Source organism: Cryptomeria japonica, chromosome 2, assembly GCF_030272615.1.
Source record: "Cryptomeria japonica chromosome 2, Sugi_1.0, whole genome shotgun sequence".
Taxonomy (NCBI): domain Eukaryota; kingdom Viridiplantae; phylum Streptophyta; class Pinopsida; order Cupressales; family Cupressaceae; genus Cryptomeria; species Cryptomeria japonica.
Window position 1 is genome coordinate 60,633,503 of NC_081406.1, and position 72,089 is coordinate 60,705,591.

The window sequence follows — 72,089 nt, forward strand, 5'->3', positions numbered from 1 at the left end:
CATATCCATGCATTCCTTCTTATGTACATAGAGTGAATCCAATCTTGGACTCACCAAACCTCTCAGACTTTTGGCTCTCCAAATTATTTTATTTCTTTCCTTCTTAAGAGCAGAAATTTGATTGTCCAAAATTAAAATTTGACCATTAATTGATGTAGTCAATGAAATTAATCCATCAAAGGAGTTAACAATACTAGCAATTTTCTCATGTATCTCTTTTATCTTTTTATCTACATTTTCTATAAGTATTTCAGTATTGCAACATACCCTATATATATTTGTACATTGTTTCAAAGAATTTTCTATTAGAATCAACTTCTCCTCAATCTTTCTTTTCTCTGTCTCAATTACCTAATCAAAAGCAACTCTCTTAGCCTGAGTAAACCTTTCTAATGCTTGCCAGTGTTATATTTGTTGTAAGGATTGAAAGTCTTTTGATATGTGCTCAATGATTACCTTAAGCTTGCTGGAAGGGCTTGCTTCATTTTCAATCTTACACTCTGGGACCAATCTGTGTAGAATAGTGATTGATTGATCTATAATCCCCTTGTCGGTAGTTCCCTCCATTAGTTTATGAGAAACCATCATCATTAGTTCAGTGGGACTCATCTCTATGATTATTTTATTTTCTACTCCAACCCTATTCTTCCTCACACTTAGTCTCTTCTTCTTCTTCTTCTTCTTGATGAGCACTTGACTGATTTCTCCTTACATTAAGCAACACTTCGTCATCCAATGACACACTTCAATGATTTTGGCTTGCATATTTATAACTTGGTTTTCCTGCCAAAAGCCAATTCAAATTTCAGGTAGTTAGGGTTTTCTCATCAACCTTGAGACAAACCAAATCCAAACAGATCGCATTTGATCTAATCATCTGGATTGATGAACTATAAATCATCAATTGATCCCGCCATTGTCATGCCTTTTTTATCACGCCTTTTATTTCTGGTAATATGCTTTTGACCTATCGACAGATTTCTTGGTCGATCACCAAGATTGATTTTGTGGTTTCATTCACCTGCCTTGATCTCCTCAATTAGTTTGAGCTAGATCTCTGTTGTCCTCCTGACCTCGAGCCGCAAACCCCTGTAGTGCATCCCATGAATCTCGTAGTTGACATAAACGTCGACCTGTAACCAGCTACCTCACCGCCTGACATTTTATCGACTCAACACACCAACCTGTGCATGCATGCCATGTCGTCTCCACATGGAAACTGTGTCGACATCCACCTTTTTGTCAGTATGGATTGGATCACCAACCAACTCCATTATCGTGTTCATCTACTGACTTGCTAACCCTGCTAGTTTAACCCTTAACTTGTTTGTCATCAACCTTGTACCTCTCTTCTTTTCCAGAGGAACACTCAACCGGTCAGCACTCTTGCTAACCTACCTTACACACATCTTCATCATATGGGGTTCTTCTGCATTTGCACCTTGTCCACATTACCAGTGGACATACATACTAGTAAACACTCTTAATGACACCATGTCATCAACTTTCAACTGACTCCATCTTCAATCCGGCCATTTTTCTCTATTTGCAGTTGCTCAGCCTTGCCTTCTTCTTCATTAGCCCAAAACATATCTCAACTAGTTTGTCAAAGTGACAAACTCATCACTCTTTATCTGTATCGACAACTCAACATCCATTCTCTATCGGTCCAGTGCATATCCCTAATTTCATGCACTTGAGGCATTCCTTTGATTCACTAGTAGATCCAGTGTGAGCCTTCAAACATCTGCCTTTACCTCTTCTATCTCATCTCATAGAACTATGATGCACAACTTGCATAATTAGAGAGAATATCCATTTACCAATGGTAGTGAATCCTTGTCATCTGCATCCTGCAATGCACTCATGTGGCTTCCCTATTTGTGCAACATATCTTCAAATAAGCACATGTGATCTGGTGTGGGCACATTCACTATTAGCCATCTCTTCACATGGTGACTGCATCTTTATCTGGTGGGAGTCCTATTGTTCTGCATCCACACAACATACTAGTGATTTGTTCATCCTTCTCCTCGGGTGTTGATTTGATTTAGGTAACATTTTGTCTCTTCATCACAAATAATATCCAAGCATCCTTCTCATTGTCAGGACATCACTTACCACTTGACGTACTCTCCTTACGGGTAACTTGTGCATTTCATCCACACAAGTCAAACACTCACTTGTGTACCAGTGACTCAAGTGATCATTCCTTTGAATGACATTCCATTCCTTACCTTATCGATGTTCTGCAAAATATGGTGATATCAAAGATATCACATCCTGTACTCATCCATGACAGTGTTGCACATACATCTCTTATACTGGTAGTCATCTTATACTGGCTGACATCAATGCCAACACAATGCCAACAATATGAAGTGTGTTGTTTCTAAGTGGCACCGAAAGCAATTATAATATTGTAGTTTATGTTCTTCCTTCTACAATGAGCCCTCTAGCAGTGAGACACCTTTTGTAAAAATCACCTTAACCGGTGTCACCTTAATCGGTGTTGTTGGTAAGAGACACTGTTTCAGTGAAGATTGATGCTTAGGAGTTGTCATTAATGGCAATGCAGTTTTGAAATCATATCCAGTGTACATAGATTTGATTTACCAAAAGTCATATTGTTCATAAGGCATAAGTCTAGAAGGTGGAATATAGTAAGTAATAGAGCATGTGTACAATGTGCATATCTTGATTTTGGCTGTGTAATTTTGGTTGTAGTGATACAAGCACACAATTTGAGGTTCGAGGCAGATTCTATAATCCTGATATATGGTGTTGATTCATGAGTGAGATTAAAGGTCTGGTATTCGATAATTTAGGAAGAGCAGAGCTATTTTGTTGTAACGTGTGATGTAGAATCTTTGGGTTGATTTCGGTGATTGGTTTTGTGTTTGAGGTAATTGGGCCGGTTTGTGTGAAGCTTTTTATCATTTTGTTTGGGTCTGCATATGGATTTGTAGATAGATTGAGTCGACTCAATGGTTACACATTTCATGTTGCGTGCTATATTATTTTTGGAAGACGACATGAGAATTGATCTATTTTGTTGATGCGGATATATAAGATCGATTTGGTTGAGCATTTTGGGTGTGTAGAATTATGTATAAGAAAATTTGCAAAGGTTGGTGAATTTGATTGAAGATTTTGGTGCTCCGGTATATGACAAAGTAGGAAAACAGAATAGAGAGACAAAATAGTTACAGAAGTCAAATTGAGCCAAATCGGAACTAATATTTAGCATATGCAGATGTTATTCTTTAGTTCATTCATTATTGTAATAATTTCTAATTACTTGTGAGGCAATGAGCCTTCCTTCAGGTTGTAGCCCTATTTTGTATTTGAGCAGTGAGCTTTAGGCAATGTGCCTAAATGCAAGTGCATTCCCTTTATGTAATATTTGTTAGGATTCCCAAAGATACTAAGAGGGGGGGGGGGGTGGTGGGCTCAATCAGTATCTGACTGGTATAATAATTTTCTTAACTTATAACATGAAAAGTATATCAAAACTATGTACCGGTAAACCCAAAATAATGCAGTAAATAAGAATAGCAACCACAACATAAGAGACACACCATAACACAATATTTTAAAGAGGAAACCCAATGTGGGAAAAACCTCGATGGGATTTGTGTCCCACAATATTCACTTACTGGCCAATAAGAGAATATTACTGTAGACACCCAAAATTGTCCAGTCTAATTAAATAAATATTTTATTTATTTAATTATCTAAGTTTAATTCTTCTATTAATTAAATAAATCTTTATTTATTTAATTAATTCATTTATCCTCTTCTAGCCTTATTTCTCATTTAAATAAATACATTTATTTATTTAAATTATGCTTTTCCTAAATTAAATAAATATCTTATTTATTTAATTGATCCCACTTCTTCTATTAATTAAATAGATCTTTATTTATTTAATTAATTCATTAACCTTTTCTACCCATGACACATGTCATTCATCTCTTAATTCATACACTACCTACCCCTTTCATTATTTTATTATTTCTTTTACCTACCCTCTAATCATAGCTGACCTCCTTTTACACCTCTCAATCTTATCCCTCCATTTCATATAGTGTCTTCTATATAAGGAGATGCTTCCTTCATTATCAAACCCCCCATTGACTACTTGACTACACTACGCTTTTGAATATAGGCGATCCTACTTGCAACCACTTTCCGTTCTTTGTTGAGCTCTTGTGCACATAAAATCTGAGAGCAAATATATCAAGCAAGATCAATGGAGATAGGAAGAATAGAGATCCAAACCCTATTGGACATGTGATGGTATAATCTTTGTGATTTCATTTGATTTGCATTGTCTTAGGTCATCTTCATATGTTATGCTGGATCTTTGTTGTTGTTAGACTAGGGTTTTGTGGTTGAATTCATTTAGTCTTTCAACATTGTTGTTATCCATTTTCACCATATACATTTTGGCACGCCCTGTGGGACTCTTGTCCCTTTTGCATTTAACATTTTTGTTGCAGATTTTGTGTTTGAAGTTGCAGATCTGACATTTTCGACAACATTTTGGTATTTTTGCGTCTGCGTACTTTCGGATTGTGTTTTTTATTTTCTGTCACGTCTGTGACATCTGGAATCGCGTCTGCATCTTCGACATTATTTCACTTTTTTTTGCAGATTGTAGGATCACGTCTATGTTCCTGAATCGCGTCTGTGAACCTCTGAATCGCATCTATGTTTCCGACAGTATTTTCATTTTTCAGATTGCAAGTTTTCATTATAAGCGCGTCTGTGGGCAATTTAATCATGTCTGTGCGATCTAATCACGTCTGTGATCATTTTAATCGCGTCTGTGCTCTGCAGGATTTTCTGTTTTGCATTTTTTTGCAGAAACACGTATGTTAGGTGTTAAAACGCGTTTGTGTAGGGCAGAATCGTGTCTATGTAAGGTAAAATCGCATCTATGTTTTCAAAATAAAATAAAATAAATAAATAAATAAAAATTTAGGTTTTCATTTTTCAACATTTGGTCTTGCATTTAATGTTTGAAATCTGGTTTATTTTGAGCTAACATCTTCAGATCTAGCTAACGAAATTGGTGCAGCTTGTCTTGAAAGCAAAATCATTTTGTTGAAGACCCCTATTTTCACAAAGTCTTTTGGGTTTAAAATTTACCTAGCTTGTGTACTTGCAGGAAGGGGTGATTATTTCAAACAATCCAAACTACTAACAAATTTTTGTCACAGGACCTTGGCAAGGGTTTTTGATCTTTATTGTGTGCCTTATTTTCATAGACTAGCAAACACTTCAATTGGTGCACTAAAATTGAATCATTGTCTTTTGTGTCTTAAGCAATAGGCTCTTTTTGTTTAATCTTTAGAGGGCCTGTCTTCCCGTGTGGTCACTATGACTACTAGTGAGAAGAGAACGACCCAAGTGGTAGCAAAAGAAAAGCCATCTTCTTCCAAACCATTATAAATAACTATATTCATGGTGAAAACTATGAATAACATGTGCTGATTATTTCATATTGACACTATGTCTCCCCATAAACCCGTTTGATCAAAATTATTTGATCAGTTGTAGGGCATAACCCCTACCGGCTGGGAACCTTCTGTATTTACAAAGCTAAAAGTGCCACATGTATGGCCACACGAGCGGATGCCCTTACTAGCACCTTTTTGTTTTAGAAGCCCAAATCCTTATAGTTGTTGGGGCAGGAGGTCGGACCTCTGGTAGCGGCCCACACACATATGGTTCTTAGTGGAGATACAAAGTTCGCCATGGGGAGTTTTCATGGGGACTGATGCTTGGCTGACCCAAGAAGTGAGTGCCGAGGGTGGAGCTAGTGAGGTCGAGCATCTAAGTATCCACTTTAAATAGCGTAGCCTCGAGGGTAAAACCCCATGTGGGATCAACAACTATTGTCTTGGCCAGCCATAAGAATTCTGCTTGACTTATTTTAAATATTCAAACATTCAAGACCAAACAACAAAACATTGTGTCTTTTGTGTCTTCAAGTGTATTCAAAACATTTTTACATCAAACAACACACTTTTCTTGGAGTCATTTTGAGTCTAAACACTTGCAAACATTGAGTCCTCATCAACATTGTGTCCTCTTGTCACGAAAAATAGTCAAACATTCAGATTTGGTCACAACCAACAACTTCATAAATTGGAAAAAGTTTACAGTCCAGCAAATAAGAGCAATCAGTTTCAGAATTCTTGAGTTTCCTAGGTTCTTTCTCCAGGTTTTCATCTAGCATTCAACTTGTCTTTGGGTCTCACAAAGTCCATCATTGCTTTACATCTTGCATTAAATTTACATTTGTCTAAACTTGAGTCAAAAGGTCACTTGCTTGTCCTCGTCATACTTTGTCAACACACTACATACAACAACATTTTGCTAAGTGGTCCCTCATCAAGGTCTATCACCTTTGGGTCTCATTTGGTCTTACTTAGAGTCAAGGTCAACTTACCTCATCAAGAGAAACTATCCTCTCTTTGGAAGTCACACCTACTCTACTACATACATACTTGGTCTTACACTTTGGACATTGCAAGTACACCTTAGATTCATTTACATTCCATCCAACTCTTGGTCTTCCATACTTTTTCCATTTTCATCTAGTCTCACACATCTCAGTCAATACCTAGTTCATGGTTGAAACCCATCTTCAAAAATCTAGGAGAGAAACTAAAGAGGCTCAAGAGCTCGCAAACATGAGTTCTTATGAGTATGACAATGATATCTTTTTCAATTCTGATCATACTACATTACCTGACATGGATGCCTATAGAAACATTCCAAATGTTGAAAACATTGACACTACAAACAACAATGATACACACAATGACAATACAGACAACATTTCAATACATTCATTAGAAGTGGAAGACACCATTATGAATCCCCATTTCAATCAATTGGTTGAGGAAATAATGAGGAGGGATAGACAATATTTCTTACAAATGATGGTACAAAGTGGAGCCAAGATCCCTCATGATTTTGACATGTCTCAAATAATGGAAAATCAACCTCTGCAACAACCTCACTCCAACATGGATCAAAGGAGGCCTAACAATGGAGGCAATAGAGGACCACATCTTGTACCTGGATCACCATCATCTTTGTTTCAAAAACTAGAGGTCCCACATACACATGGTCAAGCATATGATACTCACCTTCGCAGACCATTATGGAAGTCTTATGCAGAAAAATATGCTCAATCACATACCAATGCTAAGGATCAACCACCAAAGCAATTGGATATTCAAAGGCATGCTCAAAATTTGGACACAAGGAAATCTCGTGTAAAATTTGGGGGCAAAACACTAGAACAAACTCATGCCATGCCTGTAGAGTATGGTATACATGGACAAAGTAGATATTCCATTCCTCACCATGACTCTATACCAAGTGGTCCATATACGCAGCATCATTATAGACCTCCTCCATATGAACATGCGTATGATCAATATCATCCATATATGCAACATTCTCCTCCTCCAATTGGTGCCTCAAGCATTGGGTATGGTCCAAGAAGTCGATCTCCACCTAAGAACAATTTGGAACAACAAATCAGGGACTTAAAAAAGAAAATGGAGGACATAAATACACTGAAGCCAACATACAAAAGGAGAGACATATGTCCTTATCCATTTGACAAGAGCATTCCAATGCCTCCTTTTCCTACACACTTTGTGATGCCTAAATTTGATAAGTATAGAGGAAAAGGGGATCCTAAGGCACACATAAAATAGTTTTTCACAGCTTGCATTGAGATAGCAGCAGAAGAGACATATTTGATGAGATTGTTCCCACAGAGCCTAGGTGATCAAGCTATGGAATAGTTCTCCCAACTTCCACCTGGAATTAAGTCATGGGGTGACTTAGCAAAGGCATTTATTCAACATTTCTCCTACAATATAGAGACAGACATATCAGTCACTACTTTGTGCAACACCAAGCAAAAAGAGGGAGAGTCTTTTGCAACATTTTTACAAAGATGGAGGAATCTAGCCAGCAGATGCTCTTGTGAAATTCCACAAAAACAAATGGTAGAAATGTTCACCCAAAATGTTAACAAAGAGATTGGTTATGACTTAAGGAAAGCTTGTTTGTCCACCTTCAAGGACATCATTGAAAAAGGCTTAGCAATAGAGAAGGTCCTAATTGAACAAGGAGACATTAAGATATTTAAGGAAAACAAAGATGACTTTAAAGGAAAAGACAAGCCAAGATTTTGGAATAAAAATAAGAACACAATCAATGATGGTGTTGTTGATGCCAATAAAGTGCGACCCAAATTCATTTTTTCTGGATCAAATCAGGTGAATACTCAAACAACTTCTAAATCATGAAGGAAGTACACTCCATTGGGAGAACCACTTGAGTCAATTTTCAAAAAGCTAGTGGCAAACAAGGTAATCACTATTCCAGATTTTCCTCTATATGAACCAAAGGTTAAACCAAATTGGTGGAATGATGATGAATATTTTGAGTTTCATAAGAGCAAAGGGCATAAAATAGGAATTTGTCATCGACTGAAGAACATCATACAAGATCTCATTGAGAGAGGTGACATTGAGATCGAGGGACACTCATCCAATCAAGAACATGAGATGTTTAAGGAACCATTCCCAAAACATGACAAAGGAAAAGCAAAAGCCATAGATGACCAAACCAACTATACAAGAGCATCCTATAACTATGATTCAACTATCAATCACATTTCAATGGATAATTATGTCTCTACTATTATCATCATAGACAAAACCCTTGAGAATTCTACCCAGAGACCCAAGATCATTCTGAAAGGAATTGGATCTTCTTCCGAACCTACCTTTGAATGTCATGTTACAGCCCATCGAGGTAAATTCACTTTGCAAGGTGCTCCAACCAAAAACACCGCTTCACCATCAGCCAAGCCTGAGTATGACCTTGTAAAACAGTTAGGGAAGACACCCATGCTTATCTCCATCCTTGAGCTCTTATGCATATCTCCTGCACATAAAGCTATTCTTGACAAAATTTTGAGAGGCACTTATGTCCCCACTGATCTGAACTTGGACCAGTTTCAAGCCATGGTGGGATACCTTTCCATTCCACACTCCCTTACATTCACAGAAGATGACGATGCCTCCATAAGTCAGCCACATAATGCACCTTTACACATTGAAGCCTTCATACACAAACATCGAATAAAACAAGTCCTAATAGATGGAGGAGAAGGTCTAAACATTTGTACATTGAGCACTATTAAACAATTGGGATATTCACACAAAGTTGTGAATGCTGCAAACAAAATTACCATCAAGGCATATGATGATGAAGAGCGTTCATCCAAGGGAACAGTCACCTTACCTCTCAGAGTTGGGCCAATTACAAAGGATGTGGTTTGTCAGGTCCTTGACCTTGATCTCACATACAACATACTCTTGGGATGCCCATGGATTTATGAAATGCGTGCAGTCCCATCTACATATCATCAATGTATCAAGTTTCCACACAATGGAGTTGAAGTAACTATCAAAGATGACCCAAATCCATTCATATATTGCAACAATCTGCGACCTAGATCAGAAATAACAATTCCAATTAATAGAGAAGCAACTCCATTCTTGAAATATGTGGATCCAGAATCCTTGAAACCTTAAGCATCAAAACAAATAGAGCTCAATGAAAAGTTCAAGTTTAAAGACCTGGGATGTGGTGAGTATATCTTTCATGTTGATCAACTCCCACTATCTCCTAAGGTATTCAGTCAACATGGACAATCTATAAACAATTTGCAAGGAATTGGGTGTGAACCACCTAATATTGTGGCTACTGAAGTCCAAATGCACATCTCCTCTAGTGGTGCAAGCAACTCTTGATATCAATAGTCCTAAGAGTGGTTCCAACAAAGAATCTATTGAGCATATCGCTAGCCCTCTTGAGAGCTCACATAGCCTTACCATATCATCCACTCATTCCATTTCCACTCCACTTCCAGACTTGGATCAACAAGAATTACAAAAGCCCTTACTCATTGGGGATCAAAAATCAAACTTTGAAAGGAAAAATCTAAAAGTCAAAAATAAAGAAAAGTCCTTTAGTCCAAATCAAAATCAAAAGCTATTGGACTCTAAAAAAAAAAAGGTCAAGGATAAAAATCCTATGAAGCAAAAAGAGCAAGAGTTGATCTCCCCTAATATCAAAATAACTGGGGGCAAAAGTTCTAAAATTTCAAGTCAAAAAGCATACTTGTTGATCCTAAGTCTCCATCATGCTATCCTACTTTCACTTCTTTTCATAGTCATAAGTCATCATCACTCATCCACTTGTTCCGCACATCCTTCCCCTTCTGGTGATACATCAGGAACCTTTAATGGAGCTTCCTCGAAGGACTTTGTTATCAGGGATGCCAAAACTTCTTTAGGTGACACGCATACGGGCATGTGTAGTCCACACACTAGTAACTCTATCTCAGTTCCTTAACCAAGGAAGACAGTCACTTGAGATACACATCATTCAGTCAAGGAGCAATGCAATTACAATCACAAGGTAAAGCCTCACACATTTGAGGTAGGTGACTTGGTTCTCAGAGAAAATCCTAAAAATCAGCAAGACAAAGAGAAGAAGGGCAAGTTCGAACCAAACTGGCTTGGTCCTTATATCATCACAGCAGCATATGGATCTAGTGCATATCAGCTCTCAACTATAGAGGGTGAACCTTTGGAGGATCCTATCAACAACATGCACCTTCGCAGGTTTTACATATAGCTCTTCAGAGTATCCTAATTCAAAAATACAAAAAAAAAAAAAAAAAAAATTCAAAAATACAAAAAAAAATTATAAAACAAAAACAATCATTACTTGGTGAAAACCTGGCAAATAGGCACCTTGTGACACAAAAAAAAACATTGAAAAATCGAAAAAAGTAAAGAGAAATAATTTCGTCCAACGGTGAAAACCACTTCGGTGGCACCCTGGGCAAGTACCATGGTGAAAACTGGGTCACCAGCGCCATGCGTAGAGACATTGCTCCTCCCTCCTTCAGGATTCACTTTCATCCTTTCACTTTGCACACACTCACAACCTATCCATTCATAAAAAACTTACCCATTCCCATCATGGCTTGTTATTGATCTACCCAAGATTGGTTCACCATTCATAATAAACCTCCCTTTCCATCCATAATAAATCAGATCCTATCTGTGGCTAAGGAAAATCCTACGTCTAGTAATGGGTGTGGAACTAAGAACATCACATGTTTCAAGGAGTGCAGTTTCTTACAACTTTCTTCATTCTATCCATGCACAATCCGCAATAAAGCAGCATTTGCATCGCTAGATCCGCAATAAAGTTACGTCTTCTTTGCAATAAAGTATCAGTTTCATGGATTTAGCCAGTTTCAGATGAGACATGGCAGCAACAATGGGCTTCAACAAAATCAAATCTTTCAACAGACTCAGACAACATATGGTTCCATGCTATCTATCCTTTTTGTGAAAGTAAACATTGTGACCACAATCAAATAAGACTTATACAAGTGACAAGAGACACTAAACTTGAGGACTACAGTGGATGTTGGTGTCAAGTCTTGGTTTTCTTTTGATTTTATCTTTTGGTGACATGTCTTTTAGCTTTTTAGGATGTCTCTGACTAGAGATTCTATCTCTAGGATGTCTTTGACTAGAAAGGCGAGGATGGGGTATCGTCACCTATTTTTATTTACTATCTATGGATTGTCTTTTAGTAATGCTATGACTTGTCCAAGGATATGAGGACACTGTGAGTCTAGTGTGAATTGGGGCATTCCTTGTTTGTGACTATCTTATCTCCATGCAAATAGGTACAATGACTTTCTGGGTCGAACATATGCCTCGATTGTCATAACCTACTTGCCATAATAAAGCTCAATGATGATAACGCATAAGAAGCTCTTTCACTTTCATATCTTCTATCTTTCATCCCCCTTTCTTGATTGACTTCCATCGTCCTTCTTGAGTCCACGTAGCCTGCTATCACATGACAGAGTATAATGACACACCAAAAACATTTGCATTTCATGTAGTTGCACCTGCATTACCACATATAAGCATTTCATACATACATATAGATATCACAAATGCATCACATCCTGCACACAACACCTGTTAGCACAATTTACATTTGCATTATCATATTCATTTGCATTGCATACATTCACATTTGCATCATGCATACACATATAAAACATAAAAGAACAAAAAAAAATATTGGATTGCATCATATACATATTTGCATCCATATCATAAGCATCACATAGAAACATACATCACATAGGTACGCATGCATACAGCTGCCGCAAAGATGAATCATCTCATATATATAATCATAAGTGTCATGATACAATGATGTCAAAATACATATGGCTACATAGCCAATCCTCGTCTCGCCCTATCCGGATAGAGAACCCACTGATCACTCCTGCCAGTACTGCTGGTAGCGCCAATCCAGTCTATGTCATGGTGTCCCATGCCACGTGTCCTGCCCTCATCTCCAGTCTCGGATCCTAGAACACTCATCTAAGGGCATCCCTGTCTCTGTCTCGATCATACGGAATCAGCTCCCCATCGATTAGTATCCGCAGAATCCTGTATACATCCTCCAGGGTGACTGTCATCTCCCCCATCAGCAAATGAAAAGTGCAAGTCTCAAAGTGCCACCTCTCCGCCAGTGCAGTCAGCAATCCCATGTTCACCCGAAACTCAAGCACATACATAAGATGTCTCAGACCCATAGCCTCAATAGCAGCTCTGTCCTCGAATGTCAACTCAGGTCGCAACCTCTAAGTCGATGGGAATCTCTCCTGTGACTCCAGCATAGGCAAATACTCCTGCAGTCAAGCAAATCAATCACGTCAGTCATAGTGACATTCACTGTTCATCACAAAATGCTACTTTTTTATCTAAGTGCATATGGTACTCTATCCTAGTGACACTCACTGTTCATCACAAAGTGTTGCTCCTATCCTAGTGGTACTCCCTGTTCATCACAAAGTACTACGTGTTTGGCACTCCCTGTTCATCACAAAGTGCTGCTCACATTTGCACTCATTGTTCATCACAAAGTGTTTCTCATATGTTAATACTCCCTATTCATCACAAAGTACTATATCTTGGTACTCACTGTTCATCACAAAGTGCCTTGATCTATCCTATCCTAGGGCCTCTGCTTGAGTGAATCCTCTTGAGAAGTTTCTTGATTGGCAATGTATGTTCTATCACAGAATTGTCAATTCTAGCCCTATTTGTTATCCTAGTCTTCCCTAGAGGACCTTCTTGAGTGTATCCTCTCAGCAACTTATCCAATTGACAGCATATGTTCATCACAAAACTGTCGATTTGACCTAGAAGACACAAATTCACATTTTTGGACACAAACGTGCTTTCCTGACATAAACACACATTTATTACATTACCTAGCATGCATTAATGACAACAATAAATGCATCAAAGTACAAGGAGGTTTTGTGGTACTTACTGGCTCTCCTGCCTCTCTGGCCTCTAGAATCGACGAACGCGGTTGAATCTGTGAACCAAAGCCATCGCTGCTGACTGCTGCTGCTCTTTTCTGTCTCTGCACTCTAATCTCTTGGAGGTGTAGATGATAATGATGTATTTCCCTCGTGGTCTATCTTATAGACTGCCCTAGCCCTCATTTACCGAGTCATTCTTCATTATCCCATAACTCTGTCACTTTATCTGGTCAGTCCATTCTATCCCGTGTTTCTTATCGAGAGATTGTCTACGATCTTTTCAGACATTTTTTCATCCAATCTCTCGAGGGGGCATATCATTCCCATCTTGGGGCAACTCTGTATTAGTTCATCCTATCTTCTTTGAAACAACGCGACAAGCCGCATTGTATCAAAGAGGGGCAAAATGTAGACACCCAAAATTGTCTAGTCTAATTAAATAAATATTTTATTTATTTAATTATCTTGGCTTAATTCTTCTATTAATTAAATAAATCTTTATTTATTTAATTAATTCATTTATCCTCTTCTAGCCTTATTTCTCATTTAAATAAATACATTTATTTATTTAAATTATCCTTTTCCTAAATTAAATAAATATCTTATTTATTTAATTGATCCCACTTCTTCTATTAATTAAATAAATCTTTATTTATTTAATTAATTCATTAACCTTTTCTACCCATGACACATGTCATTCATCTCTTAATTCATACACTACCTACCCCTTTCATTATTTTATTATTTCTTTTACCTACCCTCTAATCATAGCCGACCTCCTTTTACACCTCTCAATCTTATCCCTCCATTTCATATAGTGTCTTCTATATAAGGAGATGCTTCCTTCATTATCAAACCCCCCATTGACTACTTGACTACACTACACTTTTGAACATAGGCAATCCTACTTGCAACCACATTCTGTTCTTTGTTGAGCTCTTGTGCACATAAAATCTGAGAGCAAATATATCAAGCAAGATCAATGGAGATAGGAAGAATGGAGATCCAAACCCTATTGGACATGTGATGGTATAATCTTTGTGATTTCATTTGATTTGCATTGTCTTAGGTAATCTTCATATGTTATGGTGGATCTTTGTTGTTGTTAGACTAGGGTTTTGTGGTTGAATTCATTTAGTCTTTCAACATTGTTGTTATCCATTTTCACCATAAACAATTACTGCTTACAATAGGGGCCTGCACATGTAGGAAGGCCAAGTGCCTAGAGCTCACTGCTCAATTACAAAGAAGTCACACTGACTTACAAAATGGATTATACTAATCCAATGTCTTGTACTGCTTCAAATCAGCATCTACTATGCTAGGTTCAGTACCAATTTAAGCTCTTCTACATACATAAACCTTTATCCAATATCTGCCTTACAATTTGCATATTAGGTCTGCATTAATCCTTCCATCTCTTTATTCATATATCACCTAAATGATCTACAATGATTTCATACATAGATGAGTCATATTACAATCCACCAAGTCAGCTTACAAAAGATTTTACAATTAATTACAAAATATATTTATACAAAATTCTTGTTGGCCAGGGTGTTGGTAATCTTTCTTTTGGTGCCGGTGATCTGTATGCCGGTCTAGTGTCTATTGGTGCCGATGCCTACCGGTATCACATGATTGTAAGGTTGCCATCAATGACAATACCTTCAATCACCTACAATTTCTCATTGGAGTGTACATTTGCCAACAATCTCCCCCTTTGGCATTCATGATGAATACTAAGAGGGGGGGGTGAATTAGTATGCCAAAAATCAATGCACTAAAACCCTTAAATAGTCTGAAGATAAACTGGTAAAGCAGTTTAACAGATAGACCGGTTAACACACATGCAAACCAAAATGAAAATATGGCATTTACCCACAAAAGCAATACAATCATAACACAAGATATTTGACGTGGAAACCCAACTGGGAAAAACCACAGTGAGATGGAACTCACAAGTCACTATCTGCAGAATAGAAACCAGACCGGTTAAGGTCTTACAATCTTCTTCACTAGAATAGATCCTGTTAGGAATCTCAATCTTTGTTAGGAGATAAGTCCGATTAAAGACTACCTTGCTAGAGGATTTTAGATTCACAGAGGTGAACCACCTTGTTAGAGGATTTTACTAAAGGCTTTTGGGCCTACCCGGTTAAGGGCTAGAGACTTGTCAAAGATGTGAGGAATCAACAAGTGTTTGATCTATCTAATAGTGTAAACTGCTTGGTTAGATCCAGTATAGCTCACTACTAATGCATCCCAGCATTACTTCAGTCTTCTCTATCTCTCACTCAGTTACAACTGGATCTTCTCATATAAGATCGCTCTAACAACTCATCAACCACCTTAAACCCTAGTCACAACATAAACCCTTTTTTCAACAATAACCTAAAACCCTAGACATGATGTCCTTTTAAAGGAATCTGATTTCATGTTGGTCCAATAGGATTACATTACAATTTCCTAGGTTCAATGAATCTAGACAAACTCAGTAACACGACACAAGAAGCACCGTCAGTGTGTCGGCACCGTCAAACAATTGGTGGATTGATAACTCATCACAAAATGCTGGTTGGTAACTTATCACAGAGTATTACCGGTTCATACAAAATACTGGTTGCCGGTTTGACAAATGAAGACTGGTAAGAATGTGTTATGTCGCTTTGCTCCCTCGTACCACTTGAAATCTACGAGCTGCTTAAGATCAACATGCTACTTCAGACTGAGAAACACATTCTATAAAATCACCAATATTCTAAAGACTAGAATACAACATACCGGTTGAACTCTAGCTCATACATATAAAGTGGATCTCAATGCAAGTGTGTGTCCATCAATGACAATCACAACATAAACATCAAAAATTCCAACAATCTCCCCCTTTGGCATTGATGGCAACACTTAGGAAAATAAAATTTTGACATCTAATTGTTTTACAACAACAACATGCCATTAACAAAATTGCTCACCCTAAGCATATACACTATCCCTTAATCAATACAATGTATAGCAATTTTGCATACAGAGCATAAACATTGAGACATCAGAGCATAAAGCATATATCAAAATTTTAAAGCCAGATACTTCTCCCTATTCTTCTCCAAAATAGATAGAGTACTTCTCCCCCTTTGCCAACAATGACAAAGTACCGCTGAACAACCCTGTTTCCATTTGATATTAAAATAATAAGAGTTTATGACAACAAGGAATAATACTTGTCAAAAACCAATTTATAGTCCTGGAAAAATTGTTTCATGGATAGAGACCAGGACTCAAGTAGGGAGGTGGCCATTTCTTTCTCTGTTTGCATCTGGGATACCTGTTCTTCCATGGCATCAACTGTGCTCATCTCCTGCGTAACTGTCAAGGCATCTAGGTTCAGATAACACTTCTGAAGAATTTGCAGACGTGGAAGTAAAACCAGTTGAAGCTCTTGTAAATCCCTAGACCGTGTACTGATCTCTTACTCCATTTTGGCTAACTGGATCTAAAACCAGTGGATGGTTTTCCCATAAGTTGAAAAGGAATCATAAGGTGGCTTAAATGTGCTTAAGTAAGACTGTAAGTCCGTTTGAAGCTTTTGCTTATGGGCTAGCACATCATCATAGAATAGATGGGGTTAACAGATTTTGCTTAGTAGCAGATTTCCCTCATCCAAAGTGTCCCTTATATCCTTTTGGTCTTTCAGTAGTTCAGATTGGAGTTCACTCAACTTCTTCATGAGAGCAATGTTAAGAGCCTTTTGATGCTCTTTCTTGACATTTGCCTTAGCTGCTTCTTCTAGGCTCTACACCTGATCATCCACTACAATACATAGTAGCTTAAGCTATGCTAGTGATGATTCAGTGTTGGGAAGATTGGTACCCGGGGTCAAACCAGTAAGGGTGTCTACAACTGCTTGAATTATGTCTTGCTCCTTTTTCCTTTGGATGATTTCAAGGCACTCTTGAGCAACCTTGATGCTCTGCATAAGCTCCGACTCACTTGCAGACTAGATATCGATAGGATTGGAGATATCAGCCAGTTTGGCTTGACTCCTGGTTGCCTTCGGAGTCTCCATCTATGTGCTCTTCATCGCTTCCGCTGCCTTGTCTGCTTTGCTTTTCTCCGCTGCCTTGTCTTCTTCTTCCTTCTTCTTTTTCTCTGCTTCCTTCTTCTTTTCTTGTTCCTTGTCTTCTGCTTCTTTCTTTTTCTTCTCAGCTTCCTTCCTCTTCTCCTCTTCTTCCTCTTCCTTCTTCTTCTTTTCTTCTTCCTTCTGTTTTTCCTTTTCTTTATCTTCCTCTTCCTTCTTCTTTTCTTCTTCCTTCTTCTTCTTTTCTTCCTTATCCTCTTTTCTCTTCTCTTCCTCTTTCCTCTTCTCTTCCTCTTCATCCCTCTTCTTCTTCTCTGCCTGTTCCTCAGCCACTTCTTGTGTGTCCTTGGCTTGCTCACTTCCCTGTTCGGCTTGTTGCCCCTATTTTGTTCCCTCAGAAGGTATGTCCTGAGTGACATCTTCTATGTCCAGGGTATCAACATCAATAGTGTCGATTGGTTCTTCAACCGGGTTTCCTTCTTCATCAAAAACTTCATCCGGTTTGGATATAACTGGTTCTTCTTCTGCTTGCCGGTTGGCCAGTTGTGCTTTGTGAGCTTGGATAACATGATTCATATGCTGATGAGTGTCTTTTTCAACATCATCAACTCTTCCCTCTAATAGCCAGAGTCTTCTTCTCCTTGTGAAGAAGAGTCCTTTATTTTGGTCCAAAATAACAAATAATTCTGAGTTTGAGAGGTCTGGAAAGTACTGTGCAAAGACTTTCTCCCTAATCTCCTATTCTTTTTCTATGGCAATGCGCCATTTATTATCTAATGCCTTATATAATGAATCTGGTGTCTGAGATTTAATCTCTGATGGCGACCGGTCATTCTTACACAAATAAATATTAATTTCATATAGTACTTCATCTTTCTCCTCATCACTAAAATCATCATAGTAATCTACTAAATCATGGAGTAATTTTCTCCTAATATTCTTTACAGTTCCTTGATAATGTGTCAAAGGTTTATATGAGGAGATATCAATATTTACCGGTGTAGACGCTGCTAGTTCATTCTTCTTCATCTTCTTTGTCCGTTTGGCCTTCTTTGGCATTTCATCAGACTTAGTCTCCTTAGAGTCTGGTTCATTTGGCTTAGTGTTCCTTTTTCTTTCAAAGACTTTTGCCAGTGCCACTACCTGTTTCTTCTTTGCAGGTGACCACTTGGTCACTCTTGGAGTTGCAGTAGTAGCCGGTGCCGATGCTGCAGGCACTGCCTTTGCTTTCTTTGCTACCGGTTCTTTTCCTTTCTTAATAGAGGGTTCCTTGGCTGGTGCAATCCTCTCCAGATAGGTTCCGGTCCTCTTAGCCTTAGGATCAAGAGGCGAGGCAATAAGGGTTGAGGCATACCCTTCCAGCATATCATACATTACCTCATAGCCCATTGGCTCCACTTCTTCCATTCTAGGCTCAACAACCTCCATTAAGCATTTGTCCACCTAGATGGTGAAATAGATGTCATCTTCATATTTCTTAACAATATCACCTGAGATCCTCACCCTTTGACTAATCTTCCTTCTGAACTCATCAAAATACTTGTTCAGTACATTAGGGTAACTAGTTCTGATAGCTTGAATGCTTTTCTTGATCTGTTTGGTTACCGGTTGGTCAGGGGACCACTGGACATCTCCTACTCTAGGAAAGTAGCCTTGGAAATAGAAGAAAAACCCAACTAATAGTTGTCCAAACTTGAATCTCAGTGCATTATCTTGTTTAATCAACTTCAGATTAGACAGGAGTTACCTCTGCATACCGGTGCATAGGTCAAATGATGCATGCTCTTTAATCATCCAATAAGCGGCATTTACCACTGTAGCAGATACAAAATTAATCCTATTATTTGAGAATGTTCTATAGCCTATCATCATGCAGGCATACTTCACTAGATCATCCTTGATAGGATTAACTGTCATACCTCGTGAGTCACTTTTTGAACTAGTGAGCTTGGCCATTTCCATTTTGCTTACCGTTCTTAGGGCTGGCACTTCCCCTATGTTGCAGAAACCGGTGACTGCATGAATTGCCTACGGCGTGATATCATGCATCCTCTCTAGGTACATCTTGTCACCATGGACTCTACTCAAAATGATCCTAATATGATCCTCTGTAAAGTCTTCCAGAAAGTATACTGCATTATGGAGTTTCTTCTTCTCTAGTATACTAAATTTTGGTTTGATTTTCTTGTCCTTGCCGCAAAATAAACCTAACTGGTTGTGACTAGCTAAAGACCCTAGGTCTTCAATTTTGCAATCAATAGAGTCAGAGATTCCCTCTTCTACTATTACTCTAGCCGGAACTTGTGATAGGGCATTATACTTGGACTTCCTTTGAATGAAACTTTCCAACTCAATGGATGTGCTAGAACTGGTATGAGATGCAAAAGCCATTGTAGAGTATTTTAAGAACATGAAAAATACCTTTAAAATGCAAATTTAGGGCTTCCTGATTCTCCTTCACTCCACACTCCATCGATTGTTGAATTATCGCTTTGTGTTCACCTGACCATTTGCAAATTAAATTTGAATCTCCTTCACGATTTGTCAATCTCTTGAAATCTTAGCTCAAATCACCTTTTCTTCACTCTCCACTTTGAAAATTTTTTCTTTGCTCGAAAATAGATAGTGAGAAATGATTTGAAATATGCTTTTATACATGTCTTTCACCTACTCCCATTAATGCTCCTCTATTAGGGTGTAAATCCTAATTGGCCTTTTTACCATTTCTGGTCTTTTGCCAAGCGATAGGTATCATATACCGGTTAAGGTCTTTTACTGGTGTAAACCGGGGGTTCAAAAAAATTTCGCTGTTTTCTCCCCCTAAGCCTTTTTGGAGCTTAGTTTGTCGGTTCCGATATTTCCATACTAGGTGTAGAAACCAATTTCTCTTCCAACATTGTTGATTTCTTCCTCCAGGTTTTGTTCATGTCCACTTGAACTATTTCAACATCAACTTCTCCTTCCTGAGTGACCGGTATATCATCATATATATTCTTTCTGCTTCTGCAAAATCTTGCAATGTGACCCGGTTTGTTGCAGTGATAGCAAACCAATCCAGGTGCTCTCCAAGGTCCATTGTTCATGTTTCCATAATTCCTTCTGCATGTAGTAGAAGTATGACCATGTCCATGACAAATCCAACAGTTTTCTCTCCATCCGGTTGCCGATTGATAACCATTGTTACCTGACTGATAATTGTAAGCATTAAACTGGTTAGGGTTCTGGTTCACAAAAGATTCCGGACCAGCTCCTTGGGTCCTCTAAGGATATCTTCCGATGTTGTTCATGATAGACCTGCAATCAGATGCTCTTTGCCCAAACTTGTTGCATGCATAACAATGACCGTTGAACTTATTGGATCTAGGTACATTGTTAATAAAGTAAGGAAAATTATTGTAGGCTTTGCTCCTACATACATTTACAGTGTGTCCTTCTTTAAGATAGTTAAAGCAAACATGTTTGAATTTTTGCTTACCTTTTCCTTTGAATGCCGGTTGCTTCTTTGATGCTTCAACATTTGTTCCTAAGGATTCTCCTTTCTCATGTCCAGAGAAACCAAGTCCATTGGTATTCTTTACCAGTCTAGATGACTCAAGCTTTTTCTCTAGCTTGACAGTACTTTTGCTGAACTTAGCAAGTATTTCCTTTGACTCAGAGAGTTCTTTGGAAATAGCAGCATTTGTCTCCATTAGGCTTGCATTTTCAGAGATGGCTATGTTCAGTTCTCCTTGCATGTCTTCCTTTTCCATCCTGCTTGCATGGAGTTGAGCATTTAGGGCACTAATCTCTTGTTTTAACTTGGAGATCTCATGATCTCTGTCCTTTACCAGATCTTCAGCTTTCCTCCATTTCTCAAGCTCTTGACTAAACCAGATAGTCAGTCCTTCCAACTCCTTTATCAGATTAGAGTTTGAATCATTCAACTTATTTACTTCTGCAATCATGGCTTCCATATTTGCTTCATCTTTAGAACTATTTTCAGATAACTCCATCAGCTTCTCTACATGTTCTCTCCTTTTTGCTTGAGATGCCTTGTATTTGACCATAAGATCATCATAGGCTTGCTTAGACTGAGTGAGCTGTTGAGTAAGTTCCCTCAAGGTGTATTCCCCCATATCTCTTTCCAAGTGGTTAAACCTATAGAAAGGTAGGTTCTGATACCAATTGATGAATACTAAGAGGGGGGGATGAATTAGTATGCCAAAAATCAATGCACTAAAACCCTTAAACAATCTGAAGATAAACCGGTAAAGCAGTTTAATAGATAGACTAGTTAACACACATGCAAACCAAAATGAAAATAAGGCATTCACCCACAAAAGCAATACAACCATAACACAAGATGTTTGATGTGGAAACCCAACTGGGAAAAACCACGGTGAGATGGAACTCACAAGTCACTATCTGCAGAATAGAAACCAGACCGGTTAAGGTCTTACAATGTTCTTCACCAGAACAAATCCTGTTAGGAATTTCAATCTCTATTAGAAGATAAGTCCGATTAAAGACTACCTTTCTAGAGGATTTTAGATTCACAGAGGTGAACCACCTTGTTAGAGGATTTTACAAAAGGCTTTTGGGCCTACCCGGTTAAGGGCTACAGACTTGTCAAAGATGTGAGTAATCAACAAGTGTTTGATCCAGTATAGCTCACTTCTAATGCATCCCAACATTACTTCAGTCTTCTCTATCTCTCACTTAGTTATAACTTGATCTTCTCAGATAAGATCACTCTAACAAATCATCAACCACCTTAAACCCTAGTCACAACATAAACCATTTTTTCAGCAACAACCTAAAACCCTAGACATGATGTCCTTTTAAAGGAATCTAATTTCATGTCGGTCCAATAGGATTACATTACAATTTCCTAGGTTCAATGAATCTAGACATACTCAGTACCACGACACAAGAAGCACCATCAGTGTGTTGGCACCATCAAACAATCGGTGGATTGATAACTCATTACAAAATGTCGGTTGGTAACTCATCACAGAGTATTACCGGTTCATACAAAATACCAGTTGCCGGTTTGACAAATGAAGACTGGTAAGAATGTGTTATGACGCTTTGCTCCCTCACATGGCTTGAAATCTATGAGCCGCTTAGGATCGACATGCTGCTTTAGACCGCGAAACACATTCTACAAAATCACCAATAGTCTAAAGACTAGAATACAACATACCGGTTGGAACAGATACCGGTTGAGCTCTAGCTCATACATATAAAGTGGATCTCAAAGAAAGTGTGTGTCCATCAATGACAATCACAACATAAACTTAAAAAATGCCAACAATTCATGGCAACACTCATGAGAAAAATAAAAAAGTGTCCAAAAAATGATGTCCAAAAAGAATTTCTTACCAAAATTATGTTGTCAAAAATCCATGCTCCCCCTGAGCTGATGATGTCCTGTTTTGATCATTTTTCTCATCTCACTACTCCCCCTTTGACATCAATGAAAAAGGTTGTCATTTGTAATGGATTGTGTTTCCTACCTAGATCCTTGTATCCTATGGGTTACAATTTGAAAGAGTTCTACTAATACCAAATTTAGACTCTTAGTGAGCTTTTCACTGTCTTTCGGTGCAACCTCTGTCCTTTGAATAGTACCAGTGAGGTGATGCATTTGTTCCTTCGGTATCTTTAGTCCTTGAACAAGTGCCTCAGAGATCTCTTTACTCAAAGAGATGAGGTACTCCAATTTGGGGTTGAGTTTGCATTTTAGGTCTTTTGCCTTCCCTTTTATTTTTCCTTTCTCGTTTTCAAATTTCTCAAGTTTTTCTTCAAGATTGTGTATCTTTAGCTCTTTAACTGATAATGGTTCAGATGAACCGATGACATTATCAGCTATATTTTCAATCTCCTTTTGTACCTCCTTTTGTACCTTACTTATTTCCTTGTCTATATCTATTGTCAGAACATTTGTCTTGTATGTATCTCTATAGAGTTCCTTAAACTCCATTATTGTTTTGTTTAGTGCCGGTAAAAGGGTGCCAATGTGTGCCATGCACTTCTTTATTGTTTCATCAAAGAATTTCTCTTTCTCTTTATTCATTTTCTCCTTAACTGTGTCCTCATTTATTTGATCAATTGTCAAAATATTGTTGGTGATATATTTAGACAATGTGTCTAGTTGACCTAAAGAATCTTTATTATCCACAATGTACTTGGGTGCTATCAATTTAAGAATGGGGATTGTATCATTAATAGCCTTATAGGATTGTGCTTTACACTCTATGATTTTATTTATTGAGTCCAATAAGATGATGTAGAGGATGGAGGATTTAGTTGCAAACTTGTAACTTAAGTGGAATATTGACCCAAACCCCAACACTCCTATGGTGTTTCAAATGCTCAAAGTGCCTCAATAGGCTCAAAAATTGTCTTCACCTTAATCAGGTGTTTCCTCCACCTCCACATACATCAAATAACTTCAACTAACATGTCTCTAAGGTTTTCAAACCCTCAACTCATCAACTGATACAAAAACCCAAATCTAGCCCTTCACTAGGCCTAGTCTCCTAGTAGCCTGCTGGACTGTTTTTGGCTCTTTTCACACACATTTCCCAAAACATGGACCAATGTTATGACTGATTTAGATACCTAATATAAACCTCTATCAACACCCAAAATATTTCCTATGGTTGTTTAGGAACAAAGCCTTCAAAAAACTGCTGTCCCAAGTCACCATGAGGGCTAATTAGGTCACTTTTGTGAAGGAAGTACCCTCCAAACTCACTTTCAAGCTTAACCCTTCTGTACAGTCTCTTTTTATGGTCTCAATCCAAGGATTTTCTAGGTTTTAAGTTTTATTTGCACTCCTAGATACCCAAACTCCAAAAACCTCACTAAATCAACCTTACAACTAGGGCTTTCTAGAAATCTCACTTCCAATCACTTCCAAGGCTAAATAAAAGTTCAAACACCTTCACAATGGTGTGTCTAGACACTTCAATACATAAAATACCTCCCTTGTTCAAGTAGATTCTCTGCTGCTACACCCTAGCCTTCATTTTCACTCATTTTCAGTCCCTTTCTTGTATTTTCAGTCACTTTCCATGGTGTACAGCTGCACTCTTCATTCCTTCCTATCAATCAAAGGTTAGGAAACTATTATAAATGTTATTAGGCATCTCCCCTATGATAATCAGACCTTTACATTCATAGGATGGATCCATACATGCTTGGAAACTCACAAAATTAGTGAGAAATCACTGGTTTTCCTGGGACAGTCAGCAATAAAACAAAAATGATATCTTTTCAGAACTTCAAAATGTTTAAAAAATAAAATTAACAGTCCAAAGAGTCCTTGAAACATGATAATAACAGTCCCCTAACTTAGCAATGCAAAGAAAGCATGAAAACACCAAATTTTTGACAGCAAACAAAGAGTTTTTTATTGATTTTCTGGAATAGTCCGTACAAGTCCGTACCAACATCATCCAACCACACAAAAATGACATTAAAGACTTTATAATTCCCTCCCCAACCAACTCCAATTGATCCCCAACTAATTAGAATGATTAAAGTGCTTAAACAAGGCTTAATCAACTTTCCCTCCAAAACTGGAACTAGGCGTTGAAAATCCAATGTTTGAATTTAAACTTCTTTTTTAATGCTTCAATCAACTAAAACCTATCAAATCAATGGGTTTTAATCATGATATGATCATTTAAAGCATATCAGACCCTTATTCAACCTATCTAGACTCCTAGGCATCATTAACCCAATTACATTCCATTTTGGTCTTTAGGCCTTTATCAGGACCTTTAGGACTTTTACACATTACATATGATTTATTGCTTTCAAAAGCCATTATTGGCTCTAAAACTCTCCAATCAACTTGATTTTCTTCATAAAACCTTCCTGGTATCTTCATTGTCTTCATGGTTTTGTAGGTTGGCCTGGGTGCTCCTGCACCATACTCCCCACCCATTAAAATACTCTTGTCCCAAGAGTGATGCTGCTGCTTTCAAACATCAGATTGTTGTTGGCTCCTTACAAATCTTGATTGAGGGATGAAATAATCCCCAAAAGTCACCTTGTTTCTACTTCTAAAACCTGTGGTCACATCACACATTAGATTAGAAACAAAACATGTATTTGGCTGCTCTTATTTAGGACATTGCTGCTCATAACCAGTCTGTCTATCTGCTCTTCTCTGATCCACTTGTTGTACCTTCAACTTCTCTTTCACACTCACATATCCCTGCTCAACAATAGGACATTTGACTGAACCAACTTGCACAAAAGATAAATCCCATAAATCAACATGAAGAGGACTATTCTTCCTCATAGTCTGCTGCAAATTAACATCTTCCTTCCAGCCAGTATCTTCTTGTTTTTCAACCTACCTTATCATTGGTAAATGCTTCCCAAAACATATTATAGGATGCTCTTTCAAGACCCCCAAAGGTAAAGGATTCAACTTATATTTCTGACCATCTTTATGAACTATATATGTGTTATCAAATCCATCATGTATTGTTCTTCTACTATGTTGCCAAGGTCTTCCTAATATTAAATGTGCACAAGTCATAGGAACCACATCACATAATACCTTATCTTGATATTGACCAATAGAAAAATTCACATAAGCCTTCAAACTAACCTCTACATGCTGTTTTTGGGTAACCCAAGTGGCCTTGTAGGGATTAGGATGGTCAAATGGTACAATTCCTAACTTGGTTATCATAACAAGAGACACAAGATTACTATGTGATCCTGAATCAATGATTACCTTACATATCTTTCCTTTGCATAAACAAGTAGTTCTGAATATTGTTACCTTTGGTTCTTGCTGAAGTTTCTCACCTTGCCTTACCATCAAGAAGTCACCTTCAAGGATAGGGTCTGCTCTCTTTGATTCTTCTTTCTTCTCATCTTCTTGTACCATATTCACTCTTCTATCTCTACCTTGTTCAAATTCAATCCACTTAGAACATCTGAATGATTGGTGCCCAATCTCATTGCAATGAAAACACTTACCTGTAAAGATTCCACTTCCTCTTCCAAATCTGCCACCTCTATGGTTGTATCCTCCTCATGGTTCTGAAAAACTTTCTTTACCTTTCTCATTGCTGCCTTGCCCTTGATCTCTATTACCTCTTCCTCTATTAGAAATGCCTCCCCTTCCACCATTACTTGATCTTTCTTGTTTTCTTTTCACCTTCTCTTCTACTCTAATTGCTAACTGATAACATTCACCTATTGTTTTCGGTATTTGTAGACCAATCTCATCTTGCAACTTAAATCTTAAGCCATTTATATACCTGGCTACTTTCTCACTTCTTCCTCATATCCTCCTCTAATACTAAGCTTGTGAAATTGCTCAGTGTAAGCCATTACATCCATCTCTTTTTGTTTCAGATTCTGTCTCATCCTCTTCACATGAATGGTATAATCAGATGGTAGGAACTATTATTTCATCAAACTTTTCATTCTTGACCATGTAGACACTTTTTTTAATACTCTTGCCATCCTATCATTCTAAAAACTAGTCCACCATGTCAATGTTGTACCTCTCAACTTAGTCTTTGCAAATTTCACTTTCTTCTCCTCTTCTATTTCTCCAAACTCAAAATAGTTATCTAAGGCATCAAGCCATCCTAGCACCTCTTCACTATCCATCTTCCCCTGATAGATAGGCAAATCAATATGACTCTTACCTCCACTACCTTGTACTACCTTCAACAATCTTACCAATCTCCTTTCTTCAGGGTCTTCTACACCATATGTTGGTTGCTCATGCATTTCATGTATTCCTTCTTCATCATTGCCTTCTAGGTTGTCTTGCTCTTCTCTTCTCCTATTCCTCTCAAGGTTGTCTATCCTTGATTACATAGCTTCTCTCTCCCTTCTCCATTGTCTTTCTTCTCTTTCCTTAGCCTACTCTCTTGCTGCATCTTGTTCCCTTCTTTCCCTTCTTTCCCTTTCTAGGATTTCCTTCAATTCTTCTAGTTCTCTTGCCAACTGATTCTTAGGTGCTATAAATAACTTTAACAAACCTGCACCAAATCTTTTACTGATGCTTTGATACCACTTGATGCAGAGGATGGAGGATTTAGTTGCAAACTTGTAACTTAAGTGGAATATGGACCCAAACCCCAACACTCCTATGGTGTTTCAAATGCTCAAAGTGCCTCAATAGGCTCAAAACTTTTCTTCACCTTAATCAGGTGTTTCCTCCACCTCCACATACATCAAATAACTTCAACTATCATGTCTCTAAGGTTTTCAAACCCTCAACTCATCAACTGATACAAAAACCCAAATCTAGCCCTTCACTAGGCCTAGTCTCCTAGTAGCCTGCTGGACTATTTTTGGCTCTTTTCACACACATTTCCCAAAACATGGACCAATGTTAGGACTTATTTAGATACCCAATATCAACCTCTATCAACACCCAAAATATTGCCTATGGTTGTTTTAGAACAAAGCCTTCAAAAAACTGTTGTCCCTAGTCACCATGAGGGCTAATTAGGTCACTTTTGTGAAGGAAGTACCCTCCAAACTCACTTTCAGGCTTAACCCTTCTTTATAGTCTCTTTTTATGGTCTCAATCCAAGTATTTTCTAGGTTTTAAGTTTTATTTGCACTCCTAGATACCCAAACTCCAAAAACCTCACTAAATCAACCTTACAACTAGGGCTTTCTAGAAATCTCACTTCCAATCACTTCCAAGGCTCAATCAAAGTTCAAACACCTTCACAATGGTGTTTCTAGACACTTAAATGCATAAAATACCCCCCTTGTTCAAGTAGATTCTCTGCTGCTACACCCTAGCCTTCATTTTCACTCATTTTTAGTCCCTTTCTTGTATTTTCAGTCACTTTCCATGGTGTACACCTGCACTCTTCATTCCTTCCTATCAATAAAAGGTTAGGAAACTATTATAAATTTTATTAGGCATCCACCCTATGAGAATCATACCTTTACATTCATAAGATGAATCCATACATGCTTGGAAACTCACAAAATTAGTGAGAAATCATTGGTTTTCCTGGGACAGTCAGCAATAAAACAAAAATGATATCTTTTCAGAACTTCAAAATGTTTAAAAAATGAAATGAACAGTCAAAAGAGTCCTTGAAACATGATAATAATAGTCCCCTAACTTAGCAATGCAAAGAAAGAATGAAAACACCAAATTTTTGACAGCAAACAAAGAGTTTTTTATTGATTTTCTAGAACAGTCCATACAAGTCCATACCAGCATCATCCAACCACACAAAAATGACATTAAATACTTTATAAGTCCTTCCCCAACCAACTCCAACTGATCCCCAACTAATTAGAATGATTAAAGTGCTTAAACAAGGCTTAATCAACTTTCCCTCCAAAACTGGAACAAGGCATTGAAAATCCAATTTTTGAATTTAAACTTCATTTTTAATGCTTCAATCAACTAAAACCTATCAAATCAATGGGTTTTAATCATGATATGATCATTTAAATCATATTAGACCCTTATTCAACCTATCTAGACTCCTAGGCATCATTAACCCAATTACATTGCATTTTGGTCTTTAGGCCTTTATCAGGACCTTTAGGACTTTTACACATTACATATGATTTCTTGCTTTCAAAAGCCATTATTGGCTCTAAAACTCTCCAATAAACTTGATTTTCTTCATAAAACCTTCCTGGTATCTTCATTGTCTTCATGGTTTTATAGGTTGGTCTGGGTGCTCCTGCACCATAAGACCTCTATTACATTTGTAGGCTGAAATTCTGCTATAGAAGTACCAGATGTCTGTCCAACTATTTTTATAATTTCTAGGCTGTCGATTGTAGTAATAACCTTGCTTTCCTCTTTCTCAGGAGGATCTGTTTGGGTATGCATTTCTATTAGCAAAGGTTTTGGTTTTTCAGTTTTTGTCGATGGCATTGTCTCAGTTTGAACTTGTACATCAACCTATTTCTGTTCTAGTGCCTCTGATGGTTTCTCTAAGCTTTCAACTACCAGTTTCTCAGATGTAGTCTCTAAATGTACTTCTGATTTTTGTATATTTGCCTCTACACTATTCAGTCCTTGTTTCTCTGATTGTTTCTCAGTAGAGTCCTTTGTGAGTTTCTTTGTCTCTGTGCTAACATTAATTTCCACATCTGCAGTCAGTGGATCAGTAGCCACATCTTTCTTATTATCCTCAGTGGTTTCTTTATCTACCAAAATATTCACCTCTTGTGTATCAATATTCATGGTATACAAAACTTCAGACTTAAGATTTGTATCCTCTAGAGGAGTCTCCATGCTCTCTGTAGTGGGTTGAGTGTCAACTAATTGTACCAGTGGAGTATTAGAAGGAGGTGGGGGTAAGTTGTCAGTTATCTTAAGGTTTGTAGGTCCACCTTCCTTGACTTTCCCCTTATCCCTATCTTTTTTATATACTCTGATAGTCTTGGGTCTTTTAAGTTCTTCCTGTTCCTCTTTTTCAACAAAGAATATGTCCCATTGATCCATAGTCTCTTCTGAAATTTCATTCATTCTCCCTGCCATCAGTGCTACATGTCAGTGACCGGTTGAGAATACAGTCCAGTTGGCCTCACTGATTAATTGATCAATCTCTTTGTTAGGATTCCCAAAGATACTGAGAGGGGGGGGGGGTCAATCAGTATCTAACCGGTTTGATAATTTTCTTAACTTAAAACATGTATAACATATCAGTACTATATACCGGTAAACAAAAAGTAATGCAATAAACAAAGATAACATCAACCACATGAAAATCACACCATAACACAATATTTTAATGAGGAAACCCAATGTGGGAAGAACCTCAGTGGGATTTGTGACCCACAATATTCACTTACTGGCCAATAAGAGAATATTACTGCTACAATAGGGGCCTGCACATGCAGGAAGGCCAAGTGCCTAGAGCTCACTGCTCAATTACAAAATGGGAAGTCTCACTGACTTACAAAATGGATTATGCAAATCCAATGTCTTGTACTGCTTAAAAATAGGATCTACTATGCCAGATCCAATACCGGTTTTAGCTCTGCTTCATACATAAACCCTTAACCTATAATTCGCATAATAGGTCTGCCTTATTTCGCCTATCTACTTCCTTACAAAATGTTCTATAATGATCTCATACATATATGAGTCATTTTACAACTTGCCAAGTTGGCTTATAATGATTTTACAATTAATTACAAAATATGTTATAAATAAAATTCCTATCGGCCTGGGTGTCAGTATACTTCCTTTCACTGCCGGTGTTCTATGTGCCGGTGTAGAGTCTGTCATTGCTGGTGCGGGTAAATTGTCTTGCCGGTGTCATAGGATTGCAAGGTTGCCATCAATGACAAAACCTTCAATCACCTACAATATCTCATTGGAGTGTGCATTTGCCAACAATCTCCCCCTTTGACATTGATGGCAACACTCATGAGAAAAATCCAAAAATTGTCATCCAAAAAGAATCTGCCAGAATTGTCTTACCAAAAATTGTGTACCAAAAATATATGTGCTCCCCCTGAGCTGATGATCCATTTGCTGATTATTTTTCTCATTTCCACTACTCCCCCTTTGGCATCAGTGACAAAGGTTGTCAAAGTGTCAATTGAGTGTGGTTTCCAGCTTCATCCTTGTAACAAGTTGGTTACAATCTGAAAAAGGTCTACCAATACCAGATTCAAGCTTTGAGTGAACTGTTCACTATCCTTTAAAGCGGCCTCTATCCTCTAAATTATATAGGTGAGGTGTTGCATTTTTTGTTCTGGTGTTTTCTGTCCTTGAATTAAAGCCTCAGATATCTCTTTTCTTAAGGAGGCGAGGTAGTCCAATTTTGGACTAAGTCTCCATTTTAGATCTTTTGCCTTTCCTTTTATTCTTTCCTTTTCTATTTCCAACTTCAGAAGTTTCTCCTCAAAACCTGTTATTTTCTGCTCAAAAAATGATAATGGTTCAGATGAATTAATGAAATTTTCAACTAGTTTATTTATGTCTTCCTGTACCTTGCTGATCTTCTTGTCTATATCTACTATCAAGAAGTTTGTTTTGCATGTATCTCTGTACAAAGTTTTAAATTTTTTTAGTGTATTACATAGTACCGGTAAAGGAGTGTCAAATTGTCTAATGCACTTCTTTATTTCCTCTTCAAAGAATTTGCATTTTTTCTTCTCTAGTCTCTCTCGGAATGCTTCCTTATTTATTTGTTCAACTGTCACAATGTTGTCAGTAATATACTTAGACAACGTGTCAAGTTGATTCAAAGAATCTTTATTATCCATATTATATTTAGGTACTATCATTTTCAAAATTGGAATTGTGTCATCAATTGCTTTGTATGCTTGTGAACTACACTCTGTTATCTTTTTGATAGAATCCAAAAGAACTTTTGTCACATTTGTTGGTCGGATTTCTCCAATGGAAGAACCAACAATCTGTATTCCACCGGTGGGAGCAATTTCTTTGCTTGTGGTGACCTATGGTAGGTCAATTTGTGTTTGCATTTCTTTAAGCAAAGGTTTGGATTGCTCAGCTGTTGCCGGTGGTACTATCTCTACATGAACCTATTGCTGTGAGGGAGCCTATTGCTCTGCCTATTTCTTAGTGTTGTCACATGTCAGTTTACCTTCTGTTCTATCTGTTTTCGATGGCTCATTTGCCACACCTATTTTCCCTATTGAATCCTTATCTACCACAATATTGACTTTTTGAGTGTCAACATTCATTGTATATAACACCTCAGAATCAGAATTTGTGTCCTCATGTGGTATGTCCATACTCTCACTAGCCGGTTGATTGTCAGTGGTAACTACCGATGGAGTATCTAGAGGCGGTGGGGATAAGTTGTTAGTTATTTTTATGCTAGGTGGTCCACCAACCTTACCTTTTCCCTTATCCTTTTGATATACCTTGATGGGTTTGGGGCTTCGATACTCTTCCTACTTTTCCTTCTCTACAAGGAATATGTCCCATGCATTAGTTGTTTCTTCTATTACCTCATTTACTCTCCTTTCCATTAGTGCTACATGCTGGTGAGCAGTTGAAAATACTGACCGGTTAGCTTCTGAGATCAATTTATCTATCTCATCAGGTGAGTTGCCAGAATGTACAACAAGTAATTTTTCATTTTTTATTTTCTTATCAATTTCAATAATACCTACTCTCCTAGCTTCAAGTCTGTTGTAGATATCTATCAGTATTTCATCAACAACTTGCATCAAAAATTTCTTTAAAATATCTAAGTGCAATATTACATTGTTCTCTACTTTATCTTTGCCATCATCTAATAGTGTGTTATACATTTTGCTGATATTTTTCAATTTATCAATAGGAGCTATGGACTTCTTCTTAGGAGTCACCTTTTTCTTCTTCGGAGTTAATTTCTTTGTTGGGGGCCTTACTGCCTGTTGTTTCTATCTTGTTCTTCTAGGAGAAGGTGAAGATACCGGTGAAGATTTTCTTTTTCTCACAACTCTTTTGAATGTAGTTGGTATGCCACTTTCTGAAGAAGTTCCAACCGGTGAAAGGTGAATTTCCGGTTGAAGTGCTTCTAACTCATCTTTAGTAATACCGGTTTGTTTAAGTACATCTTCCTTAATAGCTTTTGCTTGCCTGGATCCTTTTTCTAACTGTTGCTTCAACCTTTTTCTTTGATTGAATTTGTTGTTCAATAATCTCAGCACTGCCAAATACCTCTTCTTTTGGTTCCTTAGGTGCTTCTAGGAGGGCTTTCGCATATGTTTCTATTATGTGGTCATCAGTTTCATACCCCATTTCAGTAACCCAGATGGTTCTTGGGATAACTACCTCCATCCAAATTTCATTCTTCTTTATAAGAAAATAGATTTCATCCTTATACTTGTTCACAATTGCTTGTGACAATTTGACTTTGGTCTTCATCCGGGCCTTTAGTGCCTGAAAATACTCATTGATGTTCTTTTCTCTGTTCTCTCCCATGTTGTTTAGTAAATATGGCAACTGTTTGCCTACCAGTATATCAAAACCAAGATTTTTGTTACCGATACCAGGTACTTGTTTGGTTATGTGTAGCATTAGAGAGACAAGTAGGTTTCCAAATCTGAATTTCCCCTTTTTGTCTTTCTTTATCTTTCCCAAATTGTGAATTAGTTCATCTTTAAGCCATTCGCATACATCTATTTTTGCATTATCATTAACCATGTCATAGGCACTCTTTATGCATAGGCTAGAGACTAAGTTTAACCTATTTTCATGTGTGGTTTTGTAGCCTAAGATCATACTGATGAATCTGACATTGATATCCATTACATCATTTACCCTTAAGGATCTCTTATCTGATGTTGCATCAATTAGGTTAATCACTAGGTTATTTGAGACCTTCTTTGTTTTATCAGGTTTGTTACCGGTGGAAGGTAACCTTCTCACAACCTTTACTGCTTCTTTTGTGATTTTGTGAACTGAGTCCAACCAAAAGAATGCACCATGTACCATGCTTAGTACTATCCTTATAACATCCTTGGGGAAATCCAGGATACTGAGAATTTTAGTGAATCCTAGGGTTTCAACTATCTTTTGTTCAGGTTTGATATTTCTGGATTCATCACAAATTATAGATTTATACATATTCTTAATTTCCTCATCACCTAATTCCTCTATATGACAATGTATATACATTCTAGGGTCTTCAGCAAAAACTACTCCCTTAGGAATTTGGGAAAATGCACCAATATTATCATCTTTCTTGGCAATTTTAGGAACTAATTGGAATATTGGTCTAGGGCATTTAATAACTTCAACAATAGTAGGGTTTGCAATGAATTCAGGAACATATGAAGAAGCCATGGTTATAAATACCTTTATCTTCCTTAAGGAATGTTTGCTTGATGAATTGCTTCACTTCTTTGCTTGGAATGCCTTCGCTCGGGAATTTTTGCACTCTCGAAGATTTGAATGCTCGGTGAAATGAAAATGGAGCCAAAACACTTGTTTTATAATGTTAATTTTGCCAACCACCACATTTAATGCTTGTCGGTTAAGTAATGACTTAACTTATCTGCCGGTATAGAAGTAATTTCAACTTCTCACCATCAATTGAGGAAACAATAGCATGTTTCACATTTAGTTGCTAAACCCTCAAAGGAACTTTCTTCAATTAGATGAGAGTCTCCTACCGGTGGAGTGTTACTATCAATATTTAGATCTGACTTTCTAATCCATTGTTTTGAGAATTCTTGCTTTACCTCTTCAACCTTTTCTTTACCTTTCAAGCTAGCACCATTATTACTTGTCGGTGATGCCTTACTTCTGCAGAATTTTGCAATATGTCCAATCTTATTGCAAGCAGAACAGGTCACATTGTTTTTCTAAATAGCTTTCCCATATCCTACGCCAATTTGTGTTCTACACTGATTAGATAAGTTTCCAAATCTTCCACAAACATAACTGTAGCTAGGAAATCAGAAATCATCAAAGAAAATCAATATTAGTCATAGCTCAATCACAAAAGCTCAAATGCAATGATCAATCCTAATTACATCCAATAGATATATGAAAACAAGATATTCAAGATTGAAAACTTAAGCAAACCAAATGCAGACTTGAATGTCTCCTTCATGTGGCTCCATTGTCCTTCTTTCTTCTTCAAATAGCTTTGTTTGTGGATCTCACCTACAAGTGCATACACATGAGATGAAAGCAAGTAGACAAGATAGTAGCGCAAGAATACTCGAAGCGTGATTGATTCGACAAAGTGATTCGACAAAGTGATTCAAAAAAGTGATTAGTTGGGATTGAAGAAAATCATCCAATTTATAGACAAATTGGAGAAAAGATCAAATTAGCATGAAGAGATTCAAATGGAAATTGCAAATCAAGAATGTCAATTATGACAAATTATGACAAATTTGCACTTTCTATGCAAAATTGATTGATTGATAATTCATGACAAGATTATGACAAATTTCTATGTCAAAATTGATTGATTGTCAATTATGACAAATTATGACAAATTGAAATGTCATTCCCATGAAATTAGGATAAAAATAGGAGGAAATTGAATTAGAAATTAGGAAAATTAGAAAATTGGAAAATAGGAATTAGGAAATTAGAAAATGAGGAAATTAGGAATCAGGAAATTAGAAAATGAGGAAAAATTAGGAAATTAGGAATTAGGAGAAATTAGGTAAATCAATTAATAATTTTTCATTTATTAATTAATTCACAAAAAGAGGAATAATTAGTTAGCCAATTAAATTAAACATTTAATTGTGACACGAAGACCTAGGATATTTAACCTAGAGGGAGAAATGACAAACAGGGTTAAATGAATAAAATCATGAAACCCTAAAAGATGAATTAGAAATGCAAGGATGCCAATTAGGTCTTGACAAAGGATAATTGATATCAATTCGATTTGATCATGATTCTGACTTGATAAAAGACCAATGCTGATAAATGATGTGATTGATAAATGCACCAATTGACGAGGGACAATGACTAATTGATCCAAATTGAGAAAGAGAACGATCGATAACAAATTGATCGCAAAATGACAAAATTGACAAGAAGACAAGGATCAATGACAAAATAGATCACAAGATGACAAGTTTGATGACAAATTGATCAAAAGACAAGAATCGATGACAAATCGATCACATGATGACAAGATTGATAAGAGGACAAAACCCTAATTAGGATTGATGATGTCCAAAATGATGACAAATGAATACGTAGATAGATGCGACAGGATAAGATTGACCAAAATCACGACTGAAGATTGTTATCAACAAGACCAAATTTGAAAGCGAGACAACTGAAGAATGCAGAAGGAATCGATGCTCGCAAATGATAAAGACCAAGTGCGTGACATAGGAGAAATGTTAATGCGACGCAAAAACCCTAAAATAAGGCAATGCGCAAATGTTAAAGTACGATTCCACAAGCGTTGACCATTTTTAAGTGTCTACATTTTGCCCCTCTTTGAGACAATGCGATTTTAAGCGTTGTTTCAAAGAACAATAATGAAAATGCCCCAGACACTGACAATGACATATGCATGCCCCCTCGAGGAATTGGCCGGAAACATGCAGAAAAGAGACCAATTGATCGATAATAATGATAGAACATGATAGGAGCAAATGGACTGACAAGCGGAGAGCGGATGCATGAAGGACAAGGAATTGAAGGTGCAAAAGACCATGACCAACATGAGATGGAGAGAGTGCACGTCCATCTATGCACTGACAAAGATCTATAAATGAGCCAAAGAGAGTGAAAATTGCTCATTTGCACTAGCCAAAGAGGAGGATTTGTTGCTCTGGAAAAGGACACGTGCAGAGAGATGGCAAACATTCCAAGGGCAGATCACCTCGGAGAATGTGTACACACGTACAAATGACTAGATGCTAGAGCAGCGATATGTATCTCAAAAGCCCATATTTTCAATTTTATGAATTTGACTGGCTTGCGGGACATTGCGGGACCCACAGAAAATGCAAAAAGTGACTTCTGCGCTTGTGTAGGGGACATAGGCGCAGGTTATGTTACACAGGCACAGAAGTGAGCACACAGGTGCAGTTGTGCATTGGCAACCCTAATTTGGTCAAAATTGGCATGCAAATGATCTCGAAAAGGGGGATAAGAATAGGATAGGTCAAAATAGAGTAAAAACACCCTAACTTGGACATGAAACAAGGAAATGCAGCCCATAGGAGCAAACCCTAAAACTGACAAAATGTGCCCCAATTGTAATGCAGAGTCGACAGTATCCGTTGATCATGCGGGAGAACCAACCAGACTGCTTCATGTTATGACATAGACTCAGGAGAACGGATAGAGATACATTAGCAGGACCTGGAATATGCTATATCACATTCATGCCTGAGATTAGGACAAACACAGGATTGCTTACCGCATTGGCAGAGCGATGGCATTCGGAGACCTCCTCATTCCATCTGGCGATTGGAGAGGTGACTATGACACTAGAGGATGTATGGTGTATCCTCTGCATTCCGATTCATGGGGAGATGGTAGAGTATGACCCAGTGATAGGGAGAGACACTTTGTGTAGATTATTTGAGTGCAACACAGATGACTTGGATATTATAGAGAGGGAGATCAGCTGGGAGACCATGGCATCAGAGTATGATCGACAATATGTGGTGATAACCGTGGTTATAGCATGCTTACTAGCAGGGGACAGACGAGGACATGGATTCCCCATTGGATGGGGAAGAGTGCTAGAGCTGATGGTGATAGAGGGGATAGTGTATGCATGGGGACCATGTGTACTAGCTATGCTATATTTTCAGTTGCATTAGATAGCATATCAGGGAGTTCAGACTTTGAGCTGTGGAGTCACACTGTTACAGGTATGGGCATTTGAGCACATAGCCATATGTCGACCGATTGTAGAGAGACAGGTATTACCACATCGACCATATGTGTACTGCTATGGTGGAGCATTGAGATAGGGTCCGTTTGGATACATATTGTATTGGCGACATGAGCTAGACAGATTGAGAGAGTTCACATGGAGGCCATATCATGATTGCCTTGGATGGTCAGATGATAGTGATGAGCTACCATATTGTAGATAGGAGAGGTACCTGATTGGGTGACCAGCGAATTACCAGAGAGTGATTAAGATGTATCTACCAGAGAGAGTCAGACGACAGTTTGAAGAGAGGCAGGATGTACCCAGGAGGACTGCACACTTTGCCTGATCTCACAGAGAGACAAGTCAGTGGGGGAGTATGATTCAGCCACACATAGCATATGCTGACTTCACATAGCTACAACAGAGGCAGTGGGATTCAAGATCAGATGTGGAGGATGCTGGGACGACAAAGGAGTATGAGAGATGGTTTGCATGACTACGGCCAGTGCCATTGACAGATCTTGATATTCCGGTACTGAGGAGATAGGAGGACTTCCCACTCGTAGGAGAGGAGGAGGGAGATGATGAGGATGAGGAGGATGAGGGCGGTGATGAGGATGAGAGGGACAACGAGGATGGGGATGATGAGAGGGATGACGATCATGAGCCAGATTCAGGTGAGTAGGAGTCATTGCGGGATATACCCATAGAGTCGGAGACAGATAGGATAGAGGAGATGGAGATATGTAGGGCTACCATAGTGAGTCAGCATGATCATATTGCGACATTAGAGAGACAAAATGGCATCTTGAGGATAGAGCAGGATTAGTTCAGAGCAGAGATAGCCAGACTCACAGCGGCTCGAGATACATTAGTAGCTCGGGCACAACAAGAAGAACAAAGAGTTACTGAGTATATTGGGTCGATTCGGGATGCCAGTGCATGGGAGATGGCACAGATGTTGGTAGAGACCAGAGAGGAGATACGCCATTGGAGGACACTATATGAGAGTGCAATCCCACTAGAGCAAAGAGTAGCTTCATATCGGGCACGATCAAGGATAGAGAGTAGGGCACGCTCTCGGAGGTCAGTGAGCAGCATGGGGGTGAGTGGACCTATGAGACCACCATAGCTAGGACCAGGAGGGACATCATCCTTGAGACATGGCAGGGATGAGGAGGACAGAGGGAGCACCCAGTGATAGAGGCATGTGCTCCTTCTGACTGAGACAGATGTAGTTTGACATTATGTAGTCAGCCTGCGGGCCATACTTAGGACAGACAGTCCAATTTTTGTACTCCGATATTATTTGGATATATGATATGATATGCATCGATATGATGGGATGCAATGTGTTATGATGTATAGTTGTTTTCTATGTATGGATGACTTATGCACTGTTGATGTATTATTGTGGAACATGTATGGATGCATTTTTATGTGTTTTTGATACATTTATAAAATGAAATGGATAAAATGCTTGATGTGATGCAAATGTACTAACCAATGAATGCAGGATGCGACATATGTGTTAGGGGAAATCAGAGCACTAGACCGAACTGACTATCTAAACGGATGGAAGAAATGTTAGTAAGAAGAAAATGAGACAGAGGACAGTTAGAGATGAAGAAAAACTTGCTTTCAGTAATGCACTTTGTAGGTGAGAACCTTTATTTTAATGTAGCAAAATGGATGCATAGCATCATGGCATTGAAGGCCAGAGCTAAAATGCAACCCTGTTTGCAAACGACAGACACATCATAGACAAATAGTAATCACAACAAAAAATAAAGGGACCATGAACCATCCCAGTCACTCTAAATCACTTAGTGACATCATCAAGCAACATAGGAACATGATCGAAGCCAAAGATAAATCAGTAAAAAGATAAGATGCACAAATTCCAACAAGTCAAACAAACATCTTGATCTTCATTGTCAAAAGTTGAAAGTGTTGATAGGACGGTCATGTTGTCTGGTTTCAAGGAATGTGGTACCCCGTCTAAGATAGGACACAGTCTGATTTCGAGTATACCACACCCTGAATAAGACCCATGATAGTAGTGACAAGGACAAATGATATTAATGTTGATCGATTGATAGGACAATTGTGATCAGTTTGAATGTCTGGTTTGATTGAAAAAGTTCATCTGTTTATGCATGATTTCATGAAAGCACAATGTTTGATTGATTGCATGTCATTGGAGGGATGCTCAGTGATCTGTCTATGCACAAAAGGGGATATTGTGTTGTTTTGCTTTTCGAGATTTTACAATTTTTTTGTGTTCATTTTTTTTAAGGACTTTATTTGACTTTTTAGGGATTTTTTCAGGACATTTTTTTTATTTTCTTTGAATTATTTCAAGACATTTTTTGGTTTTTTTGAATTATTTTAGGACATTTTTCCATTTTTTTGAATTATTTCAGGACATTTTTCAATTTTTTTGAATTATTTCAAGACATTTTTCAATTTTTTTGTATTATTTCAGGACATTTTTCAATTTTTTTGAAAGTTCCAATGATTGATCATGACAAGGGGAACGCACCCAATGCACATTTGAAAGACATATGCACAAGAAACTAGAGTATGCAAGACAATGATGTTGACCAATCACAGGCCTGGAACAGAACATTGGGTCAAGACAAAGATGGACATGATAAACTGGCCGAGAGAAAGCATAGCTAGAGGTCATGACAGATGATAGAGCAATGATCTCGTTACACATGGTGCCTGATTGCCAGGTTTTCACAATGGTACTTGCCCAAAGTGCCTGTTTGCTAGGTTTTCACTAGAGGGCGAATCATTTTTCTTTACTTTTTTGCTCTTTTTCTCTTTTTTTTTTTTTTTTCTTTTTTTGTATTTTTTTGTATTTTTTTGCTTTTTGATTTTTTTGTATTTTTCTCAGGATCATACTTGAAGAAGTGCTGATAGAAAATTATGCCCAGTACCTGCGAAGGTGCATGCTGTTTACAGGATCAGACAAAGGTTCACCTTCTGGAGTGGCAAGTTGATATGCCCCCGAGCCATAGGCGGTAGTCACTATGAAAGGCCCAACCCAATTAGGTTCAAACTTGCCTTTGATGATGTCAGTAGACTGTGCATTCTTAGGGTTTGCCTTTAAAACCAAATCTCCCACTTCGAAGTGTTGCCCTTTGACCTTCTTATTATAAGAGCGATGGAGACAGTTTTGATATGCTTGCAAATGTGTCAAGGTTGTCTAACGTTTCTCATCTAACATCTCAAGCTGATGCAATCGAGAGACTATGTGCATATCATCATCAATCAGATGTTGCAAGGAAACACGCAAGGAAGGAATCTCCACTTCCAAGGGTAAAATGGCTTCTGCACCATACACCAAGGAATAAGGTGTTGCGCCATTAGGTGTGCAGATAGAAGTGCGATAGGCCCATAATGCTGGATTCAACTGTACATGCCAATCTCAACCAGCGTCATTGACAACCTTTTTCAGGATCTTGATAATGGTTTTATTTGATGCTTTGGCTTGACCATTACCTTATGGATAGTATGGACTGGAGAAACGGTGTTGGATATGAAACTTTTCACGGAGTTCTTTGACATCTTTATTCTTGAAGGGACGACCATTATCTGTGACTATGGTAAGGGGAACCCCATACCGGCATATGATATAATTCAATAGGAATTTTGAAATTTGCACACCAGTGATATAGGTCATGGGGATAGCCTCGATCCATTTTGTAAAATACTCTGTGGCTATAATGATGAACTTTTGTCCATTTGCAGATGTTGAGTGAATCTTGCTAATAAGATCTAACCCCCATTGAGAAAAGGGCCATAGAGATATGACAGAATGAAGCTCTTGGGCTGGTGCATGAATATTGTTTCCATGGATCTAGCATTTGTAGCATTTCTTAACAAAATCATGAACATCCTTTTCTAGAGTGGGCCAATAATACCCAACACGAATCAACTTTTTGGCTAAGCTAAGACCATTGAAATGGCCCCCACATATACCATCGTGAACCTCATGTAAAGTTGGTTGTGCTTCGTTAGAATCCAAACACCTGAGGAGGGTATGGTCAAAGGAATGATGGTAAAGGGTGTCGGCAATGAAGACATATTTGGCTGTCTGTTGGATGAAGGCTCGGCATTGGTTAGTGGAAAGGTTAGGTGGTAAGGTTTGGGATTTCAAATATTGATATATGTCATTGTACCATGGGGAGTTGGGACTAACAAGAATGCACATCACATCTGCTGTCGGAATGTTAAAAGAAGGAACAAGCAATTGTTCGACCAAAAATTCACATTTGTCCATATTGTGGGGCATATTTAACATGGAAGTGATCGTAGCCATCGCATCTGCAGACTTGTTTTGCATTCTTGGACCTTGACTGAAATGGATAGCCGTGAATTTTGTCTTGAAGAAAGCTACCATATGCTTATAGGGAATAAGCTTTTCATCTTTTGTTTTGTAGTCATCATTCACTTGTCGGATGACTAACTGAGAATCTCCATAGACTTGTAAATGTGTGATGTTCCAGTGGACCGCTACTCAGAGTCCTGTGACCAGTGCTTCATACTCAACAATGTTATTGGTAGAATGAAAAGTTATCCTGTAGGACTTGGGAATAGCATCACCTTGAGGGGTGACAAACAAGATGCCTGCTCCGGACCCGAACTTGGTATGGGATCCATCAAAGTATAACTTCCATTCATTAGAAGATGTGAGAGCAAAGACTGATTCATCTGGAAAATCGGTCAACATGGGATGATCATCATAAATAGGAGCCTCTGCAAGTTGATCTGCTATGACTTGTCCTTTTATCGCCTTTCATTCCATATACTCAATATCAAATTCACTGAGGATCATAACCCACTTTGCTAGGCAACCCGTCAAAGCTGCTCTACTAAGCAAGTATTTTAGGGGATCAATTTTTGCAACCAACAATGTTTGGTGATTTAACATATAGTGTCAAAGCTTCTGTGTTGCAAATACCACTGCTAAGCATGCCCTTTCAATAGTTGAATAATTCAGCTCATAGCCTACTAGTGTCCGACTGATATAATAAATAACTCGCTCTTTGCCGTTCTCATCCTGTTGGGCTAAGAGAACTTCTAGTGCCATTTCAGTTGCAGAAATATACAATATAAATGGCTTTCCTTCTATAGGAGGCATTAGAATAGGTGGCGACAACAAATATTCCTTGAGAGCTTGAAAGGCTGATTGACATTGCTCAGTCTGTTTAAAAGTGACACCTTTATGCAACAGATGCTGGAATGGATGGCATTTGTCTGCCAACTGAGCTATTAATCAGCAGATTGACCATAGCTTTCCTTGCAGACTTCTTAGTTGACGGAGATTAGAAGGAGGAGGCATATCCATTATTACTTTAACCTTGGCAGGGTTGACTTCAATTCCTCTATGAGAAACAATGTACCCTAGTAATTTGCCAGCTGTGACACCAAAGACACACTTCTTTGGATTGAGTCTGAGCTTGTAGGTCTCCATTCAGTCAAAGATTGGGCCCAGGATGGCTAAATGACTATCTCTTGTGATAGATTTGCATAATAAGTCATCAACATAGTCCTCCATCAACGTATGCATGAAATCATGGAAAATTGTCGTCATCGCTCTTTGATATGTTGCGCCTCCATTTTTAAGACTGAAGGGCATCACATTCCAACAGTAGGTACCCTAAGCACATGTGAATGTAGTCTTATGTTGGTCTTCAGAAGTAATGTGAATTTGGTTATAGCCAAAGAAACCATCCATCAATGAGAGCATCTCATATCCAACAGTCATGTCAACTATGATGTCAATATTTGGCAGTGGAAAATCATCTTTAGGGCATGCTTTATTGAGATCCCTAAAATCTGTATAGATTTTGATGCCCCCAGTTACTTTGCTAACTGGAACTAAATTTGAAATCCAGTCTGCATAATCAATGGGTCTGATAAAGCCCACATCTAGTAATTTTTTCAGTTCTACCTTGACCAAAAGAGCCACCTGGGGATGCATCTTTCTAAGTTTCTGTTTGACAAGCTTGGCATCTGCTTTTAATGGCAAGTGATGAAGGACTAATTCTGGATCGACGCCAGGCATATCTATAGAGGACCATGCAAAGCTGATCTTCTTCTCAAGAAAGAAATTGACAAAATCTATCTTGTCCTGTTTTGATAGAGAAGCAACGAAATGAATGACCTTAGGGTTGTCAGGTGTACCCAAATTGATTTCTTCGGTCATTTCCACAAGCAATGTTCATTTATCCTGACTTGATAGGGGTATGTCCACTCTTCCACCTTTGGGCACCTCAGAGAGGTTTTCACCCGTAGGTACGTCTTTTATTTTTACTTTTGTATGATCAGAGAGTGCCTTACGGTTTTCACTCAAAGACCTATTTTTTTGACTTTGTATTTTTTCTTTTCTTTTTTCATTTTGATGACTGGAAGATGGAGTTGACTCCCAAAAATATGTTGTGGAATCCAAATCAATAGCAAATGTTGCCTTATGATCACCTTGTGGTATGCCTTCCTATAGTCCGAGGAATTCGGCAATTGCTTCGTCATTTTGAAAACAATCCAATGTGAGTGGTTCTTGTTTGTCATGTTGGATAAGCTAGGGATAGATGAGAGGCATGTCATCATCGACATTAAGGAGAGAGAGGACTGAGATGGTAAAGATATAAACATCTGTGGTATCATTGTTTGAACTACTTGTATCTGATTCAGAGCTTGGATCCCAAAATGACTCTATCCAAGCATTAGGACATGTTTTAGGAAGAGGAGTTATTTCATGTTTATCTTCCATAGGCAAATTATCAGGGTTAAGGAAAATATTGTCAAGGGCATAGGAGCTAGAAGAAAAAGAACTCCACTCCCATTCATTGGAATCAGTTTCGGGCCGGGTATCCTCAGGTGTTATTTCATCATCAGAGTCACACCCTTTTCCACACAGGGTCACTTTGGTAGATGAGGATCCAATTCACAATCATGCAAAACGTAACCCTAAAGTTGGAGGTCGCATCTTGGGTATAACGGGTTCTAGCCTTCCATTCTTGTTCAGGCCTAAGCCACTGTAGCCATCATATTCTTTCTTTTGCAGCATAGTAAATCCTTTTCCATACCGTTCCACTAGCAACCAGATAGGTGAGGTCTCAGTTGGATCTTTATAAAGCTAATCTATGACATCATCATCTAAAGTTTCTTTGTCAAGTTCACCCCATCTTGTAAATATAGTGGGAGGCTGATATTGAATAACTACCTTATGATCCTTTGGCAACAAATGTGGTTTGCCATATGATTTTGGAGATATTAGTAAATTCCCGATGAGGAATGTTTGATCCATTGAATATTCTCCGCATTCTTGGTCCTGTATCTTCAATTTTCCTTTGACAGCATCTAACAATTCATTAGGATCCACATAACTATGTGATTTGGCCTCTCTATTGATTGGGACTTGCTGGTGAGGGGTATTCTTTAGAGTAGCACAAAATTGAAATGGATTTGGATCTCCTAGAATTGTTATCTCAGTTCCATTGTAAGGATATTTTAAACATTGATGATAGGTGGATGGAACTGCTTTCATTGCATGGATCCACGGACGGCCAAGAATCATATTGTAAGGGAGATCAAGGTCTAAGACCTGCAAGAAAGTGTTTTCTATCACTGGACCGACTCTGATAGGTAATATAATTATCCCTTTAGATGGGTGCTTAGCATCATCATATGCTTTGATTGTTATTCTTCTGGAAGCATCAATGTCATTTTCTATATAACCAAGGCTAATGACCACTCTCAAGGTACAAATATTAAGACGCTTTACCCTTGTCATGATCAAGCAAAGGAGTTTTGAAAATGGTATGATCAGTGTTAGAGGTCGCATTGGGCGGATCTATCTCAATTACTCCTTGCTCTAACAAGTCTTGAATCATATGTTTCAATTGAAAACATGATGCAGTTTTATGTCCTTTTGACCGATGGTACTCACAATATGCATTATCATTCCACCAATGCGGTTTTACCACTGGTTCTGCCTTGATATCTGGTAGCTTAATAAATTTTGCTTGTATTAATTATTTCATTACTAACTCAATAGGCTCTCCCAATGGCATAAATTGTCGAGGAGGCCCATCCCTCGATCGGAAAGGTTTGTGTTGCTGGTTTTGTTGCTAACCTTGTTGTTGATTATATTGTTGTAGATGTTGTTGGTATTGCGGCTGTTGAGTAACATTGCTCGCTGGTGTTTGATTTTGTTCCATAGTTGACATATTAGGAACACTCAATTTCTTGATTGTGAATGGGGGTTGATTTGCATTCACCGTTCTTGCATCAAGAACTCCATCATTAGTGACATTCTTGTTTTTGTACCAAAATCTATTTCTGTCCCCTGAATTGTTTGTGTTGTCACTGTCTTTATTGAGCTTAATGATTCCCTTAGCTACAAGAGCAGTTTCAATGTTCATCCCTTTCTTAATGAGTTTCTCAATGGTACTGGGACTTTTCAATCTGAGTTCATACATCATTTCTGGGACCAAATTTTGGATAAACAAGTTCACTTGTTGTTCTTCAGGTATATCTAGGGAAGAATGACTATACAAGCTTTGCCATCGTTGCAAGAAAGTCACTAATGGTTCACCTTGCTTTTGCTTGGTGTTGCATAAATCTTACATGGTCACGTCACTGTCGATGTTGAATGAGAAGTGAGATATAAACTTTTGAGCTATTTCTAACCAAGTCTTTATATTTCCTGGCAGATGCGAATACCAATCCATGGCTTGTCCCGTGAAACTCCATGCAAATAAGTGCATTAAATATGTTTCCTCATAACTCACTTCAGTACATGCCATGAAAAATGCTCGAATGTGATCTTTTGGATTGCCATTCCCTTTATATTTCTCAAAATTAGGTGCCTCAAAATGCTTAGGGAAGGGAGGCATATATAAGCTCTTGTCAAATGGATTAGGACATAAATCTTGATCTGTGTACAACTTCTTTGTTCCTTTGGTTTCTAATGCGTCGACTTGTCGTTGCAACTTCTCAAGCTATTGTGCAATTGTATCAGATTTTGGAGGTTCATCATTAATCTTGGTGGGTACTCTTTGTTGATACATCGTGTTTCCTATCGGTTGTTGATGCTCTGAAATTGTCGTCTTTGGTGTCTCTGGCATATAATGTTCTTGGTACACCTCTAGTTGTTGTGGTTGTGCCACGCCTTGATATTGAACCTATTGTTGTGCTTCTTGTGGTGGGATTATCATTTGTAGCCTAGGTTGATATTGCCAATGAGGGTGTTGTGAAGTGTGATAGCTTGTTTGTCTTGGCACATATTGAGGCACATGTTGTTGTTGATGCTAACGAATCAGAATTTGTTGACTTTGTGCCAATTGTTGTTGTCGTGGTGTAAATCCCATTATTTGCAAAAAAATTTGGTTGGGTGGTTTTTGTTGTTTCTCCTTAAGATGGGGTATGGCACTTGCATTGACTTGTTGTATTGTTTGTCCAATCCATTGTGGTGGTTGCAAGTTTGCATTAACTTGTAATGGTGCAGAGGGTGCTACAACTTCTTGTCGAATGTGGTATTGTTGTTGTTGTACATTGTTTGTTTGCACATTCGATTGTACCTTTTGTGTATTACTCAATTATTGCAACATTTTCTGTTGGTGCAAACCACTATCTATAGCTCTTTGTGTCGCCATTATCGAAGGATCTATCACAATAGTTTGCATAATAGGTACTTGAGTGTTTGGCAAATATAGTGAACTTAATGGGACATAGTAACTTTGTTGCATTGTGGAATTATTTTGGACATTGGTGAGATCAGGCATTCCAGTCGTGAAGCTTTCTTGCATCTTAGATTTTGATCCAATTTTATGCATGCGAGGGACCACTTCTTGTTGAGGGACAGTTGTCAATATTTGCGTGGTCCTCATTTGATCTTGTGTTACAGGTGTTGTGTTAAATAATGGATTATTTATTGTTTCAAATGGTGACTTTTGAGGAATAGTCACTGTCAATGCCTTTGAAGCATGTTTACTCATCAAGGTAGGTTGAATTTCTTGTTGCATATTTTCTTCATTTGGATGTGGAGAGAAACTTAATAGCTCACCACCTTGTTGTTTTTGCACATTAATTTGCTTGCTTGAGGAGGTCACATTACTCATCATGTCAAGGTATTTTTGTGGGAACTTCTTAAAGACTTTGTTCAAGAATTTATCCATCTTTTTCGTCAATTTTGGATCTTGAAGGAACATGTCAACATCATCAGAAGCATCGAAATATGATGAAGAATTTGGTAAAGTGTTTGGATTTGTTTCTTGTTGAATGCCTTGATCTGAACCAAATCCTTGTGAAAGAGTTTCTTCCTCATATAATGTTTGAGTTTGAATGTCATGTTGCAGGTTTGGTTGATTCCAATCGAAAGGTGTATTTCCTCTTGGTGTTGGTGGAACACTCCCATGTCTTGGTTTCATGGGTACAAACACTGGTTCATATAATGGAGGTGGTCCAAGTTGAACCATTCCATATGGTGGTAATGATGTGTTTGATGAACCTTCAATTTGTACTGTTTGACTAGTTTGAAATTGTGAATTTGATATGTTGTCAATGGGTTGATATGTTGGTTCGCCCATCTTCTTAGATTTTGACCTTGTCTCAACAGGCATGTCACTATGCGAATGCAATATTTTTGGAATTTTTTAAGGATAATGTATGATATGCAACTAAATGCAAACTAAATAGATTAAAATGCAATCTATGGCAAGAATGCAATCTATGTTTTTGGTTGTTTTACAAGATTTTGACAAACTTTTTGGAATGCAAATCTAAAATGAGACCCTTAGGAAATTGAAATGATGTCTAGACCCCAAAGGACAAAATGACAATGTCTCCCCTATATGCTTGGATACTAAGCTAGGTTTGACCAAATGATAATGATGACAAAAAGATAAAAGTTTGATAAGGTCTAGACTTCTTAATAATGACTTAGGGTTTATCAAAGATTTGGATTACTCAAGTATGACAAAACCTAGTTTTGACACTATATGCAAAGGGACAATTACTATTCAAATGATCCTAATATGATATGATAATTCCCTAAGCTTAATGAAGAGACCTAGGGTATGCAAATGTGAATGTATGACAATGGTATTACTCTAATGCAAGAGGACACATGCAAATGTGTAACCCTTATTGATAGGCAAAGGAGTATGACCTAGGTGAAACCTAACCTTGGTAATTGACAATGAATTTGCAAAATGCAAACCTAGGATGAACCTAAATCTAAGTGACATGAATGTTGAGACAAGATTTTGAAAAATGTTTGAAAACCATGTTTGAAGGTGTTTTGAACTTTGTTGGATGAAATACTCTTGTGTTTAACCTTGTTTTGAATCAATTTGTCTTGTTTTTGAAATGAGACACAACTCAACTTTTGACAAGCAAAGAAGACAAGATATTTCAACTTAGACTCAAGGCAATCATGCTCATTCACACATTTCTTATGGTAGGCAAGGACAATAGGTACTTGAGAGGTAGACTCGTTATGAGATTCAAGGAGAATACATAGATGATTGACCCCATGGGCTCCCCTCCATGGCACTCACTTCTCAGGGAAGCCAAGCATCAGTCCCCATGGAAATCTCCCCATGGCGAACTTAGTATCTCTTCCAAGTATCCGAACTTGTCCTTCTCAAGCAACTAGAAGGATTTTTTGGCCTCTAAATACAAGGTGTTTAGTAAGGATTTCTATTAATCATTACTCCTTGGTGTCACGCAAGCGTGATTGAGACATTAAGCCCACCAAGATACCAAACAAATGTAGTTGTGCAAGCACGATTTACACCTTGAGGCCCTACTTAGATGTTGATATGAGAAAGAGTCCAAGGGTCATCACTTCCCAAGTAACTACAATTCCCACATAACCCTTCCTTCAAAGCTTTCACCCATCAGGTATTTATTTATAGTGAGTTAGAATACCAAGGTACTCTAGCTATGCTCACTTTGGGTCATTCCCTTCTCACGATTGTCACTTTCTTGCAAAAGAAAGCAAATGGTCGGGAAGGCAAGCCCTCTAAAGGTAACAAACAATCTGAGCCAAGAGAATGGTATCGAAGATCTGGATTTCTGATCACCCTAAGAAGGATGAGAGCATACTCTCCTACTCCAATGTCAAACTTGACAATCAAAGAAAACACACGTTCATTCCATCCTACTTAGCAATCATACTAGGTGCCTAATTATGAATTACAAACACAAAGTTTAGCTGGAGTACAAGGCAACCTGGAAAATCACCAAGTCAAAAGTTTGATTTGTCTGATCTTTGACTAGAGAACCTTCATAAAATTTGTTAATAGTTCCATTTTTGTCTTTGCCATGCGTAATGCCAAGGTGCTGCACAAAGAATCAGTACCAAAGAAAAACCAAAATGTAGAAACAGAATGAAAAACAAAGCAATTTGCAAGTAAAAACACCGCTTTTTACCTCTGTTCTTGGCCTTACACAAGCGCAAAATGTCCTACACAGGTGCAGAATTTAGTAACACAAGCGTAGAATTCAGTAACACAGGCGCAAATCCCTTTGACATAGGTGTAGAAGTACTTGAAACAGGTGCAAATCCCTTGACACAGGCACAAAATGCAGTGACATAGGCGCAAAAGTGCCTAGAAAGCCCTGAATTACCCTGTTTCTTTGGTTTTTCACCTACAAATCAACTCAAAAGCACTCAAAAACATGATTAGGGGGTTAGTTCACGTCAGGTTCACCAATTAATGTAGCTAGGAATTCGGAAATCATCAAAGCAATGTAAACATTAGCCTAGTTCAATCACGAAAACTAAATTGCAATGATAACAATCCTAAAAACATTCAATGAAAACATGAAAACAAGACATTCAAAATGAAATCTAAGCAAACCAAATGCAGATGTCTCCTTCATGTGGCTCCATTGTCCTTCTTTCTCCTTCAAATAGCTTTTGTTTTGTGGATCTCTCCTACAAGTGCATACGCATGAGATGAAAGCAAGATTGACAAGATAGCATGACAACATAAGGGTACTAGAAGCGTGATTGATTCGACCTTTTGATTGAAGAAGTTCATCCAATTTATAGATAAATTAGAGAAAAGACAAGATTAGCATGACATTGATATTAGAGGCAATTGATTTCAAAAATGGCACAATTGAGTGGAAAGAATAAGGTTATGACACCTTCTATGTCATGAATTATGACATATTGCCAATGCAAAGGTTAAAGGACTAGAAGCTTATGACATCTTGCTATGCCAAAAGTATGACGCATGAGAAATTCATGCTTCCACCGAAGCACAAAAATAGGGAGAAACTAGAGAGAAATTAATTAGGTGGAAATTGAAATTAGGAAATTAGAAAATGAGGAAATTAGGAATTAGGAAAATTAGAAAATGAGGAAATTAAGAATTAGGAAAATTAGAAAATGAGGAAATTAGGAATTAAGTGAATTAATTAACAATTTTTCATTCATCAATTAATTCACACAAAGAGAGGGAATTAATTAGCCAATTAAATAAATATTTAATTGTGACAAGAAGGCTTAGGATAAATAAATAAATTATTTAACCTAGAGGAAAAATGCCAACTAAGATTAAATGAATAAATCATAAAACCTTAGAAGATGAATTAGAAATGCAAGGGCGACAACTAGGTCTTGACAAAAGATAATTAATGTCGATTCGATTTGATCATGATTTTGAATTGATAAATGATTTGATTGATAAATACACCAATTAACGAGGAACAATGATGATCGATGTCAAATCGATCGCAAAATGACAAAAATGACAACGATCGATGACAAAATAGATTGCAAAATGACAAGATTGAAAATGACCACGATCGATGACAAATTGATCGCAAGATGACAAGATTGAAAATTACAACGATCGATGACAAATCGATTGCAAGATGACAAGATTGATAAGAGGACAAAACCCTAATTCCATCATCGATTAGGATTGACGATGTCCAAAATATGACAAATGAGCGTGCACATTGATGCGACAGGATAAGATTGACCAAAATAATGATTGAAGATTGTTGTCAACAAGACCAAATTCAAAAGCGAGATAAATGAAGAATGCAGAAGAAGGACTCGATGCTCGCAAATGATAAAAACCAAGTGCATGACATAGGAGAAATGTTATTGCGACGTAAAAACCCTAAAATAAGGCAATGCACAAATGTTAAAGTACGACTCCGCGAGCATTGACCATTTTTAGACGTCTACAATGCTATCTGTGGTAGTTCATTATTCTGGATTGTTGTCCATTTATCTTGAGATGGTTATTACCTCTCTATAGTCAGTGATACTCTTTTGTAATGAGCAGTACGCTCTAGGAAGTGTGCCTTTCTACATGTGTAGGCCCCTCATTGTATCACATACTTTCTACAGAAGTATCATCTGACTATGGGCAGGCTTCCCACCATGGTTTTTCCCTTTTTGGGTTTTCCACGTACAAATCATGGTGTTATGTGGTATGGTTGCATTGTGTTGATTATCTTATTTATTGTTAAGTTTCATTTCTTACCGGTATCTGTTTCTTCTATTTCGGTACTTAATGTTTATATGCTCTGGTTTAAGGTTATTAAGTGAATTAATTGATATAATTTGTTAACAATTGATTCACTCCCCCCCCCTCTCTCAATTGTTCACCGGTTATCCTAACAATTAGTATCATAGCTTTGGTCCTCTTTTGCAGAAGCTTAACTGCTTGAGGTAGATCCTATGGCATCTAACACTTCAAATCCACTGGCAACTATTTTCAGAACATAAATCCCTAAGCTTGATGGAACAAATTATGGGATATGGAAAATTCGAATGGAGACTCATCTTAGATGTCTTGGAAAGGATATCTGGGAGATCGCTGAGAAAGGATACACACCTTATGATTCGGCATCCAACAATCCTACTCCTGCAAACCTGGACAAGAATATTGAAAATGATTGTAGAGATAGAGAAGCCCTCTTGTGTGCACTTACTGATCAGAAAAGGTTATGTTGGATAAATTGCAAACTCTGAATGAAGGTGATCCTAATGTCAAAATTGCTAAACTTGATGGTTATCGAGTAACATATGAAAATTTGAAGATGGAAGATAATGAATGAATTGTTGTGTTTATGGAAAGAGTAAATGAGATTGTTATGGGAATTCAATGTTGTGGAGGATCTTAGAGTGAAGATGAAACAGTTTTCAAATTCTTGAGAGCCCTTCCACCGGCTTACAAGATGAAGGCAACTGCAATTAATGAGTTGAGAACAATGGAAAACACTTCAGTTAACAAAGACATTCTAATTGGGAAATTATCTGCTTTTGAGCTTGAAGAATTTGGATCTTCTAGAGTTGTAAAGTCTGAACCTGCTTTTCATGCATCATCATCTACCGACAAAAGTGATTGGAAATCCTTATATGAAAAAGAATTGGAAGATATGAGGAAAGAAGATGAATAATTTGAGCAAATTGAAGCCTTATTTGATAGAAGAGTACCTAAAGGACCGACATGAAGTAAGTATGAAGGAAAAGCACCTTTTAAATGTTTTGCATGTAATAAGATTGGTCATTTTGCATCTAGATGTCCTGAAAGGAATGCAAGATTTGAGGAAAGAGTTAAGAAATCATTTATGCCTAACCAGAACAGATATAGATTCAAGAAAAGTAAACAATGCTACATAGTGGATGATGAAGAAGTAAGTGATGACTTTGGGAATGAACCAGTAGAAGAGTCTTCTAGTGGATTTGACAATGGAAAGGAATGAGTGTTCTATGCTTTAAAGGAAGATGAACCAGAACTAGCTATCATGAATGAAGAAAAGGCCTCAGCAGCAAAAGTTGAAGACAAGGATGAATGGGTAATTGATAGTGGATGCTCACATCATATGACTAGAGATAAAAGAAAATTTATGTCACTGCAAGAATACAATGGCGGTCAAGTCATATTTGGAGATGACAAATCATGTATGACCAAAGGTAGAGGTATTATTTCTCTGGATGACAAGCATAATACTGATAATGTCTATTATGTAGAAGGTTTAAAGCATAATCTTTTGAGTGTTGGTCAATTGGTGGACAAGGGTTTCCAACTTTAGTTTAAAGATAGAAAATGCAAAATCATTAACAAGACTGGTTTGGAGATTGCAACCGGTATTCAGACAAGAGGTAACATCTTTCACTTGAACACTGGTAATAAGACATGTTTGATTGCTCATATTGATGAGAGTTGGTTAAGGCATAAGAGGTTGTGTCATGTTAATTTTGATTGTATTGTTAAGATCAGTTCAACTAAGGCAGTTAGAGATATACCTAAGATTATGAAGCCTGATAATCTAGTATGTAAGGAATGTCAATTGGGAAAGCAAGTTAGAACTTCTTTTAAGAGAATACATGATAAATCTAATTATGCACTTGATTTGATTTACACTGACTTATGTTGTATTGCAAGGACTAGAAGCTTTGAAGGTGATAGGTATTTCATGCTGATTATTGATGACTATTATAGGATTATGTGCGTGACTTTTCTTAGGGAGAAGTCTAAAGCCTTTGAGAAATTCAAGATCTTTAAAGAAAAGGTTGAAATAGAAACTGGATTGAAAATTAAATTTCTAAGATCAGATCAAGGCGGTCAGTTCACTTTTCATGAAGTTAACAGTTATTGTGAGACAATTATCTGCACCTTAGACTCCTCAACAGAATGGAGTTGTGGAAAGAAAGAACATAACTATTTTGGATGCAACAAGATCTATGATGATGGAAGCCAAATTGCCTCACATCTACTGGAGAGAAGCAGTGACTACAACAGTTTACACATTTAACAAAGTTCACATAAAAGGTGAAACCGGTAAGACCCCTTATGAATTATGGTTTGGACATACACCTACTGTTAAATATTTCAGAATTTTTGGAAGTAAATGTTATATCAAAAGAGATGATTCAATTGGTAGGTTTGATTCTAGATGTGATGAAGGGATATTTCTTGGATATTCAATTCAAAGCAAAGTATATAGATGTTATAACAAAAGATTGAAAAAAATTATGGAGAGCGCCAATGTGAAAGTGGATGAGCAATACAGAAATCAATCTATATCATATGACAGGGAACCGACAGTGCAAATAATCATAACTGAACAGACAATGCCTCAACCAGTATAGGAAACTGAGATAGTTACACTAGTACAATTTGAAAATTCAACTATGACTGATGATCAGAGCAGTGAACATGAAGTTTAGAAGACACTAAGGTATGTAAGATTAAATCATTCTGAAGATCAAATCATTGGAGATAGGAACAAGGGAGTTATGACAAGAAGAAGACTGGCAAATGAAGAAGTATGTCTCATTTCTCTAATTGAACCGGCATCTGTTATTGAATCTTGTAAAGATGAACATTGGTTAAAGGCTATGGAAGATGAATTAGATCAGATAGAGAAAAATAAAACTTGGACTTTAGTTCCCCAACCTAAAAATAAGAATGTTATTAGAACTAAATGGGTTTTTAGGAATAAACTGAATGATGGTCAAGTTGTAAGAAACAAGGCTAGATTGGTTTGTAAAGGATATTCTCAAATGGAAGGAATTGATTACGGTGAGACATTTGTAGTTGTAGCTAGAATTGAAGTTGTTAGACTATTTCTTGCCTATGCAACTTATAAGAACTATAAGGTTTATCAACTGGATGTTAAATGTACATTTTTGAATGGTGAACTTGAGGAAGAAGTATACATTGAGCAACCTGATGGGTTTTCACTGATAGATGATAAAGATATGGTTTGCAGATTGAAGAAAGCTTTATATGGATTGAAACAAGATCCTAGAGCTTGGTATGCAAGGTTGGATAAATATCTTTTGAAGCTTGGTTTTACTAAAGGCAGTGTTGATAGTAATTTATATTATAAGATCACTGATAATGATATTCTAATTATTGAAGTATTTGTTGATGATATCATTATTGGAGGAGAAGATAAATTATGCATGGAATTTTCTAATAATATGAAAAATAAATTTGAAATGTCCATGATTGTTGAGATGAGATTTTTCTTAGGTTTGCAGATTACTCAAACTGACAAAGGCATTTTTATCGGTCAAAGTAAGTATCTAAGGGAATTGTTGAAGAAGTTTGGTATGGATAATTCCAAACCGGTAAGTACTCCTATTGTGACAAGTGAGAAATTATCTATCAAGGATACTTCTACATTGGTAAATCTAACAAGGTATAGGTCTATGATTGGTGGCTTGCTATTTTTAACTTAGACTAGACCAGATATTATGAATACAATAAGTATTGTTTCAAGATATCAAAGTAATCCTAAAGAAAATCATGAATGTATAGTAAAGAGGATATTCTAGTATTTGCAAGGAACAATAGAATATGGCTTATGGTATTTTAGAGATGATGATTTCACTTTATGTGCATATACTGACTCAAATTGGGCAAGAGATACTGATGACAGGAAGAGAACTTTTGGTGGAGCTTTTTTTCTTGGAAAGAAAGAATTGTTTAACTATAGCTTTTCAATTAATGTGATGTGATTTCCATAAATGCCTTGGGTAAAGAATCTTTGGGATGGTCAACTTCAGTTTGACCCGAAAATTAACTTCAGAGGGGTTAGAAAGGGGTTAAATGGACACCTAGGGGTATTTTAATAGGGTTTCCTAAAGCCCATAAGGTATACCTAAGGGTTAGGGGCAATTTTAGGCAAGTTTCTACTCCCATGTGACCTTTTAGACACCCTAAACAGTAGGTTTTCTAAGTTGTGCGAAAATTGAAATTTGAAGGCTTGAGCTAAATGGTTAACCTTCCTTTTTGGAATGAAAGTTCCCTTTTCCCATTTTACTTTACTTTCCTTTTCATTTTTAGAAACTTGAGAGAACTCACACTAGTGTCTTCTTAAGCAAGAAAGAGAGATTTTGGGGGGTAATCACCCACTCTCCATTTTTGGAGACAAGAGAATTTTTGAAAAGAATAGGCTAGATTTTGGATAGAGAATTTTGGCTAAGGGTAGAAGGAGAAGAACCGTGGAATTGGGCTGCTCATCCTCAACAAAACTAACCTACCTTTGGGCAGATTAAGGTTGGTTGCATTCTTCTTATAATGGCTTTCTTATTGCATTGTTGAAAGTAGTGTTGGTGTAAAAGATTTGTTTTCCATGCATGTTCTCTTGGAAATTTTATTTGGTATTTTGTGTTATATATTGTACGTGTTTTTGGGAGTCATCAAGACCTCTTACTCTTGGGAGAGAGGAGGATCTTGTGCGTGGTAGAAGTGATAGCCCTCGAGTGAGAGACTCTTGTTATGAGAGCGATCACAAGGGAATTTATGTGACCTTTGCTGCATGGCTTGTTTATGCACTGGGGGTCATAAGGAGGGAAATAAGGCATGAATGCCTTGGGGGGCATAAGGAGTAAAGGGTTGATTATGTTATGCTTGATGTAATTGGTTTGCCATGAGGTGGCTATTTGTTTTACCATACTTGCAGTCTCCTCAGGGTACTTGGTCCACTACCACCCTTGAAAAAGGACATCACCAATGTGTGGTGCAGTGTAGCCCCAGGACGGGAGTGTAGTTTGAGTTTGTGTGTATTCTGTCTTTTGTGTTTGCATGTTTGTTACCTGTCTAGGGCTTGGTTCTTCGAGCTCGGGGGTGGCTACCAGTTAGCCTAGGCTGGGAGGTGAGAACTCGATGGTCAAATCCTTGATCTTATTTGCAGGTTGTGGAAAGAAAGGAATTAGGACAAGTGGAAAGATTCGATGGAGATAATAATTGCAGAATCCATTTGGAAAATATGTTATTATTCTATTTTAAAATGTCCTCATTATAAAAGTTGAGTGACCTATTTGTAAAATGACTATAGTGTCTCTTAAAGTAATTCCTAGAAATGTAATAGTTAATTGTTATATTGCAAAAGATGAAATGAATAATTCTAGAACAGTTTTCTAAAGTCTGTTTTTTTGAATTTAATTATTGTTGAGTAGATTAATAGTGTGGGAAGTAATTAAATTTATTTTATCCCCTTATGCATATGAAATAAATCAAGGAACTAAAGTAATGATTTAAAGATTGTATGCGTGTTCCTTGAAATTAAATGATTCATTTTAAAACCTAAATGCATTGTTAAAGTTAAAGGAATTCTAGATAAATAAAGTGCTATTGAAATCTTATTTAATGTTGTCATTTTATTAACTTGCAGAAAATAAAAATTCTAAAGTTTATTAAAGTCATCCCCAAAGGTTTATTTTACATTTCTAGATTTAAATAAATGTTGTGTTAAGATTGTTTAAATCTGTTAATTACTTTAATTTTGTAGAAAGAAAATCCTTATTTTTAGATTATCCTAGCTGTTTCTTCTAGGCAATTAGGGTATATAAAAAAAAAAAAGGGGAAATGATTAAAATAATCAGATTTGCAGAGAATAGTTAATCTATTTGATTGTTCGGAAACATCAAAAAAAATATAGGAAAGGGGATTGCCCTAAATGTAATAGTATTACAATTATATATATATATATATATATATATATATATATATATATATCTACAACTAAATTATTTGCATGTATAATTGTATAAATGCATACAGTTCTTAAAGTTAAATAAAATAAAATTAACTGATTAAAATATATATATTGATGAATATATTTGCATATATAAACATATATACACATATGTGTATATTTATATACAAATACATATATTATATTTATATATATATTATTTGCATTTAAAAAAAAATTATTTTAAAAAAAAAACTATTTTAAAACAAAGGGACGGCGGATAGGGCACGGGCCGAACCCACTGTGCAAAGCACATTGGTCGGCTCAGCCTAAGCCGCCACTGTGGGCATCCAAAGTGGATGGCACCACTGTGGCGTCTCACAGCGGACGACCCAAGGGTCGCCACTATGGGCGACCATAGTGGATGCCGCCACTGTGGAAACCCACAGTGAGCAGGGTCCAAGTGGAGCCGCCGGCACCCTCCGCTCCCTCCGTCTCACCTCCCCTGTGCGTGACCTCCGCCATTCACCGCCAAAACCCGCCATGGCCGCCTCCATTAGCATTTCGGCCCTGTTCAAAAAAAGAAAAGCAAAAATACGAAACCCTAACCTAGTATGGGTTAGGGTATTCGAGAATGGTATAGGCTTTAAAGAATGAAAAAAAAAAAATGAATAAAGTAATTTTTATAATAGCTAATTTAGGGTTCATGGTTGTTGATAATAAAGTATGCTTCTTGAAACAAAGAAATTAGGGTTCCAGTAATAGTTGAATATATTATAGTTAAGTTATTGCGACCTTTACATTTAAGAAATGATTAATATTTCCATATAGATAGAAGTTTTGAATAAAAGGAAAATATATAGTTTATATCATGGAAGTATAATTCAACTATAATGTAGATGCATATTTAGAACATTCATAATTTATAGATGTTTAATATCTTAATATATTAACTAGGGCAATTATAGATTTAATATTTTATTAGGTGTTTAAAATTTATATATATGTTTTATATAAACATAGGGGCTTGTAAATATTTGATTAAGGTTTTAAATTGTGAATACCCCTTTAGAGTTTATTTTGTTTTAGGAATTTAATGGATAAAGAAATGAATTTTTCTACAGAATTATTATTACCATAATTGGGTAAATATACTTGAGAAGTTAATTAATCATATTTAAAGCAAGAGGGATTATGAATATTGGACACAAAGAAATAAATAGTTGTCGGTTGGAAGAAGTAATATATAAGAATTTGATTTTAAATTATAAATTATTTTTGTAGAGTTCTAAATGTTTTTCCCTTGCAACTAAATGTAACGACTTAATATAGATTAATAAATAATTAAATTTAGAGGATATTGTAGGGGCGTGAGTCCATTCCTCTAGGATAAAATTTATGTACTAAGTCTTACCAACCTTGTTAATCCAAGTGGATACGTTTACCAGACAATATAATTATCATAATGATGTTGGAACTCTAACTGTATCTACTCTATTAGATAATATTAAAGCAACGGAAGTGAAGAGGACTTTTGAGTGAATTTATCATTACACATATAATATTTATTAGATCCACATAATAGTAGGAAATTATCGTAAGTGTTGTGTGAGTATTTATTAGCGATTTAAGGATTCGTTTGGAACAATTTGTTAATGTTGTTACAATTTAATTAAGAAATCCTTGCATGTAATTTAGTGTTTTAAAATAAAATAAAATAAAAAATATTTGGTTGTGTTTTGCCCAAAAGTTTGGGCATGACAGAAACTAGTTTCATGGATCACAAAAAAATAGTCATGCATTTCTTTATCCACTGTAGAAGCTGAGTATGTTGCAACAACAACTAATTGCACTCAAGTCTTGTGGATGAAGCAAATTTTGAAGGATATCAAGTTAAATTGTAGTGAACCGGTAGTTATCTACTGTGATAACTCTACAGCTATTGACATGTCTGAGAATCCAATATTTCACTCTAAGACTAAGCATATATCAATAAAGTATAACTTTATGAAGGACAAGGTAGAAGGAAAGGAATTAAAATTGTTTTATGTGAACACTAAAGAATAGATTGCAGATATATTCACTAAACCCCTGTTTAAGGAATCATTTGAGTATGTGAGAGACAGGTTAGGGGTTTTTACCCCTTTAGTAGAGACTTGATTGATGGAGTTTGTCATTAGTCTGACATGAATTATCAGAGATACTATTAATTTCAGCACTGATGAGTGGTGCTACTACTCAGGGGAGTAGTCAGCTTTGAGATTCAGAGGTTTATATTCTTGCTTTGATATTTGTGTTAGATTTCTGGCATTGATGTTAAAGGGAGAGAGATAGTGATGTGAAAAATAAATTCAGAACTTTACAGAGATATTATTCATAGGGGGAGAGTTATTGATATTTAGGAGATTGTTGGTCATCTTCTACAGGGGGAGACTTGTTTGGCATTTTTTTGGTACTTAGATGTTTTTCACATCTAGTGTTGCCATCAATGCCAAAGGGGGAGATTGTTGGCATTATGGATGAATTGATTATGTGTTACATTGATGTTTTGTCATTGATGTCAACACTAGTTGTTATGGTTGGTTATCAGCATATAGGTTTTTGTTACCGATATATAGGTTTTGGTTATCGGTAGAAGATCTAGTGGTACCGACAGAAGAAACTATTTGTTGGACACTTCCGACATGTTTGGACCAATGGACTATGTTTGATTTTATATGTTACATGTTCCTGGAGCATGTTTTGGTCAGTTGGTATTGACTTTGTAATCAGATGCTATCATACACTCTTGTAAACCCATACCAGCATTGGTTTAAGGTTTAACCAACAGATCTTTCACTAAGGAATCTTGATAGGATGCATAAGTGGTGTTGGTGCGGATTCTACATGGATTTTAGGATGTTGAAGATGTTCTTTGATCATGCTTCAATTGCTTGAAGACATTGCTTTGGTGTGGTAGACCCAGAATAGGTCTGGTACCTATCTAGGTTATGGATCGGTATCATGTTAACATGTACTCTACACGTTACCCAAATGTTTTGGGATGTTCTATGGATTGGTTATTGTTGTTTTTTTCTTAATCTGACATGGCATATCATTGTAATATGGATCTATGTAATGATCTTATTGTAATATATTTTAGGTGGCCGACCTAATTGGTTTACGCCTTAGGGTTGGTATAAAATGATGTAAGATCTCATTGTAGATTATGGGAAAAATGTGTCGTGGACTTGAAATACAATACCATATGCGAAGGAGATTTGGTTGATCATAGGTGATCAAATCGGGATTAAGGAAGAGGTTAAAGGCCTCCAGTATTGAGCTTAACCAGGACTATAATCATGTATGGTAGATGCTATCTCTAGTAGTTCATTATTCTGGATTGTTGTCCATTTATCTTGAGATGGTTATTACCTCTCTGTAGTCAGTGAGACTCTTTTATAATGAGCAGTACACCTTCCTGCATGTACAAGCCCCTCAATGTATCACATACTTTTTGCAAAAGTATCATCTGACTATGGGTAGGCTTCTCAGCAGGGTTTTTCCCTTTCCGGGTTTTCCACATACAAATCATGGTGTTATGTGGTATGGTTGCATTGTGTTGATTATTTTCTTTATTGTTAAGCTTCATTTCTTACCAATATCTATTTCTGTTATTCTGGTACTTAATGTGTATATGCTCTAGTTTAAGGTTATTAAGTGGATTAATTGATATAATTTGTTAACAATTGATTCACCCCCACTCTTAGTTGTTCATCGGTTATCCTAATAGTTATAGCATGTGTTAAGCCGAACTCTATTTCATGGGTTGATGACCTATATAAATGAATGTAATAATCATTGAGAGGTATCATGCTATGTGCGAGTATTATATCAATCATTTCATAGCAGGGAAGTTGTGCGAAGAAGTGTGTTGCAGAGAATGTTTGACTGTGAACTTAACCAGAATTGTACTCAGGCATGTGGAGATGCTATTTCGTCAGTTCATGATTCTCCGAATGTAATCCGAATGCTTTTATAAGTTAGTGAGACTTCCTGTAAGGTAGTGAGCCTTCTCTAAGGGTTGTAGCCCTTATGGGTTTCTTGTTGGAGCAGTGAGCTCTAGGCAATGTGCCTGAATGCATGTGCATTCCCCATTGTAATATTTTACTTACTCCTAATAGGGTATTATTTCATTGTGGGTAGGTTCCCACAAGCTTTTTCCCTTAACCAGGTTTTCCACGTCAAAAAACTTGGCGTTATGTGTGTTATTGATGTCATGTTGTTTCATGCTAAATTGCAATAAGTTTTGGAGCAAACTGATTCACCCCCCTTAGTTTTCTACATTGTTGCCAATAATTGGTATTAGAGTTAGATCCTTTGAAAGAATCTTGACCACTTGAGGAGATCCGAGATGGAAACTTTTTCTTTCAAGAAGGATAGTTCAAGATTTGATGGAACAAACTACACTCTCTGGAAAAGTCAGATGCAATGTCATTTGAGATGTGTAGTGCCCCTCCCTGATTTGTTCTTTATGATAGGATGTGATAGATATTTATGGATTTGTTTACATTAATTTTCTTTTTGATGATTAGTATATCCTTTATGATTATCCGAATAATATTGATTTTATACTTTGGATCAGTTAATGATAATTAGTTTCATGAATATTTACTAATTAGGAGATAAGATTCATGATGATTTAACTTGTGCTAATCCTAATTTGATGTTTGCATTAGATAAGAATGTTATTGATGTTATTCATTATGTTATATCTTTGTTGTGTTGTTTTATTGTATGTAGAAGGGACAATATCATACCACTCATTGTGAGTAGGGTGTGACGTTGTGATTTTCTTTCCACCAGTGTGTCTACTCTGTGACTATATATATATATATATATATATATATATATATATATATATATATATATATATATATATATATATATATATATATACATTTGTATACATATGTAGATGTATATATATGTATATATACATATACATGTATATGTATATGTATATATGTATATATACATGTATATATATACATATGTATATCTATGTATATGTATATATATGTGTATATATATATGTATATGTGTGTGTGTGTGTTGTGCAAAGACGTTTGATGTTATGTAAGATTGCAAGTACTAGACATCGACTCCACCTAGCTTCACAGGTTTGAGCATATCTCTAATCCCAATGGAAAGTTGAATACGGAGAATGATATAATGTCAGGTATCACATTCTAGGCCTAATCGATACCTAATTATTTTAGTATTTTGTTTAAGTTTCCCTACTAAGAGTTATGTGATATTTTATTTAATTATTGTGGTGATTAATTAATTAAATATGATTTATTTGGCTTTTTGTGTCTAATTAAGTACATAATATTAGTAGTTTCCGTAGGCAATACTATTGTATTTAGTGAAGTGCTTTATTCAATTAGTTTGCACCAATCAAAAGTGATTATTTTTTTTTCTTAAAAAAAAAACTTGGTTTTTGTAAAGTTAAGATTTATTTTTAAATTTAAGATATTATAAAAATTATTTATCTACACTATGATTGGTTTAAAAAAATTTATGTTTTTGATTAAGGAAAAAGAAGGTTTTGAAGGGGCCCCAAAACCCTTTACAAGTAGAACTTAAACAGCAAAGCTACGAGAAATGAAAAAGAACAAAATCCACAAAAAACCAGCAGAAAACCGAAGAAAACCCAAAAAAGCCCAATAAAGCCAGCAGGCCTTCCAACATTCAGATTTTTTCCAGGGCTTTAGCGAGGGTGTTGCTGATTTCATACAACTCTTTGATGTTGTCTTTTAAGTTAGGGGGATCCTTTACTGAAGCAGCCACAACTTTCTTGATACTGGCCCTGGTTCTCTTTGTAGTATCGCCCACCAGAGTAGCATCACCACTTCCAGTCTAGATGGTCTCTTCCTCCAAGTCAAGATCCATGACTGATTTAGGAGTGTAGGTATGATCAATGACCTTGGCGATGTCCTCCAGGTTTTTAGTGACAACAGAGAGGATACTTGGGATAACTCCCATCAGATTTTTAATCGCTTCTTTTCCCTCTTCCAGCGATTTTACCTTCTTCTCCATTTCCTGCTTCCAATTAATCTGCTCTTTGTTTTCATCCTCCCTCTTTTCATCCATTTTTATCCCTTTCTTATCTAGGTTTTTCAGGGTCTCATAGGTCCATCTATCGAAATCCATTCTAGCCTCATAGAGCTTCTTGAGGTTATCTAGGATAAGCCCTTTACTAGAACTTTCCTTGTCCTCGCTATCCCTATCCTCAGTCAGGTCCTTCTCAGAGTCATTGTTCATTTCCTTCTCGGAATTCACTCTAGTTTCCTCATTATCCTTGGGTTCCGCTTCTTCCATCAGATGGTTGTTGTCCTTACCCAGGCATTTGCTTAGGGTAGGGCTTTCTTGACCAAGCTCATTATCGCCACTTTCTTCCTCGTTACCCAGCTCCTCGTCTTTCTAGCTGTCTTCACCCTTGGAGTCGTCCATCTCCATTCCGCTGCTTTCCTTAACAATGTCCTCTGTTTCCAACCCAGGGACAGTTTTCCTTTTTTTGCTAGAGGATGCCTTCTCCTTGCTAGTTTCTCCCTCTTCCATCTTTCTCTTTCCTGGAGAGGCGTAAATCCTCTTATTTTCCAGTAGGTTGAGGGTTTTGCGATGTTCATAGATGAGCAGTAGAAGCCCATAGTGGAGAATTGGGCTGGAAGGTTTAGTCCTATGTTTGTTGAGGGACCTGAAGAGGGACCAAAAAAGGTAGTAGGGTAGGGATACCTTTTTTTCGTGTCTGAAATGGTTTAAGAGCACGAAGTGGTAGGTGTGGGCCCTGGAGAAACAACCTTCAACCATGATGTACTCCATAATTGTGTTCAGAACCCAGCCCCACAACTTCTTGATGTTTGTAGCTTCGTAGTAGCACCAAGTAGCCTTGCCAATTTCAGCCCTCTCTTTCTCTTTTCGTAGGAACAGGTTAACCGCGTTGTTGGATAATTTAAGGTCTCGAAAAAAATTAAGCCCAGAGTGGGGCATTCTGGTCATAGTGGAAATGAGCCCAGCATCCAGCTTAAACTTAACTCCATAAAGTTTAAAAGAGCCATTAGACCAGTTTTCAGAAATCTTGGAAACAGCTAAGTTAACCCTACCTTTGTCATAGTCCTCAAGTTTCTCCATGAAGCAGGTAAGAGAGCCCTTCTTCAATTTCACCCAGACTTTTGGCATTGCTTTCCAAGTTGACGTATTGTCTGGTTCTTCCTGCCTTAGGTCTCCTCCCATCTTCAGATACGGGCTATCTGCTCTATTCCTCTACAAATTATAACCTTCTTTTCCGATGTTGCTCAAGTTTTTGAACTGAGTAACCCACAAAGTGTGTAGCAATTTATTAGAGATAATAGAAGATTTGTCGCAATGCCAAGTAATGATGGCCTTTCCAGCAAGGCATAAATGATGCTTTTTACTTGTCATGATTAAATTGTCCTTCTCTCCCTGTATAACGGTCCTTTCTAATGAACTCTTTGATATTTAAATTGAGATCCTCCTCATGCCAAATCATTTGGGAGTCAGAGTTAACTCCAGTATTCGCTAAGCAATCTGCAACATTGTTTTTCTCTCTGAAGGCATGTTGAATAATAATTTCTTTGAAACTAGCAATGATCTCCCTAGCTTTCATGATGATATTTTCAATGGACTAGGAAGGCTCCGATTCCCCCTTTAAGCACTTTATAATATTTAGTGAATCTCCCTCAAGCCATATTTTATCATAATTTAGATTTTTGGCTATAATTAAGGTATTCAAGGCTGCAGAGCCTTCAGCAAAATGGCTAGTTTGATTCCCCAGAGGACCAGCCACCGCCTTAAGACAACTTCTAGCAAAATTCCTAACAATGCCCCCATATCCAGCTTTACCCAGATTCCCTTTAGAGGCCCCATTAAAGTTAGCCTTAATCCATCCTTGCAGGGGAAAACACCAGACTAGACCTTCTCTTCCAATCTCCTTGCTAGTAGTAGTGGTAGAAAGGTTCCACCTGCCTTTAAAATCATCTTTAGCAACAGGTCCCTGATCAATGCAGTAGAGGCATTCAAAAATACTCCTAAAGATTTTATCTGCAACCACTTCAGGAATAACCCTTTTATCCCTAAAAATCATCTTGTTGCGCTCTTTCCAGATATTCCAGATAACAATCGAAAGGGTAAGTTTCCAAGTCTCCACAATTTTAGGATTAGAATTAGGGCAATGTCATTGAACCAGGTGTCACCAAGAGAGTTCGGGAAGACCCAGCTCAGGTTCCACCTGGTAAGGATGATTTTTCGGATATCCTGGATAAAAGTGCATTGATTGAGAATATGGCAAGCTGTCTCTTCTTCCCTGCAACAAAGAGAACACCTATTAGAAAAAATAATACCTCTTTTATGAAGATTGTCCAGGGTTAATACCTTATTTTGGATGAAAATCCAAAAGAAGACATTGACCTTAGGAACTAACTTCTTGTTCCAGACATTAGCCCAGATTGGAATTTCTTCCACAGGGACATTGTGAATAGCCACAACAGAGGAAACAGAGTATTTCCCATCGAGAGTTTCCCTCCATATCAATCTATCATCTTTGTTGTCTCTAGGGATTTTAGCAGAGAGAACAATTTGAAGGAACTTGAGTCCCAGACACTGCTAGCTAAAATCAATCCATTTCCCATTTCTCTAGTAATCTCTTACCATTTCTCCATACCTGCTTTTGAATTGGTCTTTCCAATCTTTAAGGATTGGGATTTCCTCCAGAGGTTTATCCAGGATCCATCTATCTTCCCAAAATCTTATTCTCCTCCCATCTCCAAGGTTCCAAGTTCTGCTAGCAGCAACCCAACTTTTAGCTGATTGCACGACATTCCATATGGCAGATCCTTCAACATTAAAAGAGTTGTCAAAGAAATCTTCCTCAGAAGGTTGCATATAGAGATATTTGTTTTTCCAGATAGAGTTTCATTCTCTTCCTCCCCTTTGAATCTCCATATTTGTTTGGCTAATAAAGCTTTATTCATAGAACCAATGTTCCTTAAGCCCAGCCCACCTGAGGCCTTAAGGGAACAAATTTTATTCCAGGCAATAAGAAGAATTTTGTTTTTAACTTCCACTCCCAACCAAAAGAACTTTTTTTGGATTTTTTCAATGGCTTCCGCAAACTTTGAGGGGATTTTGAACAAGCTAAGAGCATACATAGGAAGATTTTGGAGAGTGGCTTTAAGCAAAGTGATTTTACCTGCTTGACTTAGGACAACCCCTTTCCAGCTAGCAAGTTTCAAGTTAATTCTATCAATTAGCTTGTTCCAGAAGGAATCCTCAAGCTTGAGACACAGAGGAAGCCCCAAATAGGTAGAGGGAAACTTAGAGATGTTGCAAACAAGAATCCTACCAATCCTTATTTGCCTTTGGACTAGGGTATTGATGAAAAACAGAGAGCTTTTATCCCAGTTGATATGTTGGCCAGAGGTAGATTCATAGGTATTCAGAATAATCTTCATATTTTTAGCTTCCAAGATGGTGGCTTCCCCCATGGTAATTGAGTCATCAATGAATTGTTCATGAGAGCAGACAACATTGGATGAAGAAGGTTTCAAATCCATAAGATTTCCATGTTCCACATTTTTAAGGATGAATCTACCCAGGCATTCGGCAAGAATGGTGAATAGGATAGGGATATAGGGTCCCCCTATCTGAGACCTCTAGAGCTTTTGAAGAAACTGGACAGGGAGCCATTGACAATAACAACAGAGGAGGAAGTTTCCATGAGTTGAGAGCAGAGCTAAATAACTTTGTCACCAAAACCAAATGCTTTTATGATCCTAAGGAGAAATTGCTAGTTCACTCTATCAAAAGCTTTAGCCATGTCTAACTTTAGGAAGAATCCTTGGTTATTCGCCACTTTCAGGGAGTGGATATTTTCATGAACAGAAATAATGGATTCCAAAATCTATCTTCCGGGGACAAAGCCATTCTGCTTGACAAATATAATCCTTGGAAGAATTTCCAATAACCTAGAAGTCAGAACCTTAGATAAGATCTTGTAGACAGAGTTACACAAGCTAATGGGTCTAAACTTGTTAAGAGAATCAACTCTGGGGATCTTTGGGATCAGGACAATAAAGGTGGCATTTAGTTCCTTTAGGAGTCTTCTAGAGCCAAAGAATTCCTTAACACCATTGCATATATCAGCCTCCACTATGTGCTAGAAATTTTGGAAGAAAAACATGGGGAAGCCATCCGAGCCTAGGGATTTATCACCCTGAAAGGAGAACATTGCCTTTCTGATTTCTAGATTAGAGGGAATACTGGATAAAAGGTGGTTGTTAGCTTCCAACAGGATAGGAGGGCTAGCTTGTAAAAGGGTGTTTTGTTTGTTGAAATCTAGGATATCCACATCACCCAGCAAGGTACTAAAATGCTCGAGAGCTTCCTTCCTAATGTCACAGTCCTCTGTTAAGATGCCTTTATTGCAATTTAGTCTGGATATTATGTTGGTTTCCCTATGCTTAAGAGTAGTTAAGTGAAAGAAGCGGGTATTTTTATCGCCTTCCTTCAGAAACAAGGCTCTGGATCTTTGTCTCTAGAAAGTCTCTTCATTAGAAATGATGGAGTGGTATTTAGATAAAAGATCATTTTCAGCCATCCTAAGATCTTCAGTCAACCCCACCTCTTAGATTCTATCCTGAACATACTTTATTTCAGCTTTGACTTGAATTTTGTTCTTGAATATGTCCCAAAAAAACTCTTTGTTCCAGGTTTTAATTTTGGCATTTATGATGTTGAGCTTTTTGGCAATTCTAAAAAGAGCCTTACCCTCCACTTCAGAGTTCCACCATTCAGCAATGCAAGCTTCCAAAGAAGGATGGGAGAGCCAAGATTTTTCAAATCTAAAAGGGAAGTTTCTCTTTGACGAAAAAGAGTTGGCAATAAAGGAGATGGGTTAATGGTCTGAACCAATTTTGATAACAGAGGCAATGGAACAACTATACTTAGAAAGCCAGTCAGGAGAAATTAAAGATCTATCAAGCTTGACTTGAATCAGATTAGCTCCAGTTCTTCTATTGGTCCAGGTGAAATTGATGCCTTGGAGATCCACATAAATGAGAGCTTGGTCATTACTAAATTCCATGAGGTCTTGTTTCCCATCAAGTTGTAAAGGGATACCTCCCATCTTCTCTTCATCTTTCAGTGGGGTATTGAAGTCTCCCATAATAATCCAGCTTTGATCAGCAAACTGGAGTCTGTCATCTGCAAGGCTTTTCCAATATTTAGCTCTCCTGGATTTAGTATTAGGCACATAGACATTAGATAACACCCAAACAAAGTTGTCCTTAATATGCTCAAGCTGAACAGAGATCCTATTAGAAGCAGAGATGATTTCCTTTCCAGTAATGGTTTTTTGGTTCCAAAAAATTGCAGTTCCTCCAGAAGCTCCCTTCGAGTTTGATCCTATGACTCCATTTTCTTTGAAAATTCTAATCTTTTCAATTTTTTCTTTAGACATCTTGGTTTCCTAAACAAGGACCACATCCAGTTTATGATCTTTGATGATGTTCTGTAACACATCCTACTTATGAGGGGCATTCAGCCCTTTGATATTCCAGGATATTATCTTCATACTTTAACTGGGGATAGGGCTGACTCAATGGAACATTGTGTTCCATCAGCACGGTTCTTCCAGCTTTCCTGCTCCCTTTGATGTTTTAGGGATGGCCTTCCCTGCTTTTTGTTCTAACTTCCAACATTTGCCTTTTTCTTGATCTTGCTTCTAGTTGAGATTCCTCCATTGAATTCCTCCTTGTTCAATTTTCCTTATCTCGATCCGAATATCCGGAGATTCCCATCCAACAAATCCACACTATGAAAAGGGGTTTTATAGAGGTGAGGCTTTGGGCTTCCATTGGTTAAAAGCAGTAAAGGCTCAGTATCAGAAGGGTCTTGAGCTTCATTAAAGTTTTCCTCAACTAGTTTTGATAGTGATAGGGCTGGAATGGTCTCTTCCTTCTCCTGACTCACTGATCCAGCCTCCTGGTCTGTAATGGATTCTTCCTTCTCTTGACTAACAGATCGAGTCTCTTGGTCCTCTAGGTTTTTTTTATTGTTCAACTCAATTCCTTGCTCTACTTCTTTAGATCTCTCTGGTTGGTCATTGGAGCAAACACAATCTTGTTGGTCGTTGCTACTACTCCCATTCCTCTTGGCTTCATTCATAACATCTGTTATATCCTTATTTTGGTTACTCTCAGTTGTTGATGAGTCTCCTTTTTTATTTATCATTTTCCAGGTCTTTTTGTTCTTGTTGTTGCTATCAGTCTTGTTTTCCTTGTTTTTCTTGAGAGGACATGATTTAGCCCAATGCCCTGATTTTTTGCAGTGGAAACAAGCAAATGGTAGAGATTCATATTCAATAGCTTGGGAGCATTTTCCAAGTTTAGAAATAATTTCTATGGATTGAGGCATATCTGTCATTTGATTAACATTTACGCAAACGCGAGTAAAGACTAACCTTGATTTAGCCATCGTCATCGGGCTGATCGACAAGAGTTCTCCAAAGGATTTTGCAATACCCTTGAAGACTTCCTCATTCCAATGTTCCAACGGAAGACCTAGGAGGCGCATCTAGACTAGCGCAGAAACAAAGAAGGATTCGTCGAGGATGAGATTCAGGGCCCATTTCTGAAGAGCTAGGGATGACTTGCCAAACATCCAAGGGCCTTCGCAGAGAGCTTTATTCATGTCTTCTTCAGAGTTGAAAGTGAAGGTAAAAAACCCTCTAGGCAACGCTGCCACTTCCACTTGTCCTTTAACAAGCCATTTTCTCCTTATGAAATTCCTAACATCATCAATGTTAGGCCTAAAGCTAGAGAATCGTCCTACTAATGTCATAGAAAGGCTAGCAACAGTCATATCAACCACTTTGTCTAGAACAGAAATAGAAAATTGTCCAGAGGCAGGGTCTGAAATGTTTGTTACTTCCGGAAGCCCAAATTTAACCAGCGGTTTCACTCCGAAGAGTGAAGACCATTTTTTTCCTTTACTTCTGTCGTGTGGGTCCCTAGGGTTTGAATCTTTGTCCTCTCTCGGTTTTGCTTTTTCCTTGTCCTCTTCTGACCCTTGAGGTGCTTGACCCCCTGCCTAATCGCCAGTTCCAATCCCAGAAAAACTGCAATCTTCAGGAAATCCGTTGTTCCCAGGGATTCCGCCATTTCCCAATTTGAAATTTGGGATTCCCGCTCCTTTTCGCTCCGCACTCACTCCCATTTTTCAAGATAACAGATTATAACCTATCAATGTCTAAAAAAAATTGATGTTATAGGAGCAAATTTTTTAGGTTTATTTTGGGATTTTTATTTTTATTTTTAAAACTGAACTGTCTTTTTTAAGTAGTTTTTTCATTTTTTTTATCATTTATAATATTGTAAATAAAATATTTTTTCTAAATAAACATATAAATTTTAATAATTATTTTCTATAATAAAATATAGATAATAAAACCAATTATAAGGATTTCATTTTGTTTAAATGAAGTAAAATTAATAATTAAATACAAATATTTTTATTAAAAAATAAACCTAATTTTTATATGTATTCTTTATAATTATATTTTATATATTTTTTGAAATCATTCTATTTTTAATACTTTTTTAAAATCATAAAAATTTTAATCATTTTAATATATACAAAATAATTAATAACTTTT